This window comes from Lactuca virosa, chromosome 7 (genome assembly GCF_052849685.1).
Source record: "Lactuca virosa cultivar CGN04683 chromosome 7, Lactuca_virosa_CGN04683_v6, whole genome shotgun sequence".
NCBI lineage: Eukaryota > Viridiplantae > Streptophyta > Magnoliopsida > Asterales > Asteraceae > Lactuca > Lactuca virosa.
In genome coordinates, this window is record NC_136432.1 from 45628695 (window position 1) to 45700783 (window position 72089).

The 72089-nt window shown below is 38.7% G+C and overlaps 2 protein-coding genes, 1 non-coding gene and 1 pseudogene across 3 annotated transcripts; 2 read left to right on the top strand and 2 right to left on the bottom strand.

Annotated features, from left to right (window-relative positions):
* The first annotated feature begins 11588 nt into the window (after nt 1-11588).
* Nucleotides 11589-13160, top strand: LOC145126594 (uncharacterized). The gene is made up of 3 exons (XM_079061928.1): nt 11589-11951; nt 12024-12821; nt 12891-13160. The coding sequence occupies exons 1-3, from the start codon at nt 11589-11591 to the stop codon at nt 13158-13160; spliced, it is 1431 nt and encodes a 476-aa protein (XP_078918054.1).
* A 15383-nt stretch (nt 13161-28543) lies between these two features.
* On the bottom strand, nt 28544-29119 carry LOC145126596 (putative mitochondrial protein AtMg00300 pseudogene; annotated as a pseudogene).
* A 3571-nt stretch (nt 29120-32690) lies between these two features.
* On the top strand, nt 32691-34646 carry LOC145126597 (uncharacterized). Its single transcript, XM_079061930.1, has one exon. The coding sequence runs from the start codon at nt 32691-32693 to the stop codon at nt 34644-34646; it is 1956 nt and encodes a 651-aa protein (XP_078918056.1).
* Nucleotides 34647-68770: 34124 nt separating this feature from the next.
* Nucleotides 68771-68878, bottom strand: LOC145128105 (small nucleolar RNA R71). Its single transcript, XR_013716706.1, has one exon. It is a non-coding gene; the product is annotated as a small nucleolar RNA R71 (small nucleolar RNA).
* Nucleotides 68879-72089: the final 3211 nt, after the last annotated feature.

Sequence of the window (72089 nt, forward strand, 5' to 3'; positions counted from 1 at the left end):
AGTTGAGGGTGAGTGGTGAAAGGAGATCATAAGTTGAGGGTGAGTGGTGAAATATGAGATAAGCCCTTACCCAAACGGTGACCCCCGTCATTCAGCAGAGTAGGGATGACAACCATGGACTATTCTAGATGGTCTGTGGAACACTAGCAGGCCCGCAACCTGTAGGTGTAATGAACTATATGTTCATTTGGAGTACTCTAAAAACCTATTGACATGTATGACAGGGGTGAATACTGTCAATAATACTGTCAATAAATAAGAGCTATGAATTTAGCCCCTGTTGTATAAACCTTGGTGATGGTGTGACCTTGTGCCTATTCCTTAGGATGAATCCTTAGGAAGGAGTGATAGTTGAATCTTAGGGTAAACCCTTAAGAAATTAATAAGATAATGGGGTTGGGGTAATTTGGTTGATTGATTGATGTTTAAGTACAATAAATTTATTTGTTGTGGGTTGAAAACCCTATATGCTCACAAGGCTTCCAAGCCTGACCCACTCAGCTTTTTATGATTACAGGTAGTGGACCCCGAGCATAGTCGGATGATGATGATGAGTGATTTAAGGATTATAGGCCACTAGTTATAAATAATTGTTGTAAGGCTTATAATGTCTTGTTTATGCTTTTGATCTGTATCAGAACATGACATCCCGAGGTTTTAATATAAAAAGGAAATTATATATTTCTTAAAGAAAGGTTTTGATAAACTTTTATCATATGTTGTTTTGGGGACCAATTCCGCAACATCTTTTAAAAAGATTCTCTGATTTTATTTTAAAAAGCATAAATTAAATCGGTCTTTTCTGGCCGAGAAATTAGGGGATGTCACAGAAAGCTCACAAATGCACTCAAGGTGGCTTAGGGTTCGAGATTAGCACAACAAGGGAAATGGAGGCTGAAAAGGTAAAGGTCTTGGTGGACTTAAGGTCCTTAAATAGGGTGAAAACCCTAAAAATTAGGGTTTTTCTCACACTCACGTACGCCATGCGTACTCCATGTGCGCCCCGTGTACATGGTTAAGTCCCTCGACCAGATATGTGGCTAGTACGCTAAGCGTACCCATTGAGTATGCCCTGCGTACTAACCAAGGGACCAATGCTGAAAGAATTTTGCATTAGGGCTAAAAGAGGAACTTACCAAAACCTGAATGTTACAATTCTCCGCCACTTGAATCAGACTTTGTCCTCGAAGTCCGCTAGTCCAGATAACTCTGGGTAATGCTCCCTCATCTCATCCTCCGGCTCCTACGTCCACTCTGAACCCTTGCGGTGTTGCCAATGGACTTTCACCAACTCAACAACCTTGTTCCTCAAGGTTTTCGTCTTCCGGTAAGATCACCACTGATCTCTCAATATAGTTCAGGCAGTCATCCACCTGAATATCCTCCAATGGAACCACTGCGGAATCATCAGCCAAACATTTCCGCAACTGCGAGACATGGAAAGTACTGTGAATTTGACTAAGCTCCTCCGGAAGATCCAGTCGATATGCCACCTTGCCCACCCGGGCTGTAACCCTGAAAGGACCAATATACTTTGGGCCCAACTTGCCCTGCTTATTGAATCGAATGACACCTTTCCAAAGTGACACCTTCAGGAGAACCATGTCCCCGACCTGAAACTCCAAGTCTGATCGGCGCTTGTCGACATATGCCGACTCTGAGCTAACTAAAGTCTGCTACAAACCTGCTGAATCAAATCGGTCGTCTTGAGTACAACCTCGGTACTCCCCATAACTCGCTGACTAACCTCGCCCCAACATATCGGGGTCCTGCATTTCCTCCCATAGAGCATATAAAAAGGAGGTCGATCGATGCTAGCATGGTAGCTATTGTTATAAGAGAATTCCTCTAACGGAAGATACGTATCCCAGCTACCACCGAAATCCATAACGCACGCCCGCAACATAGCCTCCAATGTCTGGATGGTCTGCTTGCTCTGACCATCCGTATGCGGGTGAAAGGCCGTGCTGAAATGCAGACGAGTACCCAACTCGTCGTGAAATCTCTTCTAAAATCTAAAAGTAAACCGGACATCCCTGTCAGAAACCATAGAAACCGACACCCCATGTCGTGCTACGACCTCCCTGATGTATACCTCCGCTAACTTCTCCGCAGATATACTCTCTTGGATCGGGATAAATGCACACTATTGGTCAACCGATCCACGATGACCCAAATCGAATACACACTGCGCGCAGTCCGATGCAACTTCGTAATGAAGTCCATATTAATCTCTTCTCATTTCCAAACGGGAATGTCCAACGGATGAATCTTGACGTGAGGTCGCTGGTGCTTGGCCTTGACTTTCCTACAAGTCAATCACCTCTCCATGTACCAAGCTACATCCTGCTTCATACAGGGCCACCAATAGTCAGGTGGAAGATCCCTATACATCTTCGTCGCTCTGGGATGAATGGAAAATCTTAATTTATGCGCCTCCTCCATCAGAACCTGAAGCACACCACCACAATAAGGAATCCACACTCTCCGATGGAGAGTCAATAAACCCTGACTATCATAATCGAAGGAAGCCACCTGACCCATAATGCACTCACTCTTCCGGTGCTCCTTCTTCATAGTCTCAATCTGCGCCTCTCGAATCCGCTCCAGAAGCGGAGTGATCACTGTCATCCTTATACATATATCCCTGATCGGATTCGTAACTGCCTTGTGGCTAAGAGCATCGTCTACCACATTGGCCTTCCCCGGATGGTAGAGGATCCCACAATCATAATCCTTAACCACATCCAACCACCAACGTTGCCTCATGTTCAGATTCGGCTGATCCATCAAGTACCTCAGGCTCTTGTGATCCGTGTAAATAGTACAGCGGACCCCATAGAGGTAATGTCACCAAATCTTAAGGGCGAAAACCACAGCCCCCAACTCCAAATCGTGCGTCAGATAGTTCGCCTCATGCGGCTTCAGTTGCCTCGAGGCGTAAGCAATAACACGACCCCTCTGAATTAAGACTGCTCCCAATCACATGATAGACGCATCACAGTAGAACACAAAATCCTCAACACCCTCTGACATGGTCAAAATCGGCACCTCGCATAATATCTGTCTCAGGGTCTCAAACGTTGCCTACTGCACAGGCCCCCAACGAAAAGTGGTAGTCTTCTTCGTCATCCGGGTCAGGGGAACCGTTACCTTGGAGAAATCCTGAATAAATCTCCGGTAATATCTCGCTAAACCAAGGAAACTTCGAATCTCGGATGGAGACCTCGGAACTTCCCACCTCATCACGGCCTCCACCTTGGCCGGATCGACCAGAATACCATTGTGGTTAACAAGGTGCCCCAGAAACTGCACCTCGTGCAACCAGAACTTGCACTTGGAGAAATTCGCATACAACTTATCCCTCCTTAGGGTATCCAACACCTCTCGCAAATGCTCCTCATACTGTTCCTGGGTATTGGAATAGACGAGGATGTCATCAATGAATACAATCACGGACCGATCCAACGTCGGTCGACACACGCAATTCATGAGGTCCATGAATGCGGCTGGAGAATTGGTGAGCCTGAAGGGCATCACCATGAACTTGTAATGACCATAGCAACTCTGGAAGGCCATCTTCTACGCATCATCCTCTTTGACCCTCATCTGATGATAACCCGAACGTAGATCAATCTTGGAAAACCAAGACGCACCCTAAAGCTGGTCAAACAAATCATTAATCCTCGGGAGTGGATAACGGTTCTTCACCGTTAGCTTATTCAACTACTGGTAGTCAATACACATTCGATGCGACCCGTCCTTCTTCTTCACAGACAGGATCGGTGCACCCCAAGGTAAACTACCCGGTTGGATGAATCCCTTGTCTAACAACTCCTGCAGTTGTGTAGACAACTCCTGCATCTCTGGTGGAGCTAATCGATATGGTGCTTTGGCTATCAGAGCCGCACCAGGAACCAAATCAATCCGAAACTCCACCTGCCTCTTCAAAGGTACCCCGGGAAAATCCTCTGGAAACACATCCGGGTACTCCCGTAAAACCAGCACATCATCAACCGATGCCCTACCCTGCTCCCAGGTATCCATAACATAGGTGAAGAACCCAAAACAACCCTGATAGAGATAACATATGGCCCTAGCGGTTGAGCATAGGACTGGCCCACGCTGAGCGCCCTCTCCATGGACTACCAACTCTCCCCCACTTGGGGTTCGAACACGTACCAGCTGGCTCTCACAATCAATCATTTCCCCATTAGGGTTCAACCAATCCATCCCCACTATAACCTTGTTCGCACGCAAAGGAATAGGAACTAAGTCAATCAGATATCGCTCGCTAAACATCCCCAAAATACAATATCGATGAACCCTCGATGCCCGTACGAATCGATCATCTGTAATCTCAACCTCTAATGGATTATCCAGCTCACTTGGAGATTCGACAAACCTCTTGCTGATCGCAAGAGACATGAAAGATTGGGTAGCCCCTGAATTAAATAATACCAAAGCAGGGATACCGTTCACAAGGAAGGATCCTATAACAAAACACATAAAATATAAGCAACGAAATCAACATAAATAAAGAGTTAAGGAGAAGAGACATACCCGTCACCACATATGGTGCAGCGCACGCCTCCTTGGCGGTCACCTGAAAGGCTCGACTCCTCACCACAGGAGCATCCGCCTTGCCCTGTCAGTCATTTGTAATCGGTAGGGTCGTAGGAGCTGGTGCTACCACTGGTCCTCCTGATGCTAGACTTGGGCAGTTGGCCTTTTTGTGGCCCCTCTGATTGCAATGAAAGCAAATCAAGTCTAATGTCTGTGAAGTCGTGATAGAAGCAGTACAATCCTTTCTAAAGTTCCCTGACTTGTCACACTTATAGCAGCCCAAACCACCCGCTCTGCAAACCCCGTCATGCGACCTGCCGCATTTGCCACAGCGGCTCCGACCTTTCTGGCCCTTCGACCTAGACTTGAAACCCTTGGTTTTCTTTAGTGAAACCCCAACTGTCTGCCCAGGCTCCGCCTTCCTCTTCCCTATGTGCTCCAAATCAATCTCTCGCTCCCACACCCTAGCTATCATATCATCCAGTGTCGGGCAGGCAGAAAAACTAACGAACTCCCTGATGTCAGATCTCAGCATATCATGGTATTCAGTCTTCCTCATCTCCTCATCAGCTGCATATTGGGGTACCAACAATTCCCTCTCTTTGAACATGGCGGTGATCTCCACCACAGTCTCAATCGTCTGCCTCATATCAAGAAACTCCATGGCTAGATGTTGCACCTCAACAACCGATGCAAACTCTGCTCGGAACATGGTCACAAAATCTGGCCAGGTCATGGCCTCAATGGTCGGGGCTCCCAAGGCATAGTCGACTTCCTCCCATTAATATCGGGCTTGCTCCCTCAAACATCCTGCAGCGAACTTGACCTTCGACCCCTCGGGGCAGAAGCTCGTCATTTGAGCACACTCGATGTCGGCTATCCAACACCTGGCTGCGATGGGGTCCTTCACCCTGAAGAAATCTGGTGCCCCACATCCCTTGAAATCCTTGAGGGAGAGTGTGCGGGTCCCCGACTGGCTAGCGGCTAGATTGGACCTGAAGATCCGAAGACGATCCTCCATCAACTCCATGATACCTTCCTTGATCGACCCGAACATCACATGGGTCGCATCAAGGATTCCTCTCGTAATCTCAGATGCAATGAACTCTCGCAAATCCTCATCAATTGGTTCGGAGCCCGTGCCCGAACCAGATCCAGATCTTGAACCTCCTGCTCCATGACGTGCCATCACCATACTGAAACATAACCACATAAACAATGAGCATACACACGAGAAGGTTCACACTCTCGAGTTCCCCAGATTCATCGTGGTCTTCCTGGAATCAGGTATAAAGCATGTGCTTTCAGTAGTACCGGCCCAATACTACCTTCCACACATATTTATACCCTCCTCAAGGACTACCCCAACTCCTCCAAGTCACTATTCCCAACTAATACGTTCTCAAACTATAAGGCATCATACGCACCAAACATCTCATAGGGACACCCTAAGACTCCCTTCCTCACCCCTCTCTACTATCAGCTGCAGAAGGAACTTCTACAGGTACTACCTAACTACTGTATGAACACCGTTACATACTACTAGTACGAGATAATTCTTCGAATGACAGGTCCCACCTTACAAAGGTTGGACTCAAATAAGAGCTACGCTATACAACCCAACACATTCATCCACTAATTATTTAGTACCAACAGAAGTTCCTAAAGCACAAAGCATGCAACATTCGTGCATCAGGCAACTCAACTTAAAACATACCCTATACATGTCATCCTAACAAGTAACTGATATGATATTAGTATGCAAATCTAAAAGCTCATACAGATAGGCACATAAAGGCATCTCTCCTAGCATTCTATCATGCAATCCTGAGCAGATCCTTAGCCCCTAACCTAGCATGCAATTCTCATATCATAACATAAAACATTTAACTTGTATGGGTATTTGGGGAAGACTTACTTGAGCTCGGCCGATTGCACGTATCACACCCCTTGTATTTTATTAAAATCCTTAGGTTTAAATGTTTCTTTTTGTGAAAAACCTACCAAACCCTCGATTTGATTCTAGGCATACCCGAGAGTATGCCCGAATCCCTCAAACTAAGGCTCTGATACCAAATTGTAACATACCCAAAAATACTGATAAAATTTTGTTTTTAAATTCATTCAATTCGTAAGAAACTGATATCAAAATATTTGAAAGAGTCATATTGTAACATGTTACCAGAGTACAAATCCTAAAATCACTAAGTGCTGAAAAACATAGAGTGATACGGTGTGATCAGGCCGATCCCTTCCCCTTCGAACTAGAAGTACATGAAACAGAAACTGAAAATTATAAGCACAAAGCTTAGTGAGTTCCCCTAAAATACCACATACCAAACAAACATACTGCCAAGCATATCTGGGTGCCGGCCTGCCCCTTCATTCTATTTCAACCGGATATTGCCAAGCATATCTGGGTGCTTTCCTACCCCTTCGGTATATCTCAACCGGATACTATCAAGCATATCTAGGTGCTTGCAATCCCCTTCGGTCTATTTCAACAGGATACTGGGTCTATTTCACCCATACTACTACCACATAATATCATAACAGAAATCACAGAGTCATCAAACAAATACAAGCATAACTGAAAATTATCACAAAGACAATCATCACATTATAACATAAACTAGTGGGCCGACCTTGGTGCCTTCGACCCATGGCTACTACGAAGGAAGACTTACCTCAGATTGTGGGTATTAAATCGCACTCAGCAGATGACTTGCGAACTCCTCTCCCAATCGTACAAGCATAAAACCCTAATTAGAAATTAGGTCACATTCTAACCCGAAGGTCCAAAACCCTAATTCTTGACTTAAGGCAAAACAGCTCCTTTACTTTCGCCTTATTGGGCCTCCTTTCCACCAAGGCCCAAATTCACAAAACCCAAACGTCATCCAAGCCCACTATAGGGCCTCTAAGGCCCAATATGGCCCAAGAACCCCAAACATGGCCTTAGGCCCGAAAATGACTTGCCACAATCAGGTGGGCCCGAGGCCCAACTTACTCGAGTCCAAATCCCAACTCCAAACGAGCCCAAAAATCTTCCAGGCCCACTGACTGTGTACGCGCGACGTACTTGGCTTGTACGCCCAGCGTACGCTGGTGTTGACCAGGGGTCGAGGCGCTGACCTAGTACGCGCAATGTACACTGGAGTACACATGACGTACTGGTATGCCAGTCCATATTCACTTCCATGTCTTAATCCATTAAGACCTAACGTTCAAAACTTAGATCCAGACCCCTAAAAACGTCCTAAGCCATAAAGTTGCAAACTTTATGCTTTTGCATGCAAGGATGGGGCCCAAAACATGAATCATGTCCATAACCACACTTGGATGGTTCCTAACACTTGCATGGTTGAGGCTTAACCATCAAGGTCCGATTTTTATGACTCAAGACACCTCCAAGAGCTCAAAAGGACAACTCATATGGTCGGAAGTTGCTCAACTCGAAGAATCCAAACTATGAGACCAAAAGATACCATTTTCTACCCTAAACCTAGATCTAAGCATACAATGATCAATTTTTAAACTTTATACCTTCAATGGGTCATAAATGGTGCCAAACTTCTGGATCTGTAAGCTCTTCCGATGTCCTTGCTTCTTCCCAAGCTTCCTTCTTCTTTAAAGACTCTAAAGAACACCAAAAACTCTCAAGAAAGCTCACAAATGCACTCAAGGTGGCTTAGGGTTCGAGATTAGCACAACAAGGGCAATGGAGGATGAAAAGGTAAAGGGCTTGGGGGACTTAAGGTCCTCAAATAGGGTGCTAACCCTAAAAACTAGGGTTTTTCTCAGACTCTCGTCCGTCATGCGTACTCCACGTACGCCACGCGTATTTGGTTAAGTCCTACCACCAGATATGTGGCTAGTACGCTAAGCGTATCCATTGAGTACGCCCCGCGTACTAACCAAGCGACCAATTCTGAAAGAATTTTGCATTAGGGCTAAAAGAGGAACTTACCAAAACCTAAATGTTATATATATATATATATATATATATATATATATATATATATATATATATATATATATATATATATATCAGTGTTGCAGAAATCGGCCTTGGTTGCCGATTAATAGGGGATTAATCGTTTGGCAATCTACAACCGATTAAGATTAGAGGTGTTTGGCGGAAATTGGTCAATATCGGTCAAACTCGGCTAGGCGGTCATGGACGCTCCACAGCGGTCCTTGTTGGTCCTAGGCGGGAAAAATTTTAAAATTCAAAATTTTAAATTTTCAAATATTATACCAAATAATAAATTAATTAATTTTAAATATTTTCAAATAATTAATTAATTAATTTTAAATATTTTAAAATTTTTAAATTTTTAAATTTTCAAATTTTCAAATATTAATTTCCTAATGATATATTAAAATTTAAAATAATTTTTTTAGTAATTTAGGGTCTCCGATTAATCTCCGTCAAACAGATTAATCACTTGACCCTGTCGACTGCCGAGCTAATATCGAACGATTTTTACAACCTTGATATATATATATATATATATATATATATATATATATATATATATATATATATATATATATATATATATATATATATATATATATATATATAGTAACAAAAGCCTATCCAGGCAAATATAATGTATTATTATATCGAATAATGAATTAATTAATTTTTTGATACAAAGTAGCAACTTGAAAAAAGAATCCAGAGTCCTTGGATGTAAAAAACTAAAATTATTTGAGAGCCCTATGGAATGGTTTGACTTTTAATCTAATACATTCAGCACACACGTCTCCACTCTCCAGCGGAATTAACTTGATTGAGCCGTTCAGAATCTTACCATTTTCCGGTACTTCGATAGTTGTGCCCACTGGTTTAATTAGTATGCCACTGGAAACTGCGCCGGTGCCACGCTTTAACGCCAAATAAAGTAATTAAATATAGACAAAATTACAAAATTGGGCCCCTGTGGTTTGTCAAAAGTAACAAACTTAGTACCTATCTATTTTTTTGATGCGTTTGGCCCTTGTGGTTTGTAAAATCTGCATTGGAGGTCCTTTTTTCATAACACCGTCAGTTTGTAGCCGTTTGGGGTCATTAAGTTGGGGGGTATATTCGTGTTTTTATGTTTGACGCTCATTTAAGATGGGATTAGGCAGCGATACGTCATTAAACTATCATCATTAACCAGAGTCCAAGAAACCCCCTTCATCTCCACTTCACCTTAGCTCACTGATCATCTTGACGATCTTCATCCTTCATCCCTCGCATCCGATTTTAGGTTTTATCAACTAAAAATGGTACTTTGTATGTGGAATTTACGTGGTCCTCATACGATTGCACCTGACCTTGATAAAGATTACAGTAAGTTGTTTCATCTTTTGTTTGGTGTTTCTTGGTTTGTATATTCAAGGCTCGTCATTTTTCTTTTTCAAATGGTCACGACAATTTCTTCACTTTGAAGATACATCATGGTGGATTTTTTACAAAGTTCCCAGGAAGAAAGTACGTTGAGGGAAGGTTGGCATTCTTTGACTTTGTTGACACTGATCTTTTTTCAGTTCATGATCTAAATGACATGATTCGTGAGATAGGGTATTCTGCGGATGACACAATGTGCTATCATTATAGAATTCCTAATCTAGACTTAGATTTTGGATTGAAGGCTCTAGGAAATGATCAAGACGTTATATCTATGACTCAATATGTCCCTCAAAACAGAGTGATTAATGTGTACGTTGAACATGGTTCTACAAGACTTCATACTTACTTCATGTCCCCAAGTAAAGTTGTTATTGAGCAACTGGATGATGATCCTTCTCCTGAACTTAATAGGATTAGGCCTAAGAAGAAGGTAATTGGTTCTTGTAGCAAGAAATTAGACATGAATGTCCCACTTAAAGAATCAGCTAATCAAGCTTGGAGAGAAGATGGTGTGTATGATTTTTCCATGTCCCTAGTTCCTTTTGAGCCAAACAAACAAAATGTGGTTAATGAGTTTAAGGATGATTCGTATTTCCCTGTACCAAAAGAAACTGATACAATGCAAGAAATTACAGTTGATATTAATTGCCAGAATAATAGGGAAATACTAGATGATTTTGAGCCTTTTAGTAGTGATGGATATCAGAATATGGGTGAGTTTGAAAGAGAGGTTGAAGTTGAAGAAGAACAGGATGAAGAAGATGAACAAGGGCATGCAGAGGATTCAAAAGATGATTCAGAAGAGCATACAGAAGAAGATGATGATTCTGACTACATTGTTGACCCAGAAGCTATTTTAGATGACTGGGAGGTTGATATGAGAGAGTTTAAAAGTTGTGTGGATGAGGTTGAATGGTTTGGACAAGGTCCAAACATAGAATTAGATTTAAACCAAGATGATGATTTAGGTGTGATCAACAATGATGAGTTTGAAAGTGCAGGATATGAGGAAGACCTAAGGAAGAGAATGTTAAAAAACTTGAACAAGAAGGTGCCTTGTTCTTCTGGGGTAGTTCATGTTACACCATTTTTTGTGGGTCAAGCTTTTAAAACCAAAAAAGATATACAGGGTCACATGAAGATGCTTTTAATAAAAACAAGGAGGGCCCTACACATGGACAAAAATGAAAAATTGAGAGTAAGAGTAAAGTGTAAAGGGGTGGTTCCAGATTCCACTGATGGTGGGCCCTCCACTGTAAGTAAAGTCACATCGAAGGGCAAAACTGTAATTTCACAAAAAGATTCTTGTCCTTTTGCAATTCAAATATCTAGATCTACGGAAGAAGAACAATGGTTGGTGAAGACAGTTATTGATGAGCATTTATGCTTACAAAGTAGAAATGTGAAGGCATGTACATCTAGATATCTGGCAAACACTATTCTCCAAAAAGTGGATTCCAACCCTCGCATCCCAGTAATAGCCTTACAGGAGGAGCTTCAAATGGATTTGGAATTAAGCGTATCAAGAATGAAGGTGTTCAGGGCTAAATCAATTGCAAAGGAACAACTGTATGGTGACTATGAAAGGCAATATAATTTGCTGAGAGATTAATGTATGGAGTTACAAACCAATAACCCAGGTACAACAGTGAAGCTAGAAGTGTGTAATGAACCAAATCTTGATGTTCAAACTTGTATTTTCAAGAGGATATACATTTGTCTTGGAGCACTTAAGTTGGGGTTTAAATCTGGAAAAAGGGAATTGTTGGGATTGGATGGATGTTTCTTGAAAGGACCACACCCTGGACAAATTCTAACAGCTGTGGGTCTTGATTCCAACAATGGAATATATCCACTTGCTTATGCAGTTGTGGAAGCTGAGACAACAAGTTCATGGACATGGTTCTTGGAATGCCTTGGTGATGATTTGGATTTGGATGCATCATGCAACTTTACTTTTGTATCTGACAGACAAAAGGTATGAATACATATAACATAAGTCTCTTTTAAAGCTTGTAACAATACTAACTATAAATTACATTATATGTAGGGAATAATACATGCAATAGCAAAAGTGTTTCCAAATGCAGAGGATAGATGGTGTTTGAGACATATACATGAAAACATGAAGCTGCAATGGAGGGGAGAAGAGTTTAGAGATCACTTGTGGAGGTGTGCTACAAATACAACCATTAGGCACTTTGAAATGGCAATGAATGAGTTCAAAGATTTCAGTGCAGAGGCTCATAAATGGCTAAGTAAGATTCCTCCAGTTCATTGGGCTAGGTCTCATTTCACAGGTAGAGCACATTCAGATTGTCTGTTAAACAATTTGTGTGAAGTATTCAACTCTAAGCTAGAGCATGGCAGGGACAAGCCTATAATTACTTGTTTAGAGTACATAAGAGTGTACTTGATGAAGAGACATTGCATTGTACAAAAAGAAATTGATAAATGCAGAAGTCTATTAACCCCTACTGCAACTACTATACTTGACACAATCAAAACAGCTGCAAGCAAATATAGGGCACTCTTCTATGGTTTTGGAAAATATCAAGTGACTGGTATGATGTTTGATCAGTATGTGGTCAACTTGAAAGAGGGTACATGTAGTTGTAGGTATTGGGAGATAACTGGGATAGTCTGCAGGCATGGAGTTTGTGCAATATGGGAACATATTCAAAATGGTGAAAAAGCCCAACAACCTGATTATTGGGTGCATCCTTGTTATAATCTAGAAACATGGAGGGCAATGTACTCTAACAAAATAGATCCAATCAATGGCAGGAGCATGTGGCCAAAATCTAGATGTCCAACCACTCATATACCCCCTACACATCACACACAAGTAAGTTGAATGTTAGTTAACATAGTTTCTTATTCATCCAGTTTTATGATTTCCTTAATATTTTTGTAGGTTGGAAGGCCCAAGAAAAAGAGGAGGAGGGCTATAGATGAGCCTACTAACCAGTCAACAAACCTATCTAGGAAATTCTTGACTATTACTTGTTCCAAGTGTCATAACAAAGGACATAACTCTAGAACATGTAAGGGGCAAGGGGGGTCAAGTCAGAGAGCAGTGGGTGGTTCAAGTCAAGGTGGTGTGGGTCGATCAAGTAAAGATGCAGTTGGTGGAACAAGTCAAGGTTCAATGGGTGGATCAAGTGAAGATGTAATGGTGGGTTAAGAGCAAAGAAGATGGACAAGGGAAAAAAAGCCTCAAGTAGGACCTAAGTGAAGTTGGATACACATGAAAGAATGACTAATCAAGTTATTTGGCTACCTTTTGTTTAAGATTATAAACTTGTATTGATGCTTTTTTTAAAACATGTTTAATCTAGATAATTACATCTTTTTGCAACTATCTAAATTAATGATGTAATTAAGTTGATACTAGCCATATGTCATGCTACATTTTTGGTTGTAATGATCTTACTTATCATGTTTTGATCTTGTGTGTTTCTCATTCCATTCCATTGTTTGATAAATGACCAAAACTCATTCCATTCCATTGTTTGATAATGACCAAAACTCATTCCATTCCATTGTTTGATAAATGACTAAAACTCATTCCATTCCATTGTTTGATAAATGACCAAAACTCATTCCATTCCATTGTTTACTTATAGTGTTTTGATCTTGTATTTTTCTCATTCCATTCCAAAGTTTGATAAATGGACACAACTCTTTCCATTCCATTCCAATATTCCTAATCAATGACAAAAAAAACAATGCTTTATAATTATCATAAGACAAAATACCATTAAACTGATTAACCAAAACCATACATTACATTAAGATTCTAATACATGACATCCCATCCCAAAATCAACTGGTAATATCCCATTCCAGTTCTATACACCATCCGACATTACATATCCAAAATACACTGACCAAATACATCCCCAAATCCAAGTACTACTTAGTGCATACATATATAAACGAAAAAAAGAACCAAGACAGAATAAGCATCCACTTGAGCTTCACAACATCTGCACGAGCTTGACTCAACATCATTTGAACATTGTTCAGTCTCCTTAGCAAGCCAGGAATCACCTCCATGGCTCTATGGCACATCGGATCATCCACCCACCCAAGAAATAGACAGCTTCGACCGTCTCGAGCACAAGACCAGAATCGCCTTCCTGGGTTGAGGTCCGTCCAAGATGTGACTTTCACAGCAACACTTCCACACGTACAAATCACCATTCTTGCAAGAGAGGAGAGCTTCGATTTTTCAGAGATGGTAGCTTGATTTTTCTGAACGTTAGTTAGGGCTTATTAAAGGGGGTGGAGAAGCTAATGTGAAAATACCAAAATACCCCCATATTTTTTGAACTTAATGACCCCAAACGGCTACAAACTGACGGTGTGATGAAAAAGGACCTCCAAGGCAGCTTTTACAAACCACAAGGGCCAAATGCATCAAAAAATAGACAGGGACTAAGTTTGTTACTTTTGACAAACCACATGGGCCATTTTTGTAATTTTGTCTTAAATATATAATTTTTTTTATTTTTTTATTTACTTATTATTTTTATTTATTTTTTAATAATTTTGAAGTTTTTCAAAAGACTGTAAAACATTATATCTTTATATTGATATGCTTTTGGTTTACCAAAATAATAAGAAAAAGTTACAACGTTATTGTCCAATGAAATCATCCACAGTACATTAGAATGATGCATTGATAGTCTATACTATTTGGAACCCCGACCTTTCTTTTTTTCACAAAATGATCCTAATTAGTATAACTATAAACTTTTTTTTTTACGTGGAACACAACATCATCCTTTACCTCATTTTACCATTATTTATTTTATATGGACATTTTTACTACATTAACACAATATCATGAATAAATTACACGAATGGTTCCTATGGTTTGTGATAATTTTTACGTTTGGTCCCTAATTTATTTTTTTAACTCGAAAGGTTCATACTATTTGTTTTTGTTGCGCGTTTGGTCTATGTCTTACCTAAAAAGATTATTTTGCCATTGATTTTTTAAATTTATTTAAATAAACACACCTCAACCTCACTTCCACCTCACCTTACCTTACGTTACTTACCCCATCTTATTTAAATAAATTAAAAAAATCAAGCGTAAAATAGTTTATTATGTAAGACAGGGACCAAGCGTGCAACAAAAACAAACTGTAAGGACCTTCCGAGTTAAAACAATAAGTTAGGAACCAAATGTGCATATTACCCCAAACCATAGGGACCATTCGTGTAATTTACTCCAATATCATCTTTTACCTCATTTTACCATTATTTATTTTAGACAAAATTTCATAATTGGTCCTATGGTTTGTAAAATATCTCATTTTGAGGACTTTCAAGGAAAACGTCACGCCACTGGTCTTTGTGGTTTTCAAAATTACATGAAAGGTCCTTATGCCATTAAATTTAACTTTTAAGATGTTATATTTTAATAAAAAGACTATTTTACTCTTGTACCAAATTTGCAATATACTACAAACATCAATGACCATTTGTATAATTTTGTAAATTTGAAATTATATATATATATATATATATATATATATATATATATATATATATAAATTATAAATATAAATTTTGTATATATATAGATTATAATTATAAGTTTTATATTTTTATGTGTGTGTATATATATATATATATATATATATATATATATATATATATATATATATATATATATATATATATATAATTTCAACAATTTGATAAGAACAATTATCTTTTTGACATTTTGTTTTCTATTTTTATTTTATAATTTTAGTTATTTATGGTTTTTTAATTTTTTATTTATTTTGATTCATGAAAATAAACTTAAATTCAATAAACCATTAATGTGAATTATGAACATTGGTTTGACATGTGGAATTAAAGAACACACAATGAATATGGTGATTTCGGTGTTTAAGAAATACATTCGATTATGTATGGTGTTACAAAAAGGGATCTAAATCTAAATCTACATAAATAACACACACTTACACACTCAATTTTACATCTCCCAAGCACACCTCTACAAGTGGTATGAACCCACCTTATATAGAGGTGTTTACATGTCTCTCTCTCACTCTCTATTTCATGTCAAAAGGCTAATGCACCACATGCAAGTGGGTCTACAAAAGTCAACCCATTTACAAAGTCATACATGGATAACTTTGTACCCAACATTCTCCCCCTCAAAGTTAGGAATGAATGACCTACTTCAAATCTTCCAAAATCGAGCAACTACGCGATCCGAGCCTCAAGCGTGACATATGTTGAGATGAACTTCAAATCTTCAATTCTTCCATGATTCTTCAATTTAGGTTCTAGGATGTGAGACCATACGAACCGAGCATCAACGAATGATCACGAGCTTCTCAAACTCTAAATAATCACCCTAAAGTTGAGCATAAAAACACACCCCAAAATCTTCAATAAATCCAAACCCATCATTATCCGAATTTCCAATCGAGTCATTTCATAAGCTTCAAATAATCGAGGTCACTTCGGTCTTCAAGTCCGCGTAATATGAAAAATTCAACTTTCGAATTTCCATATAAATTTCTCCCCCTTTTTATAATCGAAATTTGATTATAAAACTATCAAGAAAAGAGAACGTGCTCTATTCAGAATTTTTCGTGTCAAAACTCCTCCTTAACATGTGGCATAAACTTTGTGCTTCACTCCGGAAAATCCGAAAAATCTTCAATTTTTAGCTTCGTTCACGGACCGCCTTTGACAAAATTTCTCAAAATTGGGTAGAAATTGTCAATTTTAAAATTCTGCAGTGACCCGGTGCACCCAAAATAGCCAAAAATGCGAAACTCTCCCCCTTTTTCGAAACTGGGTAGAAAGCGTCAATTCACATAAACTACAGGGGCCTTAAATGTATTTTCTTCAATTTCTCAGCAAAATCAGTCCATTTTCGAAATTGGGCAAAAACTATCAAACTTTCGAAACTTCAATTTTTCATAATTGTGAATTGAAACGTTAATGTTTTATTATTATTATTATTATTATTATTATGTAGTTACGATTCGTGTTCTTTTACTTGGATGCTCTATAGTTAATATCGTTAGCAACTTTATTTTTGTATTTATCATTATAATTATTTCACCATTTGTTTTCTATTTTTTTATATTTTTTTTTAATTATTATTCTTCTATTGTTTTTATTTATTTTGATTCAAGTAATGAAAAATAGAAAAACAAAAAACTAAAACTAAAACTCTAAAATTGTAATATATTAATATATTTTATATTTTTCATCTTTTTTTTTGTTTTTTCATATATTTTTTTAATTTTATTTTTATTTTTTCGTATTATTTTTTTTATTTTTTTCCTATTTTTATTTTTTTCGTTGTTTCATTTTATTTTTTTATCAATTTAATAAGTTTTTTTTGACATTTTCCAAAATGTGTAAAATGTATAAATTTATTAGAATATATTACAATTTTGGTATTTGAGTTTTTTTGTTATTTGTTTTTCTATTTTTCATTAGTTGAATGAAAATAAATAAAAACAACAGAAGAATAATAAATAACCAAAACTATAAAAAAATAGAAAACAAAAGGCGAAATAATGATAATGATGAATGCAAACATAAAGTTGCTAACTAAGTTAACAATGGAGCATCTAAGTAAAAAAACATGATCCGTAACGGCATAAAATTAGAAAAAAAAGAACATTAATGCTTCAATTCACAAATAAAAAAAAAATTAAAGAAAAAACGGTTTCGATGGTTTATCGAATTTAAGTTTATTATTTGAATCAAAATAAATAAAAACATTAAAAAAAAACCATAAATAACTAAAATAATAAAATAAAAATACAAAACAAAATTTCAACAAGATTAAAAAAAAATGTATCAAAATTTTGAAATTATATAAATACATATATATTAAATTTAAATTTATAATATATATATATATATATATATATATATATATATATATATATATATATATATATATATATTTCAAATTTACAAAATTACACAAATGGTTCTTGAGGTTTGTAGCAGATTGAAAATTTAATACAAGGGTAAAATAGTCTTTTTTTATTAAAATCTAGCAGCTAAAAAGTTATATTTAACGACGAGAGGAACTTTCATGTAATTTTGCAAACCACAGGGATCAGTGGCGTGACGTTTTCCTTGAAAGTTCTCAAAATGAGATATTTTGCAAACCACAGGGACCAATTATGATATTTTGTCTTTATTTTACATAGACATTTTTACTACATTAACACAAATGGAGATACATCCAACTCTTTGAAGCTTTGACTAATAAGACATTGTTTAAAGATATAAGAATAAATGGTAACAATGTCCCCATATATAATGGCTCACTTGGTAAATGCATTGACTCCTCATAAAAGAGGTCTCAAGTAATTATGAAATATGGCTTCAATGGGTGACCATGGGAAGAGTTGTGACAATAAGCAACGAATATAATGTATCTTTTTCACAAAATGTTCATAATTAGTGCAACTATAAACTTTTTCCTATGTGGAAGCACAACATCATCTTTTACCTCATTTTACCACTATTTATTTTACATAGACATTTTTACTACATTAACACAAATGAAGATACCTCAAACTCTTTCAAACTTTCACTGATAAGACATTGTTTAAAGATATAGGAATAAATGGTAGCAATGTCCCTATCATATAATGGCTTACCTGGTAAAGACAATCACTCCTTCAGAAGAGAGGTCTCAAGTTCTAATTATGAAATATGGCTCCAATAAAAGGTGACCATGAGAAGAGTTGTGACACGTTTCGATATCTTAACATATCACCATAGATGAGCTCCCTCCCCTAATATTCCTGCAAATCAGGGAAGCCACAATAAGCGACTGTCCGAGCCACTTATTTTCAATGTCCATCTCTCTCTCTCTCTCTCTCTCTCTCTCTCTCTCTCCATATTCCCTCAAATGGGGGAAGTCGCAGTAAGCGACTAGATCGTCTATTTATAATGTACACATGTATATATATATATATATATATATATATATATATATATATTTGTATGCATGGAATTGTATGTGGTGCAGAAGAGATTGGTCAAGTGTAATACACATAAGAGGAGGGGCATATAGTGTAAAGTTTGGTTATCTTGTGGATTGTGGTTCATTTATCTCAAAGTATAAGAAATATGCAGGTCGTCTTGACCCAGTTAATCACTTGGGATATTGACCCAATATATAAATAACATAAAGACAGTGGGACTACCATAATATGTATGTAAGGTTGTAGTAGTATTTTTCTCTCTTTATATCTTGTAAATTCTCGTCTTTTTTTAATCAGTTCAGGGTTCATGGTTTCTAATATGTTCTTGAGTTTGTAATAGATGCTAATGTTCATTTGTGTTTTATTTCCAGTGAAGTTTATCTTGTAATTGTATTTACTAATAAAATTTAAAGGTATTTTTTTTATGTTTTAATATGGATCAAATCATTCAGAAAACTTATCAAAATTACATAACTTGGATGCAAAACACAATTATCCTAACACATTTAAATTATCAAGCTTTGGGGAGAATTGTAAATCATTTCAATATGAGATAACCCATTTTAAATAATTAATAAGAAAAACCATTGTTAAAAGAACATCTCCCTAATACTAAGTGTTAAACATGTTAGAAATCGGGGTTAACAGCTTGGAATCCACTGGAAATCGTGAATTACTATAAAATTGAAGTATTTTAATGGTACAAATCAAACATTCAATTGTATAAAATTTAGTGGTTTTCAGAACAGAGAATGTGAGAAAAACATGATCTTGTGTATGTACCAGAAAATGATCAAAACGGGATATAACTCCATTTTTCTGAAAACTGCCAAAACTACCATATTATGGCAGCTCGACCCCGGCCACGGGCTTTGCCCCTTGGACACCTCCAGAGGGTTCCACCCCTTGGACCCTACTCTCATAGACGCTGCGCTCGGACCCCCGTCAGTTTAGGGGACTTTCCCCTATATAGCAGTGTACTTTCATCCAAGACAAACTTAAACAAATGTGCACTCCGCACCACCCCTAACTTGTTTATTATTTATCAATGTAACATTGATCAAAAAATTAATCCAAGTACACTTAAATAATAATAGTGATAGAAATCACCAACAAAACATGCTTAAAAAAGTCAAGACCTTGTTATATTTATGAGATGTATATGTTTTCATTCCACAACACTATTCTATTGTGAAGTATAAACACATGTAATGGAAATACAGTTGTTTTCAAAAATAGATTTCATCTGATTATTTATAAATTTTGTCCCTTTATTATACCTAACAATTTTAACACTCACATTTGAATGATTGTTCAAAAACAAGAAACCAATAAAAGCCTTTATCATTTGATTTCATTAAATAAACCCAAGAATCCCTTGTAAAATTAACCATAATAATCAGAAACAAAAAACTAAAAGCCATCAATAGTAGTAACTTTATAAGGGCCCCATACATCTAGATGAAGAAGTTCATTTATAGTAACTTTCTTATGTTGACTCAATAGAAAATGTTTACGAGTTTGTTTGGCCTGTGACACACAACGGTTGTTCACTTCCAAAAATAAGCATATGTTTAAGGACATTTAATGCTTTGTTAGAAGGATGATCTATTCTACTATGCCAAGTTCACATGGAAACAAAGAATTGATCATTAGAGGCATAAGAAAATGTCTTACATGCAACATATGAATTATCAGTATAATAAAGACCACAAACCTTTTTACCAGTCCTTACGGTCTCCCTGGGCTTTGAATACTGAACAACACAATTGTTTTTATAGAAAATAACCTTACATTTATTATCCTTACGTAACTTATGGATAGGAAGAAGGTTCACATTGAACTCATGGACAACAAAGACATAATTTTTTTTACATAATTTGAAAAACATATTTCTGATTGGACTCTTCAAGTGAAACGTTAGAGAAATTAGCCTTGACATTAAGAAGACATCTATGTGAAGAATGTAAAATAGTCATCAATACCATTAAGCAACCACATTAACTTTATTAGCTTAAGGTGATCATTATAGTGAGTTGAGGCTTCACAAACACATTCCAAAAGGTTAGTGAGACCATCAAACTCTTTCGAGAATGCATAAAGTATGAGTTCACATATTTACACGGATAAGGTTTGAAAACTCAAACCTTGAGTTAATCTAACGTCAATGATTACTTATAATAAAAGATACAGTCAAGTCTTAATAAACCAGTTAAGCCTTTAAGTAAATAACTCAACAAAGTGCTCAAGATAACTAATATAAAGTATGAATAGTGAAAAGTAAATAAGAACAAGAAGAATATTAGAGAGAAATGATTGACTGTATAATTCTTTATTTGATAGAAGTGAAGTTGTTATCAAGTTGCAAGAATATTTACAAAGGCTGACACTCCTATTATAGACAAGAAGTTACTAACGACAACTTCTAGATAAAGTGCGCATGGACTGAAGATCAACAGCCTGACACAGTCGTTGATGTTGATCTTGTCGGTTGCACGATAAAAAATTAAAAACAGTAAACAACAAACAAGTCCTTTCACTTCTGTCATAACACATTGACTAAGATCTGAAACAATATCATCTAAGAAATCTATGCATCTTGGAAAATACTCTCCATCTCGGAGTATACACCACTTCGTAAAGATACATCAGATCGGATTGATTAAGGGGCACTTTTCATGTACTAACAATCTCCCTCTAAGTAGCCTGATCAATCATTAGCACTCTTACTTTGATTCTTCTGCATCCAACTTCGGACTTCAATGTACCATTTGAGTTGATCAACAAACTCAATATTGATTTCTTTTGAAGCATTGGGCTTGTCCGTTTTGGAGATGAATCTCTGAAGAATTATGGTAGGAACCAGATTCTTGTCTCTAACTTTGAAAAACTCATTCTTGCTCAAACTTTTCTTCAAGTAAACAAATCCGAGCTCAGGATCTCTAATATGACCTTCATCAAGGAGATCAATTCCATCAAGATTAGTGGATCCAGGAGAGATAATTTTGTCAGTTCTGAATAGATGAGCGAACTACACATTAGATCTTTCAAACTCAGTGGCATAGTCTTCCAAGTAGTTGAGAGTTTAGTTGTATGCTCATATGCTGAATTCAGAGGTTTGACGGTCTTTCAGACGAGCTGCAATGACAAGAATGTCATTTGGGTTTATCGAAGGGAAATCAACATCCGAGATCTTGATTTTATCTTAAGTGTTGCGATAGATGTAGTAGTAGTAGATAATGCAGTCGAGATCAAATTTTCCGAGGATCTTCATTCCAAAACTACAGAACTTGGTGATTATGTACTTGGACCAAGCTTTATCTAGAGGAAGTGTGTTGGTAGAATAGAATGTGTTTAGTCTTTCTCTCTCAGTTCGGACGAAAGTTTCTTTGTCGTCAGAGGGGTGAAGAGGAGCAAACTTGACATAAAACTTGCCATGAGGAGAGATGGGAAGATCTAATTTCTCAAAGTTGTTGGTTGGACGAGCATAGATTTTGAAAGGGACAAAATGATCATCATAGTTCATTCCTTTAGGATAGTAGGGAGAGATACCTGAGAAGGGATTCAGATTATCCTCCAGAGCTTAAATTCTAAGGCTCTCTTCCATTACTCTGTCAATTTCATCTAGAGACCAACCATCTTCTTTCTCAACGACTTCTATAACACTTGAATCTTGGTAAGTTTCTCTTTTGCTCTTGCATTATTTAATTTTTCAAATTTGGTCCTTGAGTTGTACACGGGGCGTACCACAAGGTACGCTTAGCGTACAAGCTACAAAGCAAGTACACGGGGTGTACCAAGTGGTACACTTAGCGTACTCATGCGAGGGTTTGATCGTGGATCCGGAGGTGTACGCTGGGCGTAAAGAAGTGTACGTGGGGCGTACGTAAGGATTTTGAAAACCCTAATTTCCGGAGTTGGCCACTATATAATCATCCTTATTAGGGGTATTCGTTTGGATGGATCGGTTCGATCCGATCCAATCAAGTGAATCCAACTTTATTTCGGTTTTCAAAACATTGATCCAAATAGTCCAAACAAATTTCAAATCCAATCCGATCCAATCCAATTACAATTCGGTTGGATCGGTTTTTATAATTCGGTTTCCAAAAATCGGAACATTTTAAAACGCCATATAATTATAATATTACCAAATTTTACAGAAGAAGCAAAAAAAAAAATTATTGTGATTTAAAATTTATAAACAATCACTAAGAAGGTATATCATAGATAAAAAACTTTTGAGAGAAAATACATATATAAATTTTGTATTAGGTGAAACCCTTTGAACCTATCAAAAAAAATATATTACAAAATTAATAAATAACTATAGATATATTAAAATAAATGAATAATAAATTGTTATTCGGTTTTTTTGGACTATTCGGTTCATATTTTATAAACCAAAACCAATCCAAAATCCAAAAAAATATTTCGGTTTTGTTGAAAACCAATCCAAAAATCCAAATATCCGAACCAAATAGTCGAATCCAAATTGTCCAATTGGACAATTTGGTTTTATCCAAATATTGAACAACCCTAATCCTTATAGACTTGAAACCCTCATTTATTCAACCTCCTTTTCCTCCCAACCCTATACTCGAAACCCTAACTCCATAGTTGAACGTTCTTGAGCTTGGAAGGTATTTTGAGTGCATTTTGGTGTGTTTTGTCCCATTTTCAAGAAAGAGAAGGTTGGAGCAAGGTGGTGGTTCAAGAAGAAGTTTGTAGATCTAGATTATTTGCTCCATTTCTAGCTTGTGCAAGGTATAAAGTCTTGAACTTGATCTTTAGAAGCTTAGATCTCCTTGTTTTAGGTTTTGGATCCTTTTTGGTCCCATAAATGAGATCTTGTGGTTCATATCATTTATGAAGCTTAGAGTTGCTACTCTTGGTGTTCTTTTGGTCTTATGGTTATAAAGTTGCCATCTTTGAAGCTTAGAACCATCCATGCATGAGTTATGGCCATTATATTGGAAGTAGAATGTTATAAATCAAAGTTGGGAACTTTTGGGGCATGAAAAGTCACCAAGTCAGTGACTTATGGTTCTAGACATCCTTTGGGACTCATATCTGTGTTTTGGACCCTTAGACTTATGCATTAAGAGTTTAATGGAAGAAATGGCTTAAGGGAGGAGTACGATGGGCGTACATGCCAGTACGCGCAACGTACAGTCAATGCAGCGAGTACGCTTAACGTACAACTGAGTACGCCCTACGTACTCAGTCAGTTGGGGCTTCACATCTTTGGGCCTCAGTTTGGGCCATTTATTTGGACTTTGTACTTTGGGCCTTTTGGGCCATCTGAAATCAAGCTTTTGGGTTAAGGAAAATTTAGTGGGCTTTAAGGTAAGGCCTATATGGGGATTGGGCCCAATTTAGAAAATTGGGCCATAAGTGGGCCTTTGTGGATCTATTGGTTTTGGGCCTTATTGGTTTATGGATTTGGGCCTTATTTTTGGATCAAGCTAGGCCAGGGGTAAAATGGTCATTTTACCACTATGGATTATTGATTGTAGTTTGGAACCCAAGTGTTGATTGGGTGTTATTTTGTACTGATAGCTTCAGGAGTCGTCAGGGTAGTAGGTAGGGATTTGTTTTAGTGAGATTTAACATTTGAGGTGAGTTTCCTCACTGGGTTTAGCGGGTCTAAGGCACCAATTCTGGCCCTTATTGATTATTGTTAGGAAGTAAAGCGGATAACTAGCAAAACCAAAAGCACACAAGACACAATATTTACATGGTTCGGTCAAGGTGACCTACGTCCACGGGCAGGAGGGGAGTATTATTTATTTCAGAGCTCTCAACATAGAGGCTACAAGTACAATTACATAGAGATTCGCCTATCACTCTAGAATTCAAGATACAAAATGACATAGCATGCATCCCTATTTATACTTGAGGGATCAGACCTAAAACCCTGATGGGCCAAGCCCATTGGCCCATAGGCCCATGAAGGGTGTTAACCGATTACAATCCGCCATGCAACATCTTCTGGAACATTCTTGAGCATTATCATCTTCAAGGCATACTTGGATCAACATGGCACAACAAAGGAATCAATATGTCGCATCATGTACCAAGAGTCCAAGATGGTCCATGATGGCGTAATAGCTTCTTCATGGCGCAACAACAATCCTAGTTGGCGCAAAATGGATCTAATGGCGCAAGAGCATCAAGTATGGCGCACAACATCAATCTTGGAGCAACAACATCACCATGAGAAACAGGCATATGCATGGATCAACAAGGCCATGTATGGCTCAATAGGAAAACAAGATGGCGCAAGAGGAGAAGAAGATGGCACAAGAGCATCCCTTTTGACCCATATCTTCATCATGTGGCGCAAAAAGGACCCCTTGTTGCTCCATATACCTTGTAAGTGCTCCAAACCTCTTCCAAGTGCTCCAAACTCCTTCCACATGCTCTAAACCCCCTTGTACACGATCCGTTCCTTTGGCACTTGATCAATTCTTTCTGATGATCCATTAATCTCTTAGAAGATTCGTTCCTTTTTCACATGCTCCATGAACCCCAAGTGCTCCATTGAGGTCCAAGTGCTCGAAATGCTTCATGAACATGATCCAAATGCTCCAAATGCTCGAGTCACATTTAACAATCTCCAACTTGACTTGAGCATCCTCTAAACTCCACCTCGAACATGAACTTCCTCTCCCTTCCTGCCATTTGTCTCGAAGGGACCTATCTCCTACGAACATCAACCAAGTCCAAGCAAATCTTTAACTTCTACGTAGGCAACGACTTTGTCAACATAGCTGCTGGGTTGACCTTGGTATCAATCTTCAATATTGAAAACTTGTCTCCTTCCAGAATAACCCGAATGAAATTCAGCCTAACATCATTGTGCTTCGTCTTCTCGTGATACACATGATTCTTTGCAAGACTCAAAGCACTTTGACTGTCACAATACAAGACAGGTTTCTCCACCTTCAGACCAAGACTCTGAATAAGCCCTTGCAACCATAGCTCCTCCTTTATTCCTTCCTTCATGGACATGTACTCGGATTCAGTTGTAGATAAAGCAACGGTGTCTTGTAACGTTGACTTCCAACTGATGGCACATCCAAATAAAGTGAATATGTAGCACGTCCGCAACCTGCGCTTCAACAACTCACCACCATAATAAGAGTCAGCATATCCCACCAAGTCAATGTTCGTATTTGCTCTATACACCAGGCAAACATCCTTCGTTCCCTTCAAGTATCGGAAGATTCACTTTACAGCTTCCCAATGAGTCTTCCCTGGATTACTCATAAACCTGCTACCCACACTAACTGCATGAGCCAAATCAGGTATGGTCCAAACCATAGCATACATGAGACTTCCAACAACACTAGAGTATGGAACCCTGCTCATGTACTTCCTTTCTTCATTAGTAGTGGGTATAGTGCTTGGACCAAGTTTAAAGTGAGCCGCCAAAGGAGTTCCAACTGGCTTGGACTGATCACAGTTGAAGGATTGCAGAACTTTCTCAATGTACTTCTGTTGAGAAATACACAACCTCCCTGCTTTTCTATCCCTTTGTATCTCCATCCCCATTATCTTATTTGCTGCTCCCAAATCCTTCATCTCAAACTCATTCTTCAGGGTCGCCTTCATGTCATTTATTCCAGCCATGTCTTTGGCTGTGATGAGCATATCATCAACATACAACAACATATATATGTAGGAATCTAGTGACAATTCCTTTGAGTAAACACAATTGTCAAACTGGTTCCGAGTGTAGCCATTCGAGATCATGAATGAATCAAATCTCTTGTACCATTGTCGTGGAGACTACATCAAACCATACAAGGATTTCTTCAGCAAACATACATGGTCCTTCTTAGCATCAAGGAACCCTTCTGGTTGGGACATATAAATCTTCTCTTCTAAATTTCCATGAAGAAATGAAATTTTCACATCAAGCTGTTCAAGATTCAAATCAAATGCACTCACCATGGCCAAAAGAACTCGAATTGTCTTGTGCTTCACAACCGGTGAGAACACCTCGTGATAATCAATTCCTTCTTTCTGAGAGAACCCTTTTGCAACCAACCTTGCCTTGAACCTAGCAGGTTCAACTCCTCGTATCCCTTCCTTCTTCTTAAAGATCCACTTGCATCCCACTGGCTTTGCTCCCTTTGGTAATGGAACAAGATCCCATGTTTCATTCTTTACTAAAGATTGCATTTTTTCATTCATGGCCATCAACCAGTCATTTGCTTCTTTACTCACCACATCCTCTTCATACGATTGAGGCTCCTCGGTGTCAATGTCTTCTCCAGTTGCTAAAGAAAAAGAAATGGAGTCAAGTTCACCTGAATTCATACATCCCACATATCTGTCAGGTTGTCGAATAACCCTCTTCGATCTTCTCATTGCTAGGGATGAGCATATGGACCGGGGAACCAGCCGGAACCAGAACCGGAACCGGAACCGGCACCAGAACCGGAACCCGATGGAACCGGTCGGGCCGGGACCGGGACGTTATTTTTATGGATTTTTAGAACCGGGAACCGGTAGGAACCGGAACCGATATAACCGGAACCGGTAGAACCGACAAAAACCGGTAGAACCGGCAAAAACCGGAACCGTATGATGCTATTTTTCGAGGACCGGTTCCAACATTTGAAGACACGACAAGAACCGGTAGGAACCGGGAACCGGTAGAACCGCCGGGCCGGTTCGGTTCTTGATTTTGGCCGAAGCCGGTTCCCGGGTCGGGTCCGGTTCGGACCGATTCCAGCCGGTTCGGTCCTTTTGCTCATCCCTACTCATTGCTATAGATTCAGACCCATTATCTTTCCCGACATCAGCACCACTGGACGAAGATCCCATGTGTTGCTCTTGGGTTTCATCTTGTCCAGACTATTCACTGCCGCCTTGCTCTTTGTCACTTATCACAGATCTGTCTGGAGTTTGAGATGCAAACTCCACCTTCTGGCTAGCACCTTGATCTTTGTTCTCTGATTGACTTGTTTCACCTCCTCCCTGGTTACCCATGGAAGATTCATCAAAGGTCACATCTCTGCTCATGATAAATTTAGGAGTTCTTCCTTCTTCTGTACACCACAGTCGATAACCTTTTACTCTTGTCGCATATCCTAGAAATATGCACTTCATTGCCCTTGGCTCAAGTTTACCATCATTCACATGAGCATATGCGGATGCGGGGCATCCAAATATACGTAAACCAGAATAGTCAGAGGTTTTCTTGGACCATACCTCTTGAGGAGTCTTCAAGTCTATTGCAGTTGATGGTGATCTGTTCACCAGATAGCATGCAGTGTTAACTGCTTCCGCCCAGAATTGCCTGGATAAGTTAGCAAATATCCGGATGCACCTTGCACGCTGCATGAATGTTTGGTTCATATGTTCTGCCACTCCATTTTGCTGTGGTGTGTGTCGTACAGTGCGGTGCCTCACTATACCTTCTGCCTTGCAGAAATTATCAAACGGAGCATTGCAGAACTCCAACCCATTGTCAGTCCTCAGAGTCTTGACCTGATTTCCAGTCCTTTTCTCAACCATGGTCTTCCACTCCTTGAACTTCCCAAACACCTCATCCTTCGTCTTCAAAAAAGTACAACCAAACCTTCCTTGAATAGTCATCAATGAACGTCACTAAGTATGAGCATCCTCCTTGAGACTTCACTGGTGCAGAACCCCACATATCTGAGTGAACATACTCCAGCATTGCCTTGCTTGTGTGTCGACCGATACCGAACTTCACTTTGCAACGTTTTCCCTTGACGCAAGCTTCACAAAACTTTATCTTTCCAGTAGCCTCTCCACCAAGCAGGTCTTTTTTACTTCGAACTGACATGCCCTTCTCACTCATGTGCTCCAACCTACGATGCCACAACTCTGTCTTGTCATCACCTTCATTCAAGGATTGGGAGATAGCACCCGTTCCCATAACTATACTGCCTTCTAGGATATAGATCCCTCCATGATTCATATTCCCTTTAATTATAACCAGAGAGCCTTTGGTCACTTTGACCCAGTCACCTTCACCAGCGTACCTCATCCCATTCTTAGCCAATGTGCCAAGAGAAATTAGATTCTTCCGAAGTTCTAGAACGTACCAGCAATCTAACTTCCTGACCATGCCATCATGCATCTTCATCTGCACCATGCCACTACCTTTGATACCGCTCACCTAATCATCACCCATCTTGACTGTGCCATCCCACTCTTTGAAGGAGTCGATCCAGTCATGATTATACGTCAGGTGATAGGATGCTCCAGAATCCAAGACCCACGCATTAGCAGAACTTGATGTACACACAGTCAGTACATCACCATCGTCCCCTTCATCTGAACTTTCCTGAACCACAACAGCAGTGTTATTGCTGCTTGATTCACTCTTGGACTTCCCATTCTTCAGTTGTGGTCAATTTCGCTTGAAGTGCCCCTTCTCCTTACAGTTATAACATTTCATGTTTGATGAACCTTTAGACTTTGATTTTGAACGTGATCTCCCTATGTTTCCCCCTTTCCTCTCTTCTGTCATCCCTCTCCCTGCAAACAAACTGGAACTGGACACCTTCTCTCCACCAGAAACTTTTCTTTTTAGTTCCTTGGACATCAGAGAGTCCTTCACATCATTCAAAGTGATCGTTGTCCTACCATAAAGCATGGTATCAACGAAATTCTCATATGAGTTAGGAAGCGAACATAAGAGAATGATCACCTGATCTTCATCTTCAATCTTCACATCAACACCTTGTAGATCCAAGATGATACGATTGAAGTTATCGAGATGATCTTTCACTTGGGTACTTTTAGACATTCTGAGAGTGTACAACCTTTTCTTCTGATACAACCTGTTCCTCAGTGAGTTGTTCTGGTACTTGTCACAAAGTTTATCGCAGAGCCCAGAAGTAGTTGTTTGATCCACAACCTCCCTCAGTACTTCATCTGTCAAGCTCAATAGAATGGCACTATGTGCATTCATCAGAATATCCACCTTCTTATCAGCTGCCATGTCCTTTGGCAGTTTTGCCTCTCCTTCCAATGCCGCCGCACATCCTTGTTAAACCAGAAGAGCCCTCATCTTCACCTTCCACAAAGTGAAGTCATTTGAGCCATTGAACTTCTCAAAATCAAACTTGTGAGTAGACATCTTCAATCATAGGAATACACACCGCAGCTCTGATACCACTTGTTAGGAAGTAAAGCGGATAACTAGCAAAACCAAAAGCACACAAGACATAATATTTACGTGGTTCGGTCAAGGTGACCTACGTCCATAAGCAGGAGGGGAGTATTCTTTATTTCATAGTTCTCAACACAGAGGTTACAAGTACATTTACACAAAGATTCGCCTATCACTCTAGAATTTAAGATACAAAAATGACATAACATGCATCCCTATTTATACTTGAGGGATTGTTAGGTGCATTTTGTGCACCTTTTTGCACACCTTTTAGTCCCATTTCATGCATCTATTTAGCAAAATTGTTCTTCCTTTTCTTGCATTTCATTATATTCATGTTAGTCTCTAGAACAACCTTATTTGCACACTTTCATGTCTTTTTAGGTAAATCGGAGCTTGGAACGCGCTTTGGGAGGTACCGGGAAGCATTGGTGAAGATTTCGGGATGATCGGGCGAAGAACGAAAAAGTTGGAAAAATCAAGTTTGGAGTCGGAGTCAGAAGGATACACAGGCCGTGTTGGATTTACACTGCAAAATCAACACGGGTCGTGTTGACCAAAAGGAAAGCTGTTGACCAAGCTGAACACGGGCCGTGTCATTTTTTCCTTATGCTGAACACGGGCCGTGTTCGACCAAAAAAAAACTAACTTTTGGTAGTTTTCCTATTTTTCATATTACGGAAATTGGGTCATTTTGGGGACACAGATAACATATCAGAGCACATTTTGAGAGGGGATTTCGAAGGTTTTTTCAAGGATTTGATCATTTATCATTTGGAAACATTATTTCTCTTATTTGTAAGTTGTAATTGCACATTATTTCCATCTTTTATTTTTGTGATCTTGTTCTATCCATGTGTGGCTTAGAAACCCTAGTTTCTAGTTCTTGTTCAAAACATGTTGATTGCTTGACTTGAAGCATATGATTTGATGTTTGATTTGTGATTCTATTCTAGTGATTATGTTCTTGTTTAAACTAGAATCCTTAAATTTGATTTGTGTTTGATTGGCCACTTTCATGAATTGAATTTTTGTGTAGTTAATTAACTTTTTGGGCACCTAATCGTTCTATAAAGTTAATGGTTGGTAACAAACAATAGGTTTTCTTATTGTAGAACATTTATCACATGTTTTCACACTTCCGAGCGTATGAGAAGAAATGAACATTGTTAGGAAGCTTGTACAAAACTTAATGCAGTTTTTCAATACAATCTAAGAGCGTGTTTAGGTTGAATTAGTAAAGCTAGGTCTAGTCAAATAGCGTGTTTTGGTTAGATAATTTAGCAAGCGAGAGGTATTAGAGCGTGTTAATATCTTTCAATACCAACTTAGAATAGTAATCACAAATTACATCAAGTCATAATCAGGTTAAATGACAACATTGAGAACTAGAACTGGAAGCACTTTTACAACTTGTTTACAAATCTATTTCATTTTCTGCATGTTTCAAAGTTGATTGTTATTTTCATTATTTGACTTTTGCAAACAAAACCCCCTTTGTGACCAAAGTACTTTATGCAAAGAGGTATATACTTTTATCCCGTGTCTCTGTGGTTCGACCCTGCTTGCCTTGGACTACCTTTTTAGTGCATTAAAGCAGTGTATTTGGAGTCTGTTGTACCCCTATTATTTGTTGGGTTTGACACGCCCTAACAAATTGGCGCCTTTGCCGGGGACACAGTGTTACTAATTGTTTATGCCTAGATCTTTTCGTACAGGTATGCCATTGCCAATTGACTCGGAGATAGAGAAGACTGCAAAGAGGTTATGGAAGCAAGCCAAGCTTCGTAAGAGGCAACCGGGTTCCGGGACTTCTTCATCTTCTAACCCTCCAGTAATCAACATTTGGGAGGATATACTCCTCTCAAGTGTATCCGCATCCGAAACAGAAAGCCTCCCACTCTTATCTCAACCAACCTCACCCAAAAATACCACTCCACCATCTTCACCTACTTATAATATCCCAAACACTATACCCACAAAAACTTCAACCACTACTCACACCATGGGAGATAACCATGGAGGGAATCCACCTCCAAACCCACCACCCGAACAAACTCTCCGTCAATGGTCGAGGCAAGAGGTTACTCAACAACCTCTTTGCATCACATATCCGGCAACCACCAACCTAGAACTGAAATCCGGACTCATCCACCTACTCCCTACCTTTAGAGGCCTGGAAAATAAAGATCCTCACAAGTTTCTAACTGAGTTCCATGTTGTATGTGTGGGCATGAAACCACACAATGTCACGGAGGATCAAATCAAGCTTAGGGCATTCCCCTTCGAAGTGCAAGATGCAGCCAAAGACTGGCTTTATGACCTCCCACCGGGGACGGTAACTACTTGGGTAGATCTTGCGAGGTTGTTTTTGGATAAATACGTCCCAGAGATGAAAGCTTCAGCCCTACGGAGGGAAATCATTGGAATCAAGCAACATAAGAGAGAGGCTTTCCACATATATTGGGAGAGATTCAAGAAACTGTGTGCCCGCTGTCCTTAACATGGAATTACCGAGTATCAGCTTCTCTAATACTTCATTGAAGGCATGACTCCAGTGGAAAGAAGACTTCTTAATGCCTCTAGTGGCGGATCTTTACCCGACAAGACTCCCACCGAAATCCGCAACTTAATCAAGAACATGGCTGAAGATTCTAAGCATTCAAGTCATGATGAAGAATGGTACACGGATGCACCCCGAGGTGTAAAGGAAGTCCAAACTGCTCAAATTGAAGCTCAATTGTCCGAGCTTACAAAAGTGGTCATGATGCTAGCTAAAGAAAAGGGTGTGCAGCCCACACCCTGCCCTTGTGGTATTTGCACTCAAGTGGGGCACCCAACTGACATGCGCCCTCAACTTCAGGATGAGGATTATGAAGAAGCAAAAGCCATGAGAGGCTTTTCTGGGTCAAACCAAAGGGGATTTGAGCAGCCAAGGGGTGATCAAAGATGGAACAACAATCAAGTTTGGGGAGGTAATCAACATGGAGGTTATCAACAGAGACCACCAATTCCTCAACATCAACAAAGACCTCCATTCCCACAACAAAATTACCAACCGAGGCAACCACAACCTCCTCCTCAACAAGCCGGGTCCTCAAGTATGTCCTTAGAAGACATAGTCAAAAGCCTTGCCACTAGCACTCAAAGTTTTCAGCAAGAAACCAAGGCAAGCATCAAGAATCTTGAGCAACAAATGGCACAACTTGCTCAATCGGTGAGCAAAATGGAGAATCAAGGAAAGCTACCTCCTCAAACTGAAAAGAACCCAAAGCACAATGCTTGTTCAATTAGCTTGAGGAGTGGAAAGAAATATGGTGGCCCGAAGATGCCCGAAGAAGAAGAAGAGGAGTTGGTGATAGAAGAACCACCAAAGAAGGATGAAAAGAAAGAAAAAATGGTGGAGAAAAAGAAGCCGGAAGAGAAAGAAGCAAAGATCACACCACCACCTTTTCCATCAAGATTGAGCAGCAACAAAAAAGAGAGAGAAGATAGTGAGATCATGGCAATGTTCCAAAAAGTTGAAGTCAACATTCCCCTCTTAGATGCGATCAAACAGGTACCTAGATATGCTAAGTTCCTTAAGGAACTTTGCACATCTAAAACGAAGCTGCGAGGTAATGAAACAGTGAAAGTAAGTGAAAATGTTTCTGCAGTTTTGCAGAAAAGGATGCCCCCAAAGTGCAAAGATCCGGGTGTTTTCACCGTTCCTTGCAAATTGGGAAACCTTTATGTCCCCCGTGCTATGCTAGATTTAGGAGCTTCAATCAATGTTTTACCATATTCTGTTTATAAATCTATTGGCATAGGCACTTTAACAAAAACCGGGGTGATTATCCAACTTGCAGATCGTTCTATAGTACACCCAAAAGGTGTATTAGAGGATGTTTTAGTGCAAGTTAATGAGCTTGTCTTTCCTGCAGATTTTTATGTGCTTGATATGGGAGATGATGACCACCCAACCTCGAGTTCCATACTTTTAGGTAGACCATTCTTAAAAATAGCAAGAACAAAAATTGATGTCTACAATGGTACATTGTCCATGGAATTCGATGGGGAGGTCATCAACTTTAATATCTATGAAGCAATGCGGTACCCAAGTGATGTTCATTGCATAAATTTTGTTGATATAATCCAGCCTTTGACTGAAAAGTGTTTTGAGTTGACTAACCATGATTTGTTGGAGTTAGTTTTGAGCAGAAATTTTGATAACAACTCGGTCAAAGAGATTGCAGAAAATTTCAAGTTAGATGAAGAGTTGCTGGAAATAGTGGAGTTCATGGAAGAAAGGAAGAAAATGAAGTATGATAATAGCAATGTGAAATTGCCCATTTCTAACACAAAACTTCTTCCTTGCGTTGTGCAGGCACCTAAGCGAGAATTGAAGACTCTTCCAGATCATTTGAAGTATGCATACCTTGGAGAAGAGAAGACTTTGCCTGTCATTATCTCCAACAAGCTATCCATTGGAGAAGAAGATGAGTTGGTGACTTTGCTGAAATAGCATAAGAAAGCTATTGGGTGGACAATTGCTGACATAAAAGGGTTTAGTCCTTCCTTCTGCATGCATAAGATTCTCATGGAGGAAGACTTCAAACCAAACCGAGAGGCACAAAGAAGATTGAACCCACCCATGATGGAGGTGGTAAAGAAAGAAATCATGAAGCTTTTGGATGCAGGTATGGTCTACCCTATCTCAGATAGTAAATGTGTAAGCCCCGTTCAGGTAGTCCCGAAAAAAGCCGGGGTCACCGTTGTCAAAAACTCCGAGGGGGAATTGGTACCCACCCGTGTGCAAAACGGGTGGAGGGTTTGTATCGATTATAGGAAGTTGAATGCTTCCACCCGCAAAGACCACTTCCCTTTGCCATTCATCGATCAGATGTTAGAACGATTGGCCGGGAAATCTCACTATTTCTGCCTTGATGGTTTTTCTGGTTTTCACCAAATTCCGGTTGCCCCGGAAGACCAAGAGAAAACCACATTCACATGTCCCTTCGGGACCTTTGCATATAGACGCGTGCCCTTCGGCTTGTGCAATGCACCCGCGACCTTCCAAAGATGTATGGTGAGCATATTTTCAGAATGTGTCGAAAATATCATAGTGGTTTTCATGGACAATTTTACTGTTTATGGAAATTCTTTTAATGAATGTTTGCAAAATCTCACCAAAATCTTACAAAGGTGCATTGACACAAACTTAGTCCTTAATTATGAAAAATGTCATTTTATGGTTGACAAGGGCTTGATACTTGGACATGTGGTATCACAAAAAGGTTTAGAAGTTGACAAGGCCAAAATAGATGTTATTAAGAGCTTACCATACCCGACAAATGTTCGGGAAGTGCGTTCTTTTCTTGGCCATGCAGGTTTCTATCGGCGGTTTATCAAGGATTTTTCCAAAATCACGGTGCCGATGTGTCAAATTTTACAAAAGGAAGCCGATTTTGAGTTTGGTGATGCATGCAAAAGTGCATTTGATCATTTGAAGGATTTATTGACATCCGCACCCATCATTCAACCGCCAAATTGGGATCTTCCATTCGAGATAATGTGCGATGCTAGCAATACCGAAGTTGGGGCGGTATTGGGTCAAACGGTGGATCGAGCACATCATGTCATTTACTATGCATCAAAGACCCTTGATAGTGTACAAAGCAACTACACCACAACAGAAAAAGAGTTGCTTGCTATTGTGTTTGCACTAGAGAAGTTCCGACAATATCTCCTTGGAACTAAAGTGATCATATATTCGGACCATGCAACCATAAACCACTTACTTACAAAGAAAGATTCGAAGCCGAGGTTAATATGGTGGATGCTGCTTTTGCAAGAGTTTGATATTGAGATCAAAGATAAAAGCGGGAAAGAGAACCTAGTCGCCGATCATTTGAGCTGAATAGTCCAACCCGAAGATGCGACTCCCATCCATGACGCATTCCCAGACGAGTACTTGTTTGCTATCCAAACACCACATTGGTATGCGGATATATGCAACTTCATGGTCACGGGAAAATTCCCACCCGATCTCACGAGGTCACAGAGAGATAAGATCAAGAAAGATGCAAGAAGGTACATTTAGGATGAGCCGTACCGTTGGAAACATTGTGGAGATAAGGTAATAAGAGGATGTGTTGAAGAATATGAGGTACAACCTATCCTCAACTTTTGTCATAGTTATGCTTGCGGAGGGCATTTTGGTCCTCAAAGAACTGCCCGGAAAATTTTATACTGTGGATTTTATTGGCCTCGACTCTTTCATGACTCTTACACTTTCAGTAAAAAGTTGTGAGAGATGTCAAATGATAGGTTCTTTGAGTTCCCAAAACCAAATTCCCTTGACCCCCATCTTGGTTTGTGAAATATTTGATATATGGGGTACTGATTTTATGGGTCCTTTTCCTTCATCCTTTGGGAATTTATACATCCTTTTGGCTGTTGACTATGTTTCCAAATGGGTAGAGGCAAAGGCAACAAGAACTGATGATGCTAAAATTGTTGTAGACTTTGTCAAGGCTAACATTTTATGTAGGTTTGGAACTCCAAAAGCCTTGATCAGTGACAGAGGCACACACTTCTGCAACAAAACTCTTGGATCAGTTCTCAAGAAGTATGGAGTCCAACATCGGGTGTCCATGGCTTATCACCCACAAACAAATGGACAAGCTGAAGTGTCAAACAGAGAAATCAAGTCCATACTTGAGAAAACAGTGAACACAAACCGCAAAGATTGGAGTTTGAGATTAGATGATGCTCTTTGGTCATACCGCACTGCATATAAAACTCCAATTGGGATGTCACCTTACCGACTTGTGTTTGGCAAAGCTTGTCACCTCCCTGTTGAACTGGAACACAAAGCTTTCTGGGCTATCAAAAAGCTAAATATGAAGATTGATGAAGCGGGTGTTCACCGAAAGCTAGAGATTCAAGAGTTGGAGGAAATAAGAAATGAAGCATTCGAGAGTTCACGCATCTACAAAGATAAGACCAAAGCATTCCATGATAAGTACCTCTCCCGTAAGACCTTTGAGATTGGCCAAAAGGTATTACTCTATGACTCTCGACTTAAATGGTTTTACGGTAAGTTACGGTCCCGGTGGGTGGGTCCGTTTATTATTACTAATGTATTTGATCATGGTGTAGTTGAGATTAAGAGTAACAAAACTGGAAAAGTGTTCAAAGTTAATGGTCACAGGTTAAAGGTTTTCTATGAAGGTTTCCAAGAGAAAGACATGGAGGTTGATAGCTTGGAACGCCCGGACTACATTGAGTGAATCTAAAGGGAAAAGTCGAGCCAACAACTTAAAACAAGGACAGCTTACCGGGAGGCAACCCGGGGGTATTTCTGTCTTTTCTTTACAAACAATTTCCATTTCTTTGAGTTTTTGGTTTTCAATGTTCCAAATGCATTCAAACATGATTTAAAATCACCAAACGGACCTTGGGAAGCAAAAACATTTCATTTGAATGAGAGAGAAATTTTTGGTTTCAAAAAGTGGAAGTGACAATCAGAAGGGGACACGGCCCGTGTTCCTCTTGCCTTATAATGAACACGGGTCGTGTTCATCAATAGCCAACAATCCCGCAGTCAGAGGAGTACACGGCCCGTGTTCCTTTTGCCTTATCATAAACACGGGTCGTGTTCATGCATATCTCAGGAATCCTGACCCCAACACGGGCCATGTCAATTTGGCCTGTGGGAACACGGGCCGTGTTCGCGCAGCAGAGCATGTTGGTTTTAATGCTAAAAATCGGGATTTTTGCCTCATTCTTCCACACACTCATTCCAAAACAGCACCTTTTCCCCAAGAAAACCCCAAGGTCCGATTTTCATCAAAAACCTCTTGATTCTTCATGATTTTGGCTTAAATCTCCAAAAAGGTTTGATTTTCATCTTCCCCACTTCATCTCCTACATCTAATACACCATCTTATTGCATTTTCATGGTGGATTTGGGGGTTTTGACAAACCCTAGGTCCGGAAATTTCTCAAAATTTTGGTGTTTTGTGCTTAATTCGTCATGTAGGAAAGCTTGGGGAGGTTGAAGAAGGTTGTTCTCACCAACAACGACACCTTTCCACTAACGATTCAGTACATTCTTTCCTATTCTTCACTTGTGGAATTTTTGTTCTTAAGGTCAAATTGCATGTATCTGTGGCCATTTTGGACTTGACAATAACTTGGACATCATTCAAAACTGAGTTTCCCGCGAATTTTTGGTGGCCAAACTTCAGTTGACTGGACCCGTCAACAGTTGACTTTTTGACCCGTTGACCAGTTGACTTTTTGACTTTACCCCAAATTTTGCATATGGAAGGTGAGAGTTCTAAACGACCTCGGCACACCAAATCGTCGGCCCGCCGTCGTAGGTCCCCATCGCCGCCGCCCAGGTCCCAGTCACCCCCACCTTCATCTCCACCCAATCCGACACATAGTGGTGTGGTTTGTAGTGGCCCAATTCAAGCCGCCAAACTTGAGGCCTTTCTCCAACACGCTTACACTACCCAACAATTCACGCATGTGCCATCTCTCCGTGAGTTGCACATCTACAATCAAGTCCACACATTGTTCCGGAACATTGGATGGCAGGGGTTGTTAAAGGTCCACGAACTCAACTATAAAGTTCCAACAACCGAGTTCTTATCTTCATTTGATTTGGACCATAGTGTCCTACGTTTCCGGCTTATGAACCAAGATCATGCCTTGTCCCTAGACCAAATCAACGCCATAGTTGGGGCCCCCACAGAACACACCTTTGGCCCCAATGACCCAATCCCAGGATACAGTGATCTTACGTGGTGGACCGACCTTACCTGTCAGCTTCCCTATGTCTCAAGTTCTGCTAAGGCCTCATCTCTCATCCACCCTGTGATGAAAGTGGCCCACAGGATTATTGCTTCACTTGTCGTCCCTAGAGAAGAAAGAAGCACCATTAGCGCCCTTGAGCTCAAAATACTCTATGTGATGGCCCACCCGGACGATAATCTCATTCCTCACTATGGCTCATTCCTTTGTAACAAACTCACCCGCCTCAGCACATCACGGTCCGGCAAAATATCTTGTGGTGGCATTGTCATTTTATTGGCCAAAAGTGCTCCAGTCCGGGCCCCATATCCCGGAACTCACCAACCCCTGCCCGGTGAGACCTACCTGACCACGAGAGTTCTTGAGTCTATGAGAATGTTTCGGGCGGAGGACGGGCACCATAATTGGACCGTGGGTCAAAACCACGATCCAAGGCTCCTCATCACCCCGGAGAACCGGGAAATCCTTGCCCTCAAGCGTCCTAATAATTTCACCGACTGGAAAATCAAACCATATCTCTTCCTCTGATCCTTCTCCGAAGAGGAAGAGGAGGAAGGTGAGGAGAGTGACGGGGCGGCACCACAAAACTCCCCTCCCATGGGTGGTGCTAGCTCATCTCATCATGCTGGACACCCATCATATCACCAACAATATATGGATCAATTCCAATCGATCCATACGCGTCTCGACTCTTACCATCAAGATGTCACGAACCTAACCCAAAGTTTTTCCGCCTTCACCACTCAATACGCTCGAGATCAAGAGCATCAACGCAAACATGAGGAGGACTTTTGGGCTTGGACCCAAAATCCGAGCTACTATCCTCCTCCTCCTCCTCCACAATAGGTTGTTCCGCCCTCTCCAAGCATCGGGGACGATGCTTATCTTTAAGCTTGGGGAGGGGTAGAGTTGTACATTAGGTGCATGTTCATCCATATTCATGCATGCATTTTTCAAAAAAAAAAATTTACCTTTCTTATTTTCATTTTCCTCGCATTCTGCATTTATAAAACCCAAAAACATTTTTTTTCTCAAGTTTTTACATTCCATCATTTTCATGCATCATCATCCAAAAAAAAACTTTATACGAGATGATGACACTCTTTAGATACGATAGCTCCATGAAGTAGGAAAACGAGAAATCAAATGAAAAAAAATTCCGAGGCAACCGGATAGTTGCCGGAAGTGTAGAATCAGCTATCATAACTAGGGGACCCAAACACCGTAATTCGAGACCCCAGCCTTAGATAATAAAAAAATGGAATACTGAAACGTTTTTGTGGGCGGTAATAACAGCTTTAGGATGATATGCTTCTGAATGTTTAAAAAGAATCCCTATCGACAACTCTGGACCCACAGAACACGGACCTATTTGTTGACACGCGTTACCCTCACGTTAACAGAGAGCTTAAGTATCAGATCCACACAGTCAAGAAAGAAGAAAGGGTACAACTGTCACATCCAGTACCCCAATCAGAATTTCAAGTGCCAAAACGAAGAAACTTACAGAAAGTCAAAAGTTGATTGAAGAATTCAAAGCTCAAAATGAAGATACAAATCCAAGTTCAATCAAAAATCAAAAGCCGCCTCAAAGTCAAATCTGGCGAAAGAAGAAAAAAAAACTGTGTGATATGATACTTGTGGCTCTCGAAAAAGTGAAAGCATAAGAGCTGGGCCCCTTCGGGTGGGCTCACTGTTTCATCGAAAGCTGATTCGTAGTGACGGGTTCTTAAGGATGCGTCGATTCTGATTTTTGGCCATCTAGTCTTAAGGACATGAGATCCGGACTGTGTTATTTTCGCCCATAAAGCTAATTAAGGTATGAAGTTTAAATAAAACTATGGTTGGATTATTGGGTTACACCGTTTAGGGTCTTCCTCACTTTGGGAGTCTGTGATATGTGGAAGGTAGCAGGATGGTCGCCTAGGTATCAATGATTGGAGCCCCATTGATGTAAGGTCTGATCGTATATGTCCATATTTATAAAAATAAATAAAAAGATTACTTGTGTTCTTAAATCTTTCCTTGGTTCAATTTTTGTTCCTTAAGTATCTTTTGTACGTATGTTTCTTTTTCATGGTTTTCATTGCATGCATTCATTCCTAGCCTTTAGAATCTTTCTGTCCCTTTTTGTTCTATGTTTCTTTTTGCCATATAGAAATCGTCCTATTTCGTCTGAGTCTTGTTCTTCCATGAGGACAAGAAAGGTCTAATCTTGGGGAGATTTGTTAGGTGTATTTTGTGCACCTTTTTGCACACCTTTTAGTCCCATTTCATGCATCTATTTAGCATAATTGTTCTTCCTTTTTCTTGTATTTCATCATATTCATGTTAGTCTCTAGAACAACCTTATTTTCACACTTTCATGTCTTTTTCAGGTAAACCGGAGCTTGGAACACGCTTTGGGAGGTGCCGGGAAGCATTGGTGAAGATTTCGGGATGATCGGGCGAAGAACGAAAAAGTTGGAAAAATCAAGTTTGGAGTCGGAGTCAGAAGGGTACACAGGCCGTGTTGGATTTACACTGCAAAATCAACACGGGCCGTGTTGACCAAAAGGAAAGCTGTTGACCAAGCTGAACACGGGCCGTGTCATTTTTACCTTATGCTGAACACGGGCCGTGTTCGACCCAAAAAAAAACTAACTTTTGGCAGTTTTCCTATTTCTCATATTACGGAAATTGGGTCATTTTGGGGACAAAGACAACATATCAGAGCACATTTTGAGAGGGGATTTCGAAGGTTTTTTTAAGGATTTGATCATTTATCATTTGGAAACATTATTTCTCTTATTTGTAAGTTGTAATTGCACATTATTTCCATCTTTTATTCTTGTGATCTTGTTCTAGCCATGTGTGGCTAAGAAACCCTAGTTTCTAGTTCTTGTTCAAAACATGTTGATTGCTTGACTTGAAGCATATGATTTGATGTTTGATTTGTGATTCTATTCTAGTGATTATGTTCTTGTTTAAACTAGAATCCTTAAATTTGATTTGTGTTTGATTGGCTACTTTCATGAATTGAATTTTTGTGTAGTTAATTAACTTTTAGGGCACCTAATGATTCTATAAAGTTAATGGTTGGTAACAAACAATAGGTTTTCTTATTGTAGAACATTTATCACATGTTTTCACACTTCCGAGCGTATGAGAAGAAATGAACATTGTTAGGAAGCTTGTACAAAACTTAATGCAATTTTTCAATACAATCTAAGAGCGTGTTTAGGTTGAATTAGTAAAGCTAGGTCTAGTCAAAGAGCGTGTTTTGGTTAGATAATTTGGCAAGCAAGAGGTATTGGAGCATGTTAATATCTTTCAGTACCAACTTAGAATAGTAATCACAAATTACATCAAGTCATAATCAGGTTAAATGACAACATTGAGAACTAGAACTGGAAGCACTTTTACAACTTGTTTACAAATCTATTTCATTTTCTGCATGTTTCAAAGTTGATTGTTATTTTCATTATTTGACTTTTGCAAACAAAACCCCCTTTGTGACCAAAGTACTTTGTGCAAAGAGGTATAGACTTTTATCCCGTGTCTCTGTGGTTCGACCCTGCTTGCCTTGTACTACCTGTTTAGTGCATTAAAGCAGTGTATTTGGAGTCTGTTGTACCCCTATTATTTGTTGGGTTTGACACGCCCTAACAGGGACCAGACCTAAAACTCTAATGGGCCAAGCCCATTGGCCCATAGGCCCATGAAGGTTGTTAACCAATCACAATCCGCCATGCAACATCTTCTGGAACATTCTTCAGCATTATCATCTTCAAGGAATACTTAGATCAACATGTCACAACAAAGGAATCAATATGGTGCATCATGTACCAAGATGGTCCATGATGGCGCAATAGCTTCTTCATGGGACAACAGCAACCCTAGTTGGCGTAACAGGGATCTAAATGGCGCAAGAGCATCAAGTATGGCGCACAACATCAATCTTGGAGCAACAACATCACCATGAGTAACAGGCACATGCATGGCTCAACAAGGCCATGTATGGCTCAACAGGAAAACAAGATGGTACAAGCGGAGAACAAGATGGCGCAAGAGCATCCCTCTTGACCCATCTATTCATCATGTGGCGCAACAAGGACCCCTTGTTGCTCCATATCCCTTCCAAGTGCTCTAAACCTCTTCCAAGTGCTCCAAACTCCTTCCAGGTGCTCCAAACCCCCTTGTACACGATCCGTTCCTTTGGCACTTGATCAATTCCTTTGTATGATGATCCATTCCTCTCTTAGAAGATCGTTCCTTTGTCACATGCTCCATGAACACCAAGTGCTCCATTGAGGTCCAAGTGCTCGAAATGCTTCATGAACATGATCCAAATGCTCCAAATGATCGAGTCACATTTAACAATTATGTTAGGATGCTAGGAGTCTGCATGACCCTTGCATGTGTTACGTGCTGCTATGTATATCGGGCTGGGCTCGATGCAAGGCAAGGCCTGTGGACTGGAACATATGCTAATGTTAGTGCTCATTATATGTATTAGCATGATTATGTGATATAGATTGTATGTGTATAGCGGGCGAGGCCCAGTGACAGGCGAGGCCTGAGAATGACAGATCTGTATACTGAGCGGGGCTCGATGCTGGCGGGGCCCGATGCTTGGCGAGGCCTGATGTCGGGCGGGGGCCTAGTTTATGATTTATTACGTATGGTATGGGGTTGTTTAGGGAACTTGCTAAGCTTTGTGCTTACGGTTTTCATTTTATGTTTTAGGTACTTCCAGTGGCAAGGGGAAGAGCTCGAGATGACTGCATCGCACATACCATATGGATTATGTTTATGGGACACACTATGATTTTTGTTATGTTTGACATACTTATTTTATTTGGGTTGTATGAACACTGATTTCGAATACTGTTTCTACTTGAATGAAAAATGAAATTTTTGGGTCATATTTTTGGGATGTTACAAGTTGGTATCAGAGCTTTGGTTTGAAGGATTTGGGCACACTCTCGGGTGTCTCTAAACTCAAACTAAGGATTTGGTAAATTTTTTCCAAAAAAAAAATATTTTTTAAGAAAAACGGTTTTCTAAAATAAGAAAGAGTGTGGTGCATGCAATCAGCCGAGCTCAAGTAAGTTTTTCCAAATTACCCATACATGTTATTTGATATGCTTTGATCTGTGAATCTGTGAACCACATGCTAGTTAGGACTAAGGATCTGCTCATTTTTTGCATGATAGAATGCTAGGGAGATGTATATGTATGTCTGTTGTATGAGCTTGTAGACTTGCATGCTAGTACTGATCAGTCAGTGATAGGATGGCCTGATTAGGTTATGCTTGGTACTGATACTTGATGCTCGAATGTTGCTTGCTTTGTGATTTTAAGAGTTCTAACTAGCTTCGGCTAACTACTAAACGAATATGCTAAGTTACATATTATCGGAACTAAATAATTTAAGAAGGTTAGGTTTTAACTCTATTGCGCAACTCTTATTTGAGTCCAACCGTTGTAGTGTGAGACCTCTCATTCGAAGAATTATCTAGTTTTAGTGATATGTGATGGTATTCGTGAGTTAGTTAGAGGGAGATAGAGGGAGTTCCTTCTGCAGCTGATGGCGGATAGTGGTATGGATTTTGCCCTAGGAAAACCTAGGATGAGATCTAATGCTGGGAGCCTTATCTGTCAGGGAGGATTAGATGGATTTAGAGTAACCTGGTTGAGTCAAAGAAATTCTTGAGGAAAGTACAGATGGATGTGGAAGTTAGTATGGTTCCGTGCTACTGGAAGCAGAGGATCTGTACTCGATTCAAGGAGGGTTGCGATAAAATCAGGGAGCTTGTAGAGTTGTGATTCCTCCGATATATATATATATATATATATATATATATATATATATATATATATATATATATATATATATATATACTAGTAGCGTACCCGCGCGATGCGGCGACAACGATTTGTTTCATTTTGGCGATTAATTTTCGAACAAAAGTTAGTGTCATTTCGGCGGTCGTCAAATCGCTTCCTTTCGATTTGTTTCATTCCAGCAATTTGTTCCTTTTAGCCTTTTGGAGATAAATAGTTTCTTCATATGGTTTAGTTTTTCTTTTGTAATGCATTTTCGAGATAAAAATAATAGTATGTTCAAAATTACATAATAGCTAGAAATTAAATTTTTACATTTCACGTCATATTTCAAAAACGTACAATGCATCAAACATATGATATTCCAAGAAAACATATAATCATCGACAAATGTCATTTCATTCTAAATTATATCACTAATATCCATACACAATTGTATTTTGCATATCATGTAAGACTTCTCGATAAACCACGTTTGATGTGTAAACTCCAGCTTGATTAAAATCTTTAGTAGGCTTCACTAAGACTTTTGTATTGCAACGTAAAGTTGTCCAAGAGAAAATACCGATTCAGGTAGAAAAACACCAACATTTTGAATTGTCTGGCCTTGAGCTTTAAAAAGAAAAAAAATATATGGAAAATAAACATTTATTTAGTTTATACATAAATAAAATTAGTAAAACTTATGCCTACGAAAAAAGTAAAATAGGAGGGATAAAGACTTAGAGAGGTATAGAGAACATAGTAGGAGTAGCACATTAAACGATTTTATGATCTATTATGTCCGAATCCAATTTACTTTTTTTTAAGGTAAAAGATAAAATCCAAGGTAGAGTATTACATCGATTAAAATATATTATAGATAAAAAAAATGCATATTTATATCTACTTGGTTTAGACTATAAGATGTTAATTTACATGAATTTGAAGTCTAAAACAAAAAATAACAAATAATATAATAAAAAGAAAAATATTCATAGAATAATATTTTTACATTAATTAATTTATTAGTATAAAAATTGTATAAGTTTTACTTTTATTTTATATGTTATTTTTGTCTTATAAAACCATTTTTATAATTATTTTATAAGAAATAAATCGATATAAGATTTTTGCAGTTTTTATCATATCTCCTATTAATATCACGTATATATAGATAGAGTAATCTTTTTTAGATATTCAATAATAATATTACTTTTTTTTAATATTATATTTGTTGTGAATTTTGATTAGCCTTACATACCTTTATTAACTTTACGAATAATAAACCACTAAAAACAAAAATTAAAAATTTCAAACATGTTATTTTCCAAAGTTGATTATGAAATAAATAATAAATAAATAAAACGCCATTAACACAATACCCATACGACATGGAATTCTAATAGACCATTACCAAATTAACGATTTGAGATGGCAGTGGTAGCCATTGACTTTTCTTTATGATTTACAGCTATGTTTTCTTAAACTAAATCATTGCTTTCTTCTTTAAATTCCAGCCAAACTAATTATTAAAAACTAATAAATTATAGAAAACTGTATATCCGTTTCCTATTCCTCCTACTAAACAGTAAGAAACTATGTTTATACCATTTTTATTAAATATTTTCATCTTTCTTTCTAAACTGTATAACCGTTTCCTATTCCTCCTACTAAACAATAAGAAACTATGTTTATACCATTTTTATTAAATATTTTCATCTTTCTTTCTTTCTTTCATTTGAGAAAGAGAATAACATATAATTTTAAACCACGAAATTAAAAGAATAAAATTTAGAAGAAATATGTAATGTTGATCAATGTGGCCAAAACATGAACCAGGAAACGGATTTAAGGTCAGATTTCCTCCAAACTTTTGGACCTTTATACTTCATTAAACATTTTTATATTAACAAAATATAGACAAAAAAAAAAAAATACACATTTCAGATCTGATAACTTAAAAACAAAAATGAAACTTCAAAATCTATTTGACGCATTTACTATTTTAGATCTAAAATGTACCAATCAAAACAAAATATATCTGATATAAAACAAATATTTTATCATATATTTTTAATACATATCAAATGCTTGTAAGATCTATCTTCTTAATTCAACATTTGCAGATCTGAAAAAGAAAAACAAACCATATGACATTAGATATAAAGAATGGTGATACCTGGAAATGGAATATATAAACCTTGAAAACATAAATAAAAAAGAGAGAAATATTTAGGTTTTCAGGAGTAAAGAAGGAGGTATAAGTGCATGTTTATAGACCTATGGTTTTCAGCTGATGTAGGTGGTTAATGGCAGAAGAGATATGCTTCAAGGAGATTGTTCGACAACTTGCATCTAAATTGACATCTATCCAACATCCAAATCTGCATCAAATAAAGAAAAATAAAGAACACAACCTTTTTTGGGGTTTGTAAAGAGATCCATCCCGAAAGAGAGAGGGAGAATGACTTGAGCAACTCCATTTGTGGAGTGGGGATTTGATGGCGGTACGGTAGATGACGAATGGTTTGGTTGTAGGTAAAGGTAAGTGTGGCATCAGTCTTGTTAATGGAGAAGATAGCAATGAAATTGTAGAGAGAGCGTAATCGGAGAATATCAAAAAGGTGATTTTAAATGGAATATGAACAAATAGTGTTTTATTTCCCTGTAAATACGAAAGACCCAACCCTTTAAATAGTGATGACATAGTTTTTAAATTATTGTAAATTTTAAATGTTTATTTGTGATTGGTTTAAACATGTTCATTTGGATCACCAACAATAATATAATCCTCACCATTAAAAAAAATCAAAGGTCCATATTTGCTCTCCTTGTTTTTAAGACTTTGTCTTAAATTTGATGGTCCCCACTAACATGTATACATTATAAAGTAGTTAGATATATATATATATATATATATATATATATATATATATATTCGATGTGTGTGTTCTGATGGTTTATGTGGTTTGTTTTCAGTATGGTGGTATAGCGGGGCAGACCTATCAGCAGTTCTGGTGCCGGGGAGTTTCTCTCGTCAGAGATTACTCATAGTATTCTTGATCAGACTACTGTGATCTTCGGCTCGGTCAAGGAGGGGATCCTGGAGGTTTTGGAGGAGCGTTTGAGCTCGTTTCGTTTTGAGATGATGGCTATAGCAGGAGCTCGATCCTTGACATTCAGGGAGTTTCAGGCTTGTGGAGCTGCTTATTATCATGGGGTGCAGGACCCCATTGCGAGTAGGAATTGGTTAGCAGATGTTGCTAACGCTTTCCGCACCAGTCGTTCTCCCGAGGGGGACAAGGTCAGATTAGCCTCCTGCCTTTTGAAGGACAGGGCACGAGACTGGTGGGAAGAGGTTGGTCGTGTTGTGGGTGATGATGCTATTGATGGGATGATATAGGATGATTTTTCGACCAGGTTCTGAGCTGAGTTTGCACCGATTATTGAGGTGCGGCAGTTGGCGCGAGAGTTGCAGGATCTCCGCCAGACTATTGAGACGGTGGCTGAGATCACCGCTATGTTCAAGGAAAGGGTGCTTCTGGTTCCACAGTATGTGGCGGACGAGGAGACGAAGAAGGCTCGATGTCATGAGATGCTGAGGAGCGACATGTTGGATAAGGTGTCTAAGTCCATAACTTATTTGGTATATACTTGACCCGACCCGACATGGTCCATTTGGGTTGCACTTCACCCGAACTATTTATATGGATAACATTATGAGAAGAGTATATTTACGGCCTACTAATATATTATAAGTTATAATATATTAATATGAAATTGTATTATTTAATTAGTATTGATCTTAAATTAATTATGAATTAATTTAGTGATCATAAGGTGACTAATTAAATAATGGGCTATTGTACTTATATAGTGTGGGCTAACACTCATAAGGAAATGGGCTAAGCTTGAATGGGAGTCCATGGAGCTTTTAACCCATGGATACTTGGAATAGGAAAAGACATGGGTTATTAGGGTTGGCATGGTTCATAACCCTAATCATCTACACTATATAAAGAGGCTTATGGTGCTTGAAAAGACACTATGTGTGTGTGCATAAGGTGTGGCCGATATCTAGAGTATTAGAGTGCTCTCTCATAAGTTTTCCAAGTTTGTGGTGATTTGTGATTTCCATTTGAGGCATTCACATTATTGGTGCTGGGCTCTCAAACTCCCAAGGAATCAACTCACTAACAAAAGTATGTAATTCTTCTAGTATCTTTTATGTTTAAAAGTACCCCATATATGCTAGATAGGTTATGAACCTTGGAAAATTATTTTGCATGTATTTTAGACAAACATAGATCCAAGGTTTCTAGGGTTGCATGAACACCTTAGGAGTGTTAGTTTGCTCAAAACCCAACACGACATTTGGCAGTTTGTGAGCCGATCTAGCTGTAAGACGCTGGAGGATATGATAGCTCGAGCCAGGGGGAGGGAGATTGACCTGGAGATGGAGAGGAAGAGGAAGCCATATGAGGTTCATACATCAGGGGGTCCGAGCAAGAGGCCCAAGGTATCAGATTCCAAATTGAGGGTCTATTAGGGTCGTAGCCGCTGTGACAAGTGTGGCAGGACGCACGAAGGACCGTGCAGGAGTGGCAGTGGTGGTGGTTCTGGGTGCTTCAAGTGCGGCCAGACGGGTCATTATAGCAGGGATTGTACTGCTACCACCACCCAGGGATCATACCTGATTTGCTTTCTTTGCAATCAGAGGGGCCACAAGAAGGCCCAATGTCTGAGTTTGGCTGCAGTAGGGCCGGTGTCAGCACCTGCTCCTGCGACTCTTCGGATTACTGACTGCCGTAAAGGCCGGGAAGATGCACCTGCGATGAAGAGCAGGGCTTTCCAGCTGACGGCAGAGGAGGCACGTGCAGCTCCCGGTGTGGTGGCCGGTATGTATATTCTCCTTATCGCTTTATTTATATTGAATTTCTTGCTTATGTTTGTGCGTTTTATTTTAGGATCGTTCCTTGTGAACGATATATTTACTTTAGTATTGTTTGATTAGGGGGCCACCCGATCTTTTGTATCACTTGCTCTTAGTAAGAGATTTGCTGGAGCCCCGGGGGAGCTGGATTGTCCTCTTGATGTTGAGATTGCTGATGATAGGACGGTTCGAGTTGAGAGGGTTCATCAGTCGATTGTGAGAGGAAGTTATGATTTTTCGAAGTTTCAACGCAACAGTGCGGGCACAGAAATCGAATTTTTGATCGGTCGATTTTTAGCCAAAATGATCTAAACGACAATTGATGATCTCATTAATAGGATTTCAACGATATAAATGGATGCCGTATGAGAGAGTTATGCATTTTATATGGGCTTTAATAGTCTAAGCAAGTGTAAAATAAATAAATTCAAAATTAGTCGACATAATCCAAATGAAAGTTGTAGATCCCATCGATAGCTATGCGTGGGAATAAAGAATGTAAAAAATAGAGCTCGCATGAAGAAGATATGTAATTTTGAAAATCTTAAGTTCGGCACACGTGCGTGCACGACGCGTATGCTTCTAGAAGCTGACCCATAGCACCAACCAGAATCTGACACGTGGCAACGCACCAGGACAAGCACGTCGACCATGTTTGTGGCGCACATAGTCCTGTGTGGGACGTGCATCTCCGAATTTGGCCCTATAAATATCTGCCTTTCCTCATTCACTCTCCACACTTCTCCAGTTCAATATCTCGAGTTTCTCTCTAGTTTAGCCCCAAATTTCCCAAGTTTTTAGTCTACGCTAAAGCTCTACAACCCATGAGTGTTTAGCTAGTTGTAACCTTCGAGTAGAATTTCCCGAGTCAGTATTCTGCCCGGTTAGGTTCGGGTTTTCATCAAGAATCTCTGTAAGTTAAGCTACATTCTACTCTTTTCAGTGTAACTTATATTTATAGTCATAAGTCGTTATTAACTCAGCATTCTGTCTCTTGATATAATCATAATTTTCAGTTTCAAATTGTCGTTTTAATGTATCAAGCTCAGTAATTAACTCAGCATTCTGTCTCTTGATATAATCATAATTTTCACATTTGTTACTGTAGTCTTCCTGAAGTCTTCTAAAGTCCTTTATTTTTGTTTCTAAATGGGCCTTTAGGGGTTTTTGTCATTTTCTAAGTTGATATCCTTCATATCTCAGGTCATCAACTTCTCTTTTTAATAAATCAATTTGTTCCCGAAGAAATTTAATCGTAGTTTCACAAGCTGGAGTACATGAAACTTCATTTACCGGAATGGATTCAGAACTCATTTTTATTTTATTTATTTATTATTATTTTTTTTAAATTCTTTGACTAAAAACTCAAAAGTCAACCTTAAAAGTCAAACCGAAAATCTAAATTTGAAAATCTAAATGTTAAATGAGAAAGTCAAAAGTCAAAATTTTAAGTAAAAAGTCAAAAATAAAAGTCAAAATTTAAAAACTAAAATTTTTGGTTGAAAATGTAATTTAAAAATGAAAGAAATTGATTTTTGGGGTTAAAAGAGTCAAATTTCGAAAGTTGGAACCGAGAATGACTTGTTTTGAATTAAATTTCGAAGGAGTGAAACAAAGTGTCCGCTAGTCGAGTTGGTAAAGCGCTTGTGTTGATCAACCAGAGGTCCCGGGTTCGATCCCCGACACCCTCAATTTCGCTTCACCTTTTTTTAAATAAGATGTTGTGCGAACTTCGGATCCTATGCGAGGAAGAGAAGCGATGCGAGGCCGGAAACCGAGGCGTACACATGCGAGCCGTAAACTCCGAGGGCCGTAATCTCGGACCGCAAACTCCGGCGCCGTAAACTTCGGCCGCAAACTCCGAGGCCGTAAACTTCGGAAACCCTAGCTGCTGGCCGTACACGCCGCCACTCCCTCGCTGGTTACGACCAAAAACAGCATTTTTTTTTGCCCCTTTTTGCTCCAAAACTTGATCAAAAACCCGTTTTTATGAAAAACGCGAAGAACAAACTCCCCTTATTTTGCCAAGATCTATCCAAAAACGCAAAAATCCTTCAAAAATAAGATCAAATGAGCTCCAGATCTGACAAAATTGACTGATACAATCCTTGCTCTGATACCAATTGTAAGTCCCTAATCTGCTTGTGTATCAATCAGATCCAATTGATGGTGCGAAATCCCAATCAATTGGATGATGTCAGATCAAATAGAAGTGAAGGGGAAGAAGAATAATATGAATCTTGAATGTATTGATGATATGAATTAAGTTCCTTACACAAGATTCACTTTTTCTCTCTAACACACCTTAGAATACACACACTTAAGCTCCTCTTGGCCGTACACTCTCTTCTGTTCATCAATCCCTCCTCAACCACCTAACACCTATATATATACCTGGAGAATATGGGCCGTAAATGGGTTTACGGCCGTAAACCTGTTTACGGCCGTAAACACCCACCTGGCCGTAAACCTGACCGTAAACTCATAAAATATTACATAAAAATACAATTGCTCAGAAAAGCAAAGTATAAACCATAATTTTGACCCAACACAAAACCATTTCTCACCCCAAGTTTAAACGACGTGTCATCATGGGCCTACAAAACAATAAATGCTCATCTTTTCCCGGAAAACATTTCTTTTTGATTTATTTTAATTTAATCTGATAATGGTAAAAACCCAATGGTTTTTAGCTTTCACAACTGTAATTAAATTAGTACCATCGATTTTTAAAATCCGGAGGTATAAAAATCCCCTTTTCTTCCCAAGAGAGATTTTACGCTTTCAGCACTTTGATCAGACGAACTTCATCTTCTTCACCTTCTTGCAAAAACTCTTTCAAGCAAGTTCTTCAAACTTTTCTATAACAATGGTGAATGCGGTTTATCGACGAAATAATTTAAAGCTTTTGGTTCAGAACGACCAACTGGGTCTGAATCAACAATTAAAGACCTAACTCCATCAATCGCAACCAATAATTACAGAGGAATCTTTGAAGATCACAACTCGTACAATGAAGCAATCAAACTAATGATCAAATTTCTCCCAACTCACCCTCTGTTTGGAGCCTTTGATTCTTTTACTGAAGCTGTTCCACAAGGAGCTCTTTTCAAGTGTGCATTCTCTGCATTCAGACCTAATGACAAACCTCAAGAAGTTCATCTCAATCTCATCGATGATTCTCTGGTAGTATTGACCAAAGAGAAATTCCTTTCTGCAATCAACTTAAGGGTGCTTCCTTCAACCAAGATCTACTCTTCAATCACCTCAGATGTCTTCTCTGCTCTATACCAAATGGGGTACCAGGTGAAACTCAAAGGAGTCGGTGAATTCAAGAAGAGCAAATTGCCTGCTGTTTGGCAATTTGTGTGTCACTTTGTGATCCGTTGTCTGTCAGGCAGAACCGGAGGGACGGACAACATCGGAAAGCAATTCCTGGACATCGTATGGAGTATTTTCACAAGAAACCCTGTCAACTATAGGCAAGTCATATGGGAAGACTTCCTGCAGTACATCTCCAAGGATGCCACGGAGGAAGGCATGACATAACTCACTTTTGGTAGGTTCTGGTCTTTATGCCTTGTGGATCTTCACAAAGATGCTAATCTCAACATGGGAAACGACACCAATCTCTTTTTTGCACGCGATCTTAAAAGGTACAATCCCTCCAAGGATCAATCTATTTTTGGTCCCATTCATCGTCTGCCTATGTATATTCTCGAGTCCATTGGACGTACTATAATAGAGGTAGCTGATCACATTATGGCTACGAGTGATCTTGCTCCATATCACTCTTCCCTGCCAAGGCCCATTTAGCTTACCGGAGTCCAGGACCCGCAACCAAAAATAAAAAGGGTTAAATCCCTTGCTAACTCGAGAAAAACACCTATGAATGTTGTTACTAAGGGAGCTGGTCCCTCAAAGAAGAAAAACTCTAAGACCTCTGAGCCTACTCCTAAGACTCAACTTTCTCCTTCCAAGGTTCATGACCCACCTGTTAATGTTGTTGATGACAAACAAAATGAGCCTTCGGAATCCGTAAATGTTTTTAGATGGAAAAAGTTGAAGCTTACTCCTAGTCACAGCCAAATGCAAACCAAGGCAAATGTTGGAGTATCTCAAAAGACTCTCGTAGCCTTTCGAGTCACTGTAGACTCACCTACAAGAACCCCAACTCACTACTCTGATACAGTGAGTATATCAGTTTCATCTCATAATGGAGACATACCCCCATCTGGAGCCCAAGTGGATCCAGATGTTAATACTTGCCCTAAGGTCTCCAAGGCTTCACATCTGTACGTTTTCACTCCCGAGGAGTTGCACTCCATATTTCTTCGTGTCACACATACAGATCAAACGCCTGTTGCACCGCAGGGCCCTTCTTTAGTGGTCCTAGCCGGAACAGAGCTGAGGCCAAACTTGATTTTAGATCAAGGTGACCAAGGAAGCTCTGGAAATCCTATATCGCCTACATTACACTCAAGTGGTTTAGGCATGGTGAGCACAAATATGCAAGGATCCATGAAGCTGAGGGACACCTCGACGTGTAAAGGATTTTATAGTTATGCATCCGATGACTCTTGGTCTCGATATCGCCCAACAATAGAATCTGGGCAAAGGAAGTTTGAAGCCTTTAAAAGGGCTCTGTATGAAAGAAAAAATCAACTGGTGCAACAACAACAACAAAAGGAAGAATATCTTCTTCTTGTGGTGAAATATTGGGCCACCATGATAAACAATGCAAAGACAGTGCATGACATTCTAACTATTCAACAGTGGATGTCAGAAATGGATAACACTGTTCAAAAGATCCAAGAAATGGAGAATGTTGTTGGTACTTCCAAGCCTCCCCAACACAATGAAGCTCATGATTCCAATGATGATGGTACAACTATAAAGATCAGCTCTGCACCAATGTTTGGTCTCGATGATGATAATCTTGATGATGTTCAACAACCTCCGCCTTCAGAGGACTTCATCATGGTTCTCGATGACGAAGAATCAAGTGGTTCTATGCATTCCACTTCAAAGCCGAAACAGAAGAAGAAAAAGAAGATAGCCGTCTCTAGAAAATAATTCCTTGACCTTTAGGCTAAAGTCGACCAAATTCTAGCCGCAGTCTCTTCCAGGACCCCGCAGAGCACTGAGATTCCAACACCGCAATCACTCATTGATCGTGTTGAAGTCTTAGAAACCAAAGAAAGAATGACTGCGAAACGGATTCTTCTATGCATCGAGATGTACATCAGGAATCTCGACAGTTGAAGAATGGCTGATCACAAAGAACTTATGTCCAAGGCCGAAGACCTCATCAAGGAAGTGAAAGAGCTAAAAACTGAACTCAAACAAACCATTCATTCTCAAGCAAGCAATTTAAAGAAGCTTGTTGAGGAAACTCACACCGCATATGAATCAGGGTTTGCAGTACTTCAAAAAACAATCAAGGGGTTGAGAAGATCACTCATTGCCAAACAGAGTGTTGATGAAATCCCCCGTCTCACAAAGGAGATTTCTCAATACCTCTTCAATCCGGAGATCCCCAACAACAAAGAAGTGTGCGCCCAGATGAAAACACAATTCGATGCCATATTTCAGAAGATTGATGAGTTGAAATATTGGTTTGAGGAGCAGATGGAGCCTGCTTCCTCAAAAAGGGGAAGTAATAGTGATCCAAACAGAGGGATAATAATCGAAACAACTTCGTCTTATGAATCGTCAAAGTCCAAAACTCCTTAAGTTAATAATTTTCAAACTCCCCCTTCAGACTCAACCTCCAACCGCAGAGGTCAACAAAGAACCAACTCTATGGTTATCTCCTAAAAATCCAACTCCTCAAGGTTCACCTCAACAAAATCCTCCTCATCTCAAGAACTTAGAAGAAGAAATGTCATCTGACCACACCAATGACTCCCCTGGAACAACACAAAAGAAAAGTGACTGGAGTGATGCCAAGTTTACGGAACAGATCTGGAGAGCATTAGGGTTTGATACTATGTTTGATGAATCCTTAATCAACTCATGGGTAAACCCTACCCACAGATCGTTGGATTATGATTACAGACCAATTCTCACGTATGCTGAACCACCATCAGATGGGTATTGGTATATTCCAATTTCTCCAAATTTCAAGTTTTTCCCAGTCTTTCAACCTTTTAATCTTAGCATTCTTGATGACAGAATACTCACCATGGAGTTTGAACACCTGAAACTCTTCGATGCAAAACACGGTTCAAAATTTGAGAGCATCTAGTCCAACGATAGACCAGACGGGGTCAAAAATTACAAAGTCAGGAAATTCATGAAATGTGAATTTTTCCAGTATACCCTGACCCGAAGAGGAGAAGTGTATGTTAGATCTTAGGCTGACTTCGTGTGCATCCTTCGAATTTTATGTTATTGGGTTATGAGATACTCTGATTTTCGGGATGTTACAATTTGGTATCAGATCCCTAGTTTGAGTGAATTGGTTGAGCATTTGTCTGAATCCAATCTCAAGCTAAGGATGTGTAAAAGTTTTCAAAATTGTTATCAAAAAATGTTTCAAATTGTTTTCAAAATTGTTTTCCAAATTGTTTACAAAGGTAAACAAAGAAGGAGGGGATGTGTACGCTTAGCCGAAGCAAGAAAGTGTACCCCAAGATACCCACACTATTATTTGCTTATGATGATTATGATAAAACTACATGCTAGTGGTAGGCTAGGGATCTTCATGAATTGCATGCTAGAATTGTCTAATGTATGATGCCTGATAGCCTAGAAGAATTTCTTGTATGTTAGATGAAATTGACATCCTTACTATAGTTGCTTAGTGTATGCATCAAAGTTATACATAACTAAGATTTATAGCATGCGAATGTTTGATTTAGCCTTACTTCCTGTTCTTGTCTGATAAAGGGCTTAGGGCAGAATCATGTATTCAACTGTCTATGGGATCTATCTTAATGTAGGATTAGCATGCACGAGTTACTGCAGGGTTGGTGGAAGTTTCATGAGTGTGTACATTTTATAGTAGGCCAACATGAGGAATGATTAGCCACTCTTGAGATATTAGATGCAGGATGTATGTGTATCCTAGATGTTTGGACCTAGTGACCAGGAATTACGTATGAAGGTCTACCTGATTTTTATGATATCTTATAGTCATTCGGTTCCACTGCTCGAATGCTGCTTGTTTTGTGCTTTGTGGGACTCATATTTATGTGAGTTAACTAGTAAATGAATATGCTAAGTTACATGTTGTAAAGATTAAATTATTTTCGAATGATGGATTCGACACTATTTCACAACTCTCATTTGAGTGTAACCGTTATAGGGTTGGGTCTTTTAGTCGATAGATTATTTAGGTTTTGTTGCATGTAATTATATTCATAAAGTGGTTAGCTGGCATAATAGGAGTTTTTCAGTAGCTGATGGCAGGGTGAGGTGGAGATCATAGGAAGTGCTTTAGTGTGGTTGATACACTGTTTAGAGGGTATTGGGAGTATTATTATGACTAGGTGACTTAGAGAACTCGATATTGACTCTTTAGGAAAGTATGGATAGGTGTAGAAGGTAGTATTGGGCCCATACTACTGGAAGCACATGATCCATACTCGAATCGGGGGAAATCACGAGGATTATAAGGTACTAGTTGAGGGTATATAACATGGTTTGATACCGTGATATGTACAATGTTTCTATATATGTCGATCTTTTGGTTATGATTGTTCAGGCTAAGGATGGGTCTGGTGATGGTTTGGGCCTTGTTAGCCATGTCAGGTTGGATTTGAAGGATAGAGACCTATGCCAGTTAGTTAATTTTGAGGTCTCGAAGGCCTTACCCGAGGTAGTACTAGTAGAGTCGCAAAACTCAAGAAGGAATCTGTTGCTATCATCGGCTCAAGGATTGCAGCCGAAGGATGAGTGATTGGCAGGTGGGTTGGAATGTCGCTATCTATGGCGGGGTTTATGTTCTTCTAGATTTCCATGTTCGGAAGAATGAGAGAGCAGACATGTGACCTTCAGATTTGGGGTGTAGAACCAGCATAGGGCTAGATGGTTGTAGTTATTGTCGGTAGAATATCAGTGTGGGAATGCACAAGAGGATTTTTGTGGATTGGTTGCCTTGATATGCGATCAAGGGTCTGTTTTCATTAGATATAGGTAGGTCAGGTACCAGATTAATGGTTGGGGAATTATGGACGAGGTAAGTGGTAATCCATTTGTTTCAGGATAGAAAATTGGTTCTATGAATGGACTATCAGAATTATTGCTTGTGCATCTGCACGGGGTTCTTAATGTTTGAAGTGGTTATGATTGGGAATTTCTAAGGTCTTCATCTGAGATTCAGAATCTCTTAAGGTTTTCTTGGTCCTTATCTAGAAGATAATCTTATGTGTGTTATACATTTCGAGAGTCAGGGATGGTTTGTACCTAGTTGATCTGGTTTGAGATATGGTTTGGTTGCAACACCAGTGGGTTGTAGTTAGAACCCTAAGTGGGGGAGAACTAGGTATCCGGCTTGGAGGATCATTGATTTGTTCGAGATTATGGTGTCGGAAGAATGGTTGATAAGGATATGCGGTACGGGTATGCGAGAATTCGATTCAAGATTTGGTCAAGTCGGGGGTGTAGGCAAGTGGCTATCAGATGTATATGTTCAGGAAATACATGAGTTATCTCGCAACATAAAGTAGCTGGTCAAGGAGCTCGTTGTAGCTGTTGGTTACTTTTGGGATGCCATTTAATAGATGAGGAGTCGCTAGGATCACTCAGGTTGAATATCGTTTGTTGAGGGATTTTTCAGCTTGTTGTATGGGTTGCTATTTATAGTCTAGACTGGGCAGTTGTCGATCGGTCAATAAATTTCAGAGATGGGTATGTTTAGCTCCACGTGGGTTTTGGTTCAGTAGTGTATTGATTCATTGGATTAGGTGTCAATGCATCCTCGATCATTGGTCATTTTGTTCATCGTCAAAGCGCCGATTCTTCAAAAATTTTGAGCTGTATCAATTGAAGTTCAATGGATTCATCAACCTATCGTCAAGTTCGGCTCGAGTTTGGAATATGTCCTTGGTTATTGGAAGTCTAGAATTTAGAACAGTGTTGTTCAGTTTTCCAGACGGGACATAAGATCTGCGTAGAATCTAATTTTTGGTATGTCGTGCTGCCAGGGTTGATAATTGGATGGATCCGACCATGGTTTTAGCAACATTTCTAGATAACTTTAAAAGTTTTATCGAGCTAGTTACATATATATGGGATATGTTTCGGTCGTTCATGAGGATGTTTCTGTTAATGATTGAGGTTCATCATTTCATTAGATCTTCTAATACTTCACCCTTTGGGTGAGGTTGTGAGGAAAAAGGAACACAGTAAATCCAGGGTTGGTTATGGGTTTCCTTAACGAGTGTATGGTGGTAAGTTCATTAGATTTTGTTGTGAGGGACGTATGGGGTATGGACAAGATAGAAATGGAGCACTTAGTTCAAATTATATGCATGGTTTTTATTTGGGCTATAGCCTTTGAATTGGAACAAGGGTGCGACTACCTATCTCATTCTATGGTTGAGTGAGATCATGTTTTTCTTCTGATTTTCCATTAGTAGTATCCTGCGCTGTGAAAGGAATTATGTGTGATAAAAGGGTATGTCCTGGGTTGTGTTCGGTTAGCATCGAATGGTATGTTGAATGGGTTTCCTGCAAGGCAATAGGTTGATGGTTGAGTATCTTTAGACCCGGTGGCGCTGGTCATGAGTCTTCAGGCTAGTAATGGAACGACAACCAGATCGGCGTAGTACCGTGACCTTATCGTTTTAGTGGTTAGAAGGTGTAAGGATGTATCGTGAACCTGTGGTTGTATGATTCTTGTGGGCGAGACCCGGTAGTCATCTAGTTGAGACTCTTGGGTCTCAGATCGTTAGTCTTATTGGCATAGTTGGATGGCAGTGCGTTCTTTTTGGGAGTCGGGAGATTCGGTGACCAGCTAGTTTAGATCATGTGGTCAATAAAAGTTTGTTCAGGTTGATATATTATTTGTGCATCGGAAGTCACTCAATGAATGTTTTTTATGGTGGGCCCTGTCTTCTTGTGGGTTTTCTATTAGGAGTTTGGTTCCCATTGTGAAGTGTTGGTTCTGAAATCTTGAGTCACGAAGTACGTTATAGATGTCTCGAGTGATTTTGTCAGGTGGATGTACACCTGAGCTGATGAGGGATTTGGAGTCAAAGCGAGGTACTTGGTTTGACCATCATTGTGCTCGTAGGAGCAGTGGGTTGGAATGTGTTCACGGGGTCAAGGGTGTAATTAAGGTTTTTGACACAACTTCTGGAACTGGGAATTGGTTGAAATTCGCGATCAGCGTGTTTTGAGTATTCTTTTCGCATGTTTTGGTGGTGTTCTTAGTCAAGACAAGGGGGTAGGTTCATCAAATGGATGATCATCAGTCCTAGAACATGGTTTCTGAAGTTTAGAATTTATGGGTTTCCGGTTTCAGGGGTACATCGATGGAGTTGGTTTATGGTTGTAGTTTTAAGAGTTTCCCCGGTAGCATGGTCCTCACTGGAAGTTAAATCTTTCAGATAGGGAGAGAAAGATAGTCGTTGCGAATAAGTATTCTCAAATTATTGGGTTGTTGTTGGTAGTTGTGGGTTTCTGAGTGGTATCTCAAGTTTTATGTATATGATGCCTAGATTTCAAAATGTTTAAAAGGAGTTGTGGAATATGCTAACTGATATTGCCATATATACATTTGAAGAAATATTTTGGTTAATTGCAAATATATTTGATACTTATTGAATTAAATTACATTTCGCAGCCAAATACGACATTCTTGAAGAATAAGGACCAGAAGAGACAAATATTATAACTTGGAAGGACTGGAGCTAAAACGGGAGCTTAACAGAGTTTAAAAGAAGAAGAATCTAGCAAAAAAGCAAAACTCACGACGTGAGAATTACAACCTAACTACGCGAGGAGCGACATTCTAGAAGATCATTTACGTGGAACCCAAGTTTCCTTGCGAGATAATGATTTTACCAAGCTCACAATGCAAGACACTAATTATCGCGGCGCGAGGAAGGATTATTGGAAACTATATATACTCCTTTGCTCATTCGATTTCGGGAGTCTTGGGAGGAGATATTCTGGAGAGATAATCGAGTTTGGAGGTCAGAAAAGTGTGAAAAAATCTATTGGAAGAGAGAACGATTCGAGATTGAAGATTAGAAGATTATACATTGCATTCTGTTTGCACTAATTCAATCATGTTGAATTCTAATGATTTAGTGTGTTTACTTTCTGCCATGAGTAGCTAATTTAATAGACTTTTGTTTAGTTAGATGAAACCTAAAACTATGAGTTAGTTTCTTAACTTATGGATTATATGAATTTGGTTTATCCATGTGTTTGATTATCATTACCTAGCATGTTAAAGTTTTCATCTTCGTTGCTTAGATTCAAGTTAAGTGTATTTTATTGACCATTTGAATTACATGAACTTGTTTACCTAGTAGTTTATGAACATTAAAATGCTAGAGCTAGGATTAATCACATCTTAAATTAAGTGATAAAGGTAACAACTTTAGTTGTGTTGGAGAACATAATTTGACCATAATTGTGTTTATTTAAGTGTCTTGATCATAGATAATTATCTTAGATATATCTTACATAGCCCAATCATCATTAATAAACAATTATGTGTTCACTTCTGCATGATCATTACATAGTCGTTCATGAATTGGTAAAAATATTAGTAGATCAGATCAAGACTGCTAATTACATATAAATTGGTAACCAACTTTATTAATCCATAAATAATAACTAACCATAGAAAAAGGTGGATTCGAAACTAAACGAAAGTGTTTTTAATACCTTGATAACAGTCGATTTTAAATAAGTGTTAGCTAGTTTCAAGTTAAACGGAACTTGAAAAATCAGATGAAAACCCCCACTTAGTTAATTGTTTTTAGATTAATTTTTAGTAATTATATTATTAGCTAAATCTGATCCCTATGATCGACACCCAACTTACTTTACTATACTATAAACTGACTAGGTACACTGCCTATAGGTATATTAGTAGATAAGTAGTTAGATGATAAATTTAAAGCTAGATAGGTATATTTTTGTACACATCTTTAACATTGTTATGTTCCAATATGGTAGTTATGTAGCTGAGACTCGAGTTGGGTCCATTGTATATTGGGTCGTTTGGAGTGATTGCAGGGTTGGCAGAGTAGCTTAATTGCATTTTCCTGAGGAGCTCAGTCATATTCAAAACACCTTCCATGTTTCTCAACTTCGGAAGTGTGTGGTTGATGATTCGGCGGTTGTTCCTTTGGATGATATTCAGGTTTATGATTACCTGAATTATGTGGAGAGATCACTAGCAATCTTCGATCGGAAGACTAAGGCCTTGCGCAACAAGGTAGTGTCACAAGGTAGTGTCTTTAGTCAAGGTTCAATGACATCATCGGAAGGGTTTCGAACGGACTTCAGAACCCGAGGCGGAGATGGAGAGCACTACCCCCAGTTATTCACAACATTGGTCATCGAGGACAAAGTCTAATTCAAGTAGGGAAGAATCGTAACATCCGGATATTCAAATATTTACACTTTTAACCCTTGAGTTGAGAAATATTTTCGAAAATGGTCCCATGGCACTTTAATGAAAAAATGTGGGTTGCTTGCGTACGCTGGGCGTACCCAATCATATGTCGGGCGTACGTGGGTTGGACCAAAACCCCAATATTTAGAGTTTGTGCACTATGTATACATCCTTAACTCTCAAGGCTCCCTTCATTCATCAACCTCCTACCTCATATTCGACCCTTGCAAACCCTAATCCATTTTGAGAGCATCTTTGAGCCATTAGTGTGTGTGTTGGTTTTATTAAAGGAAGGAGAAGGAAATGAAAGCATCTTAGATGCTTGGAGCACTTTGGATTCAGAAGCACATCATCATTTTGCACCACTTGGAGATAAAAGGCTTTGATCTTGATGAAGTTTTCCTTTAGATCTTGTTAGCCATGGATTTGTGTTCATTTTGGTCCCATAAGCTTGGTAATATGAGTATGGGTTACTATAAATCATATGAGATATCCTTTCAGAAGTTTTGGAGTGTTTAGAGTCATAAAAATGTAATCATTGACCTTAGTTACATTCCATGCATGGACTATGATGTCTTAATGAGTTAAGAAGTTAGGGTTTTTGTTATTGAGCACTTAATAGTCGTGCAAGATGGTAAAGTTGGAAACTTTATGACTAAGGACATCATTTGAGGACTATATCTAGATTTTGGACAAAAGGGCTTAAGGGATTAAGCCCTTAAAAGAAGAAAATGTGGCAAGTACGTACGCTCGGCGTACGTTATGGTATGCTATGTGTACCAGGTCAACAACTCGTTTTTGGTCAATGCACTAGTACGCAGTGCGTACAAGTTTAGTATGTTGGGCGTACTCAGCTGAGTTGACTCAGTTGACTTCTTTGACTTTTAACTTTGACAAGGATTTGACCAAGTTTGACCTAAGGGTATTTTGGGTATTTTGAGTTATAATTAAGAATGGTCATTATTTAATGTATAGGTGACTGGTAGAGTTGATATTCAGAGCAGTGACATATTCAGCTATCTGTTGAGACTGAGAGATGGGTTTTTCCTCGCTGTATTTGTGGGTCGAAGGCACCAATGCCAGCTCACTAGTTTATGTATCCTGGTATATAGGATGTTGCTATGTGATAGTGATCTGTAGATTTGCTTGTTAGTCTAATGACTGGTTATATGATTATCAATTTGCTGAATATATGTTATCTGTTATCTGTTGACATATTGTGGTTGGGTTGAGACTGTACTTCATTGCAGCCAGTTAAAAAACCCGAGTCAATTCAACTGGGAGGTTGTCGGCCAGGGTAGTCCAAACGGGAGGTTGTGGACCCAGTATGTGTTAGGAATATATCCGAGATGACGAATGCGGAATATCAAGAACAATCAGAATCAATCACCACAATATGCAAGTAATCTGATAAAGGTTTTTCTTGTATTGAATATGAGATGAACGTACAGAGAAAACCCTAATCTGGTCAAAAGCTTACACCAAAAGTAAACCTAATGATTATGTATAGGGAACAATAAATATCTACCATAAATATAAAATAAATGCCTAATATAAAACCAATGCCTTAGAAGAGCTCGATTAAGAACTTCTACTGTAAAGGCATCGTAGGGAATCATAAAATGATTAACCCTAAAAAGGCTTCCCTAAATAACCAAATATGCCATATCAGTTTCAATATCTCAAATACTCAACAATCTCCTCCTAGATGTTGAAACTGATGAAGATCATGATTTCCGATCTTTTTGGCATTTCTCCCCCCTAAATTGTGATACTCATCAGCACATGGGGTCTTTAAAGCGAAAGAAATAAAAAAAAATAACCTTCCAAATATGAACTCCCCCTTGAATAATCATCACTCCCTCTTGAATCTTCAACAAATACCATGGAGAGAATCCGGAAAGTTAAGAAGAATCACCAGCAATCTTCAAAACCCGTCAGATTTGATGAAATAAATCCCTTTAGAATAAACCCAATCTTCAAAAATTAAAACCGGAAAAATAATCCAAAAATTTTGAAAAGAATTTCGGATATGGGGTTAAATCTGTGAAATTATGAAAGTCAGGGGGGAAAATATTGAAAATATAACCCATTTTCTTCAATGTAGCGCTGAAATAAGTGGCATCTTCCAAGGAGGGGTAGAAACAGAAAAGTTTGTAAACATTGGAGGACTGGAACGGTCAAAACGCTGAAGGTGCAGGGACCAAGACTGTAACATCAGTTACCTTCTTCATTTGATGAACAACGCCGCATCTTCTTCGTTTGATCTGTAGAACAAGCGAATTTGACCTTTCAAAGTCAAAATCAAAACACACGATACCACTTTTGGCAGCCTTAAACGATTCCAGATTAACACTTCATGTAATTTCGATTTGGCAGCCTTGAAGTTCCGATCAGTATCAATAAAAAGAAATCTTCCGGTTACAAAATCAAGTTCCAAAGAAATCAAATTCCGATTAAAAATCCGATTCCGATTCGTTTGATTTGGGGTGAATATTCGATTAAGAAGTTGTTCCAAGTTGTGAACTGATTTCATCATCCAAATGCTAGAACTGTGAAAGCTTGCAAGCTCCGAATCAGTAACTACGAATCAATGAAGACGAATGGATGACGCGAACCTTGAATAACGGATGTTTTCTCAATACTAATATAAAACGATTACGAATCGATTGTAACAAACAAGCCTACATCAACGAATGCTTGCAAGATCCGATTCCAATTTCAGTTTCGTTTTTGTGTCTTGAGGAGAGAGACGAACTCTCTCATCTGTGACTTTCGCGTCTGTGATATTTCGTTCTAATTTGCAACTGTGAACCATCGAACACGAACCTGTAGATGTAGATGAGGAAGCGAACTTAATCCTTTCGCTCCAAATCAATTTTTCATGAACCGAAAGCTCTCAGGTTCGCTTCAATTTCATACCCAAAGCTAAATAAACCGAACGTTCGCCTATGAACAGTAGATTCGGGTTCGGTTCTTGTGAGTTCGGTTCTTATTCATGAGGCTCGCTTCAAATACATACCCAAAGCAAAATAGACCGAACATTCGGTCTATTTCGGTTCCAATTTTTGAACACCAACCCAAGTTGGCTTCTTGATCTTGAGTTTCGTTTGTGGTTGAGACGTTCGCTTCTTGATTTTTCCACTTCAAGGAACGAAACACTGGAACTAGCAAGCAAGCGAAACTAACTTCCGGTTCATTACTTTCACATATTTGGCAATTGCATCTTGAGTCTCGCATCTTGTTTGTTCGTCATCTCCGTTTCACAAGCTTCGTCGTCAAATGTGCGTTGCTTAGCAGATGCAAATTAAGGAAATCATCACAGTTACGTTTTTGACCCCTAAATAATCAGCGAAGTAACACATTCATCCCTTTACATCTTCATTGTAATGAACCGAAACCTCTATTGACAATAAATCCGAAAGCAACCCCTTCTCTTACAGTGAACTGACATTTCCAGCTCACTTTATGCTGTAATGTCAGATTGCGGCCTTCTTTTTGCAGAAAAGTCACCTTTTTACCCATCTTTTCAACTTTTTCAGCCTTTTGTCAATTCCAACACAAAAAAAACAATAAATTTGATTTCTTCAACACAATATCATATCTTTGAACCAAATCCACCAGATTTCACCAAGATTTTGTCCTCATTTTCGTTTTTTTTAAATAAAGGACAAAACTTTTATGGGACTTTTGGTACCCATTTAAGGTTCAACTTTGAAGTTGGTTTCTTGCATACCCAATTATTTGAAGAAAATATATCATCTTCTGAAAATAATACCCTCTTTTTAGTTGGAAAACAAAAATTTTCAAAAACTTCATTGAACCAACCAAATACTCTTTTCTCTTTTCTCCAACTTTTACCATATTCATCTGAAGAAAAATGTGAATGGAACTTTCTTTGAACATTCTTGACTTCAGCTTTCTGAACTTTTCCACAAACATTGGGTACTTGTACTTTGGGCATCCAAACTTTCTTCATTTTACTCTTGTTCTTTCTCTTCTTCCTCCTTTTCTTATTTCTAGGCTTCAGAAACAAATTTCGGATCTGAACATCTTTTTCTTCTTTCTGAATCTGAACATTTGAAGACTTTGACATACAAACTTTTGGAGTTTGGTAAATCTGAATTTCTTGAAGAATTGGCTTTCTGTAAGGAATCATTTCTTCAAAGATATCATCAGAACATAAAGAATCATCTGTTTGAGTTCTAATAGAACAAAATGTCTTCACTTTCACGATTTCAGATGAATTTCTTTGAGATTCATCTTTTGAAGTACCTGATTCGGAATGTAACTCTTTTGAAAAACATGAACCACTTGACTCCCCCTCAACAAGAACATCTGGAGTCACTTTTTCTTCAGAAACTTGAAGAACAACATGAACTTCTTCTTTTTCTTTTTCAGCCCTTTTTATCTTCAACATCTGTTTATGTTCCCGATTTAAATGTTCATATATAATATGAAATTGTTCTACTATTCTCTCATCCTCTCTTAACTCATGGTGATTAACATATGAGTATCTAGATATTTTCTTATCAACAAGAAGATTATACAACTCAGGAATATCATTCAACATAGATCGACCACTGATTTGAAACATGGTCACTTTGTTAACACCATAGATTGGTTTAGTAACCTTTAATCCAAGTTCTAAAATGGAGTCAAACAATAAATTCGTTTTATCCATTAGATCTTCAACAAATGATAGAACTTGAAGAGAGAGAAAGTAGATCTGATAAGAATTCTAGAGAGAGAAAACAGATCTGAGATGGTTTCTAGAGTGATAAAGTAGATCTGAACACAAATACTTTGACAAATCACGAAATTCTTCTTCTTTTTCTTCCAAAACACGAATTAAGAACAAATCATATGATAGAATGGGTAGAAGATAATAGACCTGAACAAGATTTGGCAATAAAACGAAGTAGTAGACTTTTTCTTTTCAAAAAACTTACAAAACTTGAAGAACAAGGTGAGATTCAAGATAAAATTTCGCCATAAAGAAGATCGATTCTTGCAAAAATCGCTAAGATCTACAAGAACCCGCTCTGATACCACTTGTTAGGAATAAATCCGAGATGACGAATGCGGAATATCAAGAACAATCAGAATCAATCACCACAATATGCAAGTAATGTACTAAAGGTTTTTCTTGTATTGAATATGAGATGAACGTACAGAGAAAACCCTAATCTGGTCAAAAGCTTACACCAAAAGTAAACCTAATGATTATTTATAAGGAACAATAAATATCTACCATAAATATAAAATAAATGCCTAATATAAAACCAATGCCTTAGAAGAGCTCGATTAAGAACTTCTACTGTAAAGGCATCGTAGGGAATCATAAAATGATTAACCCTAAAAAGGCTTCCCTAAATAACCAAATATGCCATATCAGTTTCAATATCTCAAATACTCAACAATATGCATCACGTAGGGAAATCTAACTGGGAGGTTATCGGCCAGGGCAACCCAAACGAGAGGTTGTGGGCCAGGGTAGTCTAACTGGGAGGTTTTGGACCCAGTATGCATCACACATGGCAATCCAACCAGGAGCTTGTGCGCCAGGGAAATCCAACCGAGAGGTTGTGGACCCAACATGCACTATGATTATCTATTTGGCGTCGTTGCCGGGGAACGGCTAATTTAGTTATTAGTTTAATTAATTTGGGTTAATCGATCCTTTTTGTGGGGTAAAATTTTTAAAAAGTTAATTTTCTGTAAAAATAAAATTTTTCTGAAATACTAAACTCACGAGGTGAGCAATTAACTCTCATAACGTTAGCTCTGAAATCTCAGATTTGTTTTGTTTTTGTGTTTTGTGCTCTCTTCTATTTGATTTACCACTTCGTGGCGATAATTACCACGTCGTGGTAATCAAACAGTAGGTTTTAATTATCTAGTTTTAGTTTGTTTTTACGTTTTACTTTCGTTTTGTTTCAGTGGTATATGAATTGTGGATCAAGGACACCAATGACCCCACCATTTGAAGATCTTTAGTCAACATTTCATAAAAATAAGCTAACAAACGAGAGCAAGTTCGAAAGCTTTGAGAAGACTCCTAACAAAAAGGAAGCTGGTTACGATCCCGAAAGAAAATCATAAAAAGAAGTAAGCAAATCCAAAAGCGAAGACGAGATGGCTAACATTGCTGACATGACTATGGCGGCATACAAGAAGAGAATTCATGAGGACACCGGTCCGGGCCTTGTGCAAGTCGAAATTTCCGCCACCGCCAACTTCGAGCTCAAGGGACACATCCTTTCCGTGCTTAAAGATATTCCATTCTATAGGAAAGATAATGAAGATGCATACAAACACCTCGATGAAGTCAATCACATTGCTGATTACTTTAATATTCCAAAAATTCCACGAGAAACAGTGTTGTTGAGAATGCTTCCAGTCACCTTTAAAGGAGCAGCTAAAGATTGGTTGAAGGCACTCCCACCCGATGCAATTACAACATGGGCACAAATTCGTGAAGAAGGTTTCTAAACTCAAGAAGGCCATAGCCAATTTTGAGCAACAAGCAGGGGAATCATTATATGAAGCATGGGAAATATATAAGGGATTACTAAGAAATTGTCCCCAAAAATGATCTTAATGAGCAACAAAAAGTATCTATATTTTATGATGGGGTAAACGTGATGACAAGGCAACTCCTCGATTCTCAAGGACCTCTTACATAGAAGAATCCCACGACAATCAAATAGCTAATAGAAGAGTTTTCAAAGCATTAAAGAGAATACCACGACTCTTAACAAGACGGAGCAAAGGGAACCGGAAATGGTGCTTCAGAAGACATGGCGATAGTTTTGGCAATGTTAAGTAACATGGACCAAAGAATGACGAAAATGGATCAATCCATACACGCAATACGTGTGGGTTGCAAAAATTGAATGGTCCATACTTAACCAAGGATTTCCATTTAGACGAAAATGGGAATAGAAAAGTTCAAGTTTGTTATTCTTGTGGAAACCGATTTGATGAATATTGGAGAAAGCCAAGGAAATAATGGTTGTCGTATGAAGAATACAAGAAGCAAAAAGAAGAAAAATATCGACAAACTGGACGGGACTTCTACCAAAAAGAACAACCACGACCCGAGAAAAAGATGGACTTTAAGTCAATGATTAATAGGTTCATGGAGGCTTCTAAAAACGACATGATGCTACTGATGTTACAATTAGAAACCAACAAGCTTCCATCAAAAATATTGAGACTCAACTCGGGCAATTGACTACACTAGTTAACAAACGGTTACCACCTATAATTCCCGATCAAAAGACTCAACCACATGTCATTACCATATCCACTGAAGAAGATACCATCTCTGAGTTCTTAGAAGAATTAGATAAAGACACAAAGCAACCCGATCCACGGCCGAAAAGAAAGAATATTTATGAAAAAGATAAAGCTATTGTGCAGTTCTCACGTCGTGAGGAACAACCCCTCACGTCATGGGCAGGGTCTGATCAGAAAAATTCTTCTTTTATTAAGGAATATCAACCTCCATTACCGTTTCCCTCTCGAGCTAGAGTTCACCCATTGGAACAAGAACATAAAAAGTTTATGATTCAAGTCAAGGGTATTCCAATCAATACCCCATTTGTTGAAGCATTAGCCAAAATTCCTAAAGACGCAAATTTTTTTCAAGATCTCCTCGATACTCGCCAACAATTAGAGAAGACTTCCAAGGTAGTTCTTAGTGAACAAAGTTCAATGGTGATTATGGAAGGAATAACAAAGAAAATGGGAGATCCCGGAGGCCTTACTTTACCATGCGAATTTGGAAATAACACGAAGACATTCGCGTTAGCCGATTTGGGAGCAAGCATTAATTTGATACCATATTTGTTTTATCAAAAGCTTTAACTTCCAGAATTGAAAACCACAAGGATGACAATTCATATGGCAAATCGTTCGGTGACTCATCCTCGAGGCATAATTGAAGATATATTAGTGAAAATTGGAAATTTTGTTTTTCCAATTGACTTTGTGGTAATAGACATGAAAGAGGACGAGGATGTCCCTATTGTCCTTGGACGCCCATTAGTTAATACCACATGGGACTTGGTAGATATTCGTGAATCGAAGCTTACCTTGCGAGTGGGAAAAGAATAGATGACATTCGGAGTTGAAGAAGGATTTAAGAAGGATAAGATTCTAGACGAAGTGTTCTTTATGGATGAAGACAATGAGCTTGAAGAGTTAGAGAAATTAATGGAAGATGAGGTCCAAACAAGGGAAAAGCCTAAAGAATAAGCCAAGCCCACTAAACCAAGAGCCTCAGTACTGATGATCTTTAAGGTGTTTGCCTTTACTACACCAAAAATACAAGAAGAAGAGGTTTGTGAAAGTGAAGAGCTAAGTTCAAGTGATGAAGAGGATGATCATGAAAGAAAGGAGGCAAATGTTGATATAATGGAGATGGGCAACATGGGACTAGCTGAAAATCAAGAGAAGAACTCGAAAGATGCAAAAATGCAAGGAGTTAAAAGGAAGCTTGAGGCGTGCAACATTCAAACAAAGAAAGAAAATTCCAAGAAGGCTTATATAAGAAGGGTTCAAGCCTACAAAAGGAAATGGAAGGAGTAAAAAGAGAAAAGGGAGATCGCACTTCCAACCGTAACAACGTAGGGCGGAAAGGAGTCGGACTCATGACTCCATAAAAAAGAAACGATTCTCGGGAGGCAACCCGAGCTCGGTTTGCATTTTCTTTTATTTTAGGATTAATTTCTTTGTCATTTTATGTATTTTTGAAATCAAGTGTGGGATCCAAATTGTAAATGAATTTTTTTTTTCCGAAAAAATAAATAATAAAAAATGATAATGAATTAATAAAATAAATCACGAGTAAAATATATAATGAAATGAATTTGTGACCCAACACGAACAACCAAATAACTTGGCCCAGTCGGAGCTTACGACGTGAGCCCATATATCTGACGATGTGAGCTGTTAAAATCACGGGTTTTAGTTGCCAAACAGAAGTCACTTTCCTTCTCACACACTTTCAACCCACTTACGATGTGAAATCGATTTTGCCCCCCCCCCACACACTTCGATTTCGACCACTAATCTATTTTTTCTCCTAATTGCTTACATTAGCATCTCCATATGTATCATTTTTATGTTTCCTACTCTTTAATTCCTTAATTTCAGGTCTTGAAGAGTTAGGGTTTGTTTTTTAGATGAAAATTTTGAAATTTGTTCCATTAGTAGAGAATTTCTTACTGCATGTGTATTTATTGGACTTAGAATTACAGCTCAAGCAAACCCCATCACTTTCTTTAGTTCTATCATGCCCTTATAATTATCGATTTCAGATTTCTGTTCGGACTGAGCTCACGACATGAGCACTAGTGCTTACGATGTGAAAACTTGTTAAATAGGTTTATGTGGTCTTCTGCTGATTTCTTAAGCATTGGTATTCCTTTGGTTTTGTTTTTTTTTTTACAGAAAATGGGATCAAGGAGAACCAATGAACAATTCCAAGTAAATGTATTTGAACTCCACCTGTTGTATCAACTTCCTATCAACGTTCCTCAAAACATGTTGAATAATTTGAAGAATAAATTAGGATGGTTGTACAATAGGGAGTTTACAATTTCTCCACGCATTGATTGGGAAAAATTGGGCAAAATTGGAATTTTAGGACAATTGACCCCGTATTTAACAAAGACATTTGTTGGTGATGGATTTTCTTTCATATGCAATGGATGGAGGAATTTGTTTTCCATTAGTGAGCCATTTTACAAAGATTTATGTGTTGAGTTTTTCGCAACGGTCTCATTTGATGAAAGCACGAA

Bases quoted from the DNA above. Each gene is read 5' to 3' on its own strand.
- LOC145126597 (XM_079061930.1), top strand. From the start codon at position 32,691: ATGACTCCAGTGGAAAGAAGACTTCTTAATGCCTCTAGTGGCGGATCT.
- LOC145126594 (XM_079061928.1), top strand. From the start codon at position 11,589: ATGGAGTTACAAACCAATAACCCAGGTACAACAGTGAAGCTAGAAGTG. The intron at 11,952-12,023 runs GTATGAATACAT...CATTATATGTAG, and splicing joins TTGTATCTGACAGACAAAAG to GGAATAATACATGCAATAGC. The intron at 12,822-12,890 runs GTAAGTTGAATG...ATATTTTTGTAG, and splicing joins CCCCTACACATCACACACAA to GTTGGAAGGCCCAAGAAAAA.